Here is a 72089-nt window from a genome sequence, read left to right on the forward strand (position 1 = left end):
AATGGAGGAATCTTTCCAGCAAAAATAAGGCTTGAGCTGGGTCTAAAATAATAATAATAAAGATACTATCTAATACTTAATGAGTAATATCATTGAATTGATATATTAATTGATATTATCAATAAATAATGTCATTGATAATGATAAAGATACTATCTAATACTTCATTATTAGATAATACCTAATAATAATAAATGATTTCTAAGTGCTTTTCCTTCACTGTAATGCTTAATCACAACACGTCTTTTCAGTGAGTATGGTTATCCACAATTTACAAGGGGCTAAGGCAGAAAGACTAAGCGATGTGTTCAGCTTGTAACTGATGACACTGGTATTTAAAACCAGGTCGGATAGATTCCAAATGCTGTATTTAAAACCAGGTCTGATAGATTCCAAATGCTGCTCTCTTAACAGTGCCAATCCTCTCCCAAAGAGAGGAACTTAGCCCCTGTCATGGGAGAGTATCAGTTCGAGCCCCAGACATTGGCAGGAACACATACATGCCTGGTGGCAGGTGGGCCCAGGCTACAGAATGGAGACCCTGGCTGTGCCATGAGGCTGGGGTCCAAGGAACAGGTATGAAGGGTATGGATGACGTGAGACTGAGGTGCGGCTCCACCAACCTGGAAGCTGCTGAAAATTTTAGACAGTGTACAGGTTGTCGGACTTCAATAACTTCGAATTGCTTGTTTTAACAACAATGTGTAAGTGTTTCTGACAGTAGGAGCCTGCAGGAAGGGATGGAGCGGATGTGCCATCCTTCCCTGTAATTCATTCTCTCAACTTGCTGTGGTCCCAGTTGGAGTGCATAGGCTCTCAGGAAGCAAACCCAATTTTGCAACAAGCCCATTGAGCTATGCAATAATAAATGTACATTTTTCATTTTTACTCCATTAAACTTTTATAACAAAGTGTTTCATTTGTCTTTGTCACTGACAGATATGATCCACTTTCACATTTTAGATTTCTTCATCAGATGTTAAGGGTACCCTGCATTGCTTTATTTAGCATACCAAAATGTGCTGTTTCAAGGAATGTCAGCCTGGGGGTTAACTCAGGGAGGACCCTGCCATCACAGAAAGAGCTCAGGACCACAGGACCCCCTTTTAGATCCAGATCCACAGTGAGCAGCTGTGCAGATGAAGGCAACACTTCATCTCTCTTATATTGCTCACAAGTATTAAAAAAGTCTGACAGCACTTTTCTCAATATTCTCAATGATAATGAGATAAGGTATATTAACTAAATCAGTTTGTAAAACAAAAATAAAATTCTAAGCCCCTCAACCGTCAGAATGGACCTCCTCTCAGCCAAGGGAATTCCAAAGTTAACCTAAAAACTAGTCCAGGCCCTGATGGAAAGGGAGCATTGAATGTGCTTCATTATACCGTCCTCCTTTTCAAATGCAGGTCCAGCTGACCAGTGTTAATACCAACACAGACCTTAAGACTAAGAGAACAGATCCTTTAAGTCTGATAAGAGACATTTACAATCTATTCTCGCAGAAGCCTGCTACCTGGAGGCTTCATCTGCTTGATAAAACCTTGGTCTCCACAACCCCTTGTCTGAACCCAGACATTCCTTTATATTGATTCCAGGTCTTTAGGCAATAACTCTTTCAACCAATTGCCAATCAGAAAATCTTTGAATCTGCCTATGACCCGGAAGACTTCACTTCCAGTTGTCCTGCCTTTCCAGGTGGAACCAAAGTACATCTTACATGTATTGGCTGATGACTTATGTCTCCCTAAGATGTATAAAATCAAGTTCAAGTTGTAGCCCAACCACCTTGGGCACATGTTCTAAGGATCTCCTGAGGGCTGTGTCACAGGCCATTGGTCACTGATATTTGGCTCAGAATAAGTTTCTTCCAATATTTTACAGAGTTTGATTCTTTTCATCAACAAATGTATGTTGTTTTTTGTTGTTGCTGTTGTTTTTCTTTTCTTAAAAGAAATGTTAGGGAATGATATGCCTGGTTGTGATGGTTAATACTGAGTGTCAACTTGATTGGATTGAAAGATGCAAAATATTGATCCTGGGTGTGTCTGTGAGGTGCTGCCAAAGGAGGCTAACATTTGAGTCAGTGGGCTGGGAGAGGCAGACCCACCCTTGATCTGGGTGGGTACTATCTAATCAGCTGTCAGCGTGGCCAGGATGTAAAGCAGGCAGAAAAACGTAAAAAGACTAGACTGACTTAGCCTCCTAGCTTACATCTCTCTCCCGTGCTGGATGCTTCTTACCCTTGAACATTGGGCTCCAAGTTCTTCAGCTTTGGGGCTCGGACTGGCTTTCTTGCTCCTCAGCTTGCAGATGGCCTATTGTGGGACCTTGTGATCATGGGAGTTAATACTACTCAATAAACTCCCATATATGTGTGTGTGTGTATACACATATATAATAGAATATATACATATAATAGGATATTATATATATAATATGATAGGAGAGAGATATATATATATATATGTGTGTGTGTGTGTGTGTGTGTGTGTGTATCCTATTAGTTCTGGGCCTCTAGAGAACCCTGACTAATACTCTGTTTATGAAACAAACCATCTTTCAATGCAGTCAACTTGCAGAGTGGCTATGTGTAACTTTTTTGCTTCTTTTCCAGAGATTCCAGAAAATGTTCGCAAAATTCAGTAGTAAGTTTAAAAATAACTATTAGTACTGACCAGAAGTTACATATAGGGATGGTTTTTGCGGTCTTGGGTAACACAGAAAGGACCAGAGCTGTCTCTGTTTTCTACAGTGTAAAGCCCCTCTTTTCATAGCCTCCCTTTCTATAGTGGAGGGTGCTCATTAGTTGACAGGTGCCTTTCTTCTTAGAGTATGTAGTAGATGCCAACTGTTTTAGTCACCCTGCACTAAGTTACTATCATGCATATGCAAGTTAAAACACTATGAACACTTGTATGTAATAAATTTAGGCAAATTAGCTCATTCCTTCTTTTCACGAACACTCTCATAAATCAATCTTTATATACTAGATGCATAGGGATATTGTGTTATCAATATTACATAAATATTGTTACTAATCTGTAAATGTAGATTAGGTTTAATGCTAGATGTAATTTACTAAAACAGAGAGCAATTCCCAGTATTAGATTCTACACACAAACACACACACACACATATTAAATGAGTCTTGCCCCTTGGGCAACATTATCTTAATGGGCAATGCTGTTTCCACTGTGGGTCTGTCCTCAGGGATGCTCTCTATTATGATGCTAAAACCCATCATTGCCATCCCCATTAGCAGTGTAATCCACCTCTTCTCCCCTACCTGGGAAGGTCGCCTACCTGCCTCCAATATTCTGCCGTTATTATCAAACCCACAGTGCAGTACAGGATTGGAAGAGGCACTAGGCATCTGTTAGACCAGATGGATGATTTTTAGTTGTAGGGTTTATACATTTGTAAGACAGGAAACATCTGGGTATTGGAAATACAGAAGGGCTCTTGTTTTTCCCTGATCTGATGACCAAAGCATCTGCTTTAGAATTTGGGGGGATTTGCGATAAACTTCTAAAACCTAAGAATGTTGGTCAGTTTTAATTTCATCAATAATAACCTACTTGTGAATTGAAAACTGAAAGTTTTTCTATAGGACACTTTTCAAATTAAGTTAGAAAATGAAATTGATCTTCAGCTCTTGACTGACTCCAAATTCAAGAAAAAGTGAAGGAGCCTTCATTGACGTCTTCTGCTTCTAAGAAAAGAGTTTGACTTGGAAAGGGACGGTTTCTTTCCCTCACTTGAAATCTTCCCTCATGATGTGAGCACTGTCTCTGGCCTCTGAAGGTTGAAATCTGTGGGTGCCTTGTGTCAGCTCTTCTCAGAGGTTGAGATGCTGTCACTCCCGAGCGAGCTGCCTAAGGTCAGCTCTGCCTGCCTGACAGACACAACTCGTAATACGCTGTATCTCGCACTCTTGGGTTTATTACAGTGAATACTGAATGTTCCAGAGCAGACTCAGGGAAGCCCCACCCTTAATATTCTGTAGTATTTAGGTCCAAGGGAGCAGTAATCCCTTTGACAAAAATCTAAACCAGATTTCCTCTTTGGGCTAAGTAAGGTAATACAGCAAATCAGATTCCAGTTCTAAGAAAAACTAAAAGGAACTAGAGAGGCTTCCTATTTAATTCTCCTCTCTGTGCCCCTGATTTTCTCTGTAGCAATCTCTGGACAAATGACTGTCGTTTCCTTGTAAACTCTCAGCAATAGGTGTGCAGTCATTTTTAAAAATATATTCAGATTTTAAGATAAAATGGATAACTTCTTTCTACAGTTTTAACATAACTTTATTGCATAATTGTTTTCCCTTCCCATTTGCATATTTATTTTATGTTAGTGATTTTTGCCTAGTAAATGTTTGAAGACATAAAAAGGAATTTTTAGAAACTTTTCTTTTGAATAATACATTTTCATTTAAAATTTCTCTGTAAAATTATTAAGAAAGCAGCACTTATGTGAGTTGTGCGTGTGTGATTTTGGGGAGTGTGCTCAGTAGCGTGATTTTGGGGAGTGTGCTCAGTAGCACAGAACAAATGAATTAGCTGCATCCTCATTGTACAAAATCCTCGGAGGCAATGACGCTGTCCATGTGCAAAGTGCTGATCTCTGTAGAATACTGTATTCTGCAGCCTCTTCACCTTGTTGTCTGGTGTCTCTGCATACCTTTGTTCTCCTTAAATACCAAGTGTCAACACCATCAATTCACCAGAACAGAGGCCATTCTCATTGCAGTTCAGTGAATTGTATGAAAAAAGGGGAAATTTAAGCAACTTGGGCATATAAGATGTATGACAGCACACACTACACAAAGCATAAAAGCAGGGTGCTTCACAACACTGAATAATGGAAGAGAAGGAAAGTCAAAGAAAATAAACTCATTGACTTTCTGGTACCATCTGCATGTAATGATTTCAGGTCTAGTCACCTCCTGAGCCTGTCCATGGAGATAAAGGGCTTCCTGAGGACACTGGAAGGCTAAGGCTCAGATAAAGAGACCTCAGCATTGGCACTGTCTTCCCCGCTCTCCCCTGCTGCCACGGCAATGCAGCTTTGATGGTGCTGAGTTTGGTTCTCTTAGGAGAGTCCAGGGTTTGCAAGCATTCCCATGTGTGGAAGTCCAGGGATTGTTCCTGGGATTTCTTACAGAAGAGTAATGTAAACTGAGCGTCTGAGTGCAGAGCAGGAGAAGAGCTTGGTTTTCTTCTCAAGTGTAGCAGAACCCTAGCTGCACAGAGAATGTCACAGGCAGTTGTGCACCCCTTAGAAAACGTAGGGCAAGAGAGTAATTCTTCTAGAGGTTTGTTCCACCTGCCCCTACTCTGCATTTCCACCTCATTGCTGTTAAGTTTTGTTTTCTGGGGTAAACATGTTGGAGCATATAGCAGTTGGGTATTATTGGTCTTTTCTTGCGCATTTACTGGCCACCTGCAATGTTGCAGGGTCATAATACATTGTTATGACAACATCATAGGTGCAGCGAGAAATGTTTCTGCAAGGGTTGTTGAAATTCTGGAAAGTAACACAAGCTCATGTAGCTACTTCAGAATACCTAAATTATTATCTAGGTATGTCTTAGCAAAAGTGAGAGATACCTGTTCCATTTGGGATATTTAATGAAAACAAAGTATATTTAAGGTTATAGTTTTTTTATATTAAAGACAGAATTTTAAAATTCCATTAAATAAAAATGAAGGACTAAAATACAATTTGAAGGCCTATTGGGATAATTATTTTAAATGGTACAAATCCTAAGGTGGGCCAGAAAAGGGGCTATCACTGGTCTTGCTAATAATGATAGATGTAGGCTTGATGTCAATTAGAGATTCCTGAGCATGCATAAACCTGGTTCATGTCTAAAGATTTTCACACGAAATTTTACCCCACAGAATGAATTTGACCAGAAACAGTGATGTTCTAAATATCTTGGCAGATAAAGGAGGACCGTCATGCAGAAAGGCCCTGGCAACAGAATTTCACCCTCCAGGGTAAATGTCCCAGGTTACTACAGGAGTAGCATGTGGTTTAATAAAAAAAAGTTAGGGTGTAGATATAGATATATACTCATGCATAAGTTTATTAGGAATTTTACTGATAACAACATATTTATAAATAATAAAATAGGGCCAGGCACGGTGGCTCACGCCTGTAATCCCAGCAGTTTGGGAGGCAGAGGCAGGCGGATCACAAGGTCAGGAGATTGAGACCATCCTGGCTAACATGGTGAAACCCTGTCTCTACTAAAAATACAAAAAATTAGCTGGGCATGGTGGCGGGCACCTGTAGTCCCAGCTATTCTGGAAGCTGAGGCAGGAGAATCTCTTGAACCCGGAGGCGGAGGTTGCAGTGAGCCGAGATCACACTACTGCACTCCAGCCTGGGCAACAGAGCGAGAAAATTGAATTTCACAGAAAGCTTGTATTGATTTTTGAAAAAAAAATTTGTTTAAGGTGGACAACCTATGGTTGCACTCGAATACCAAGTATAGCTCTGCCATAAACGTTGATTAAGATTTTTATTTATATTGAATAACATGAACGTGAAACAACACATATGAGGAACTTCACTAGTTCATTAATGAGGCTTCTTTTGTAGATTGGAAGATGGTTTTGAACACCAGAACAATATTCTCTGATGTTTTGTGCCATTCATAATGTAACAGCAACAGACAAGACCTCGTTTAAATTTTTATCTTCACTGTTGATGTTTTTCAATACTTTCTTTTGTTTAGATGATCAATAAAACCATGAATCAAGCCCTGATTTGTAGCATTTGCTGATTTCTGCAGTAAAAATTCTCCCTACATAGGTGTCAATCTACTGGCATGTGATTTCATTGAGCCAGAGATGGGGAGAGAAGTGCCGTAGAGGACCATTAGACAGTGTTCCCTCCACACACAGCAGTCAACACCAAGCACCTCAACACCACGGATAATAGTGCAGTATGGGAGAATAGTTAGAAATAATGGAGAAAATTAATTTTGCATATTGATTGCCTTTGAATTTAATATAATTTAATTGTAACTATATAATTTATTTATCAAAACATCTTTGTTAAACAACAGACTTATAAAATTTCTGAAGATTTAACAATCAACTCTGAATAAGAGGTTTTGCTCCTGGATACCAAAGTCTGTTAGTTTCCTATCCTAGAAAATCATGGAGAGTGGAGATCTCGTTTCCTTGTGTCTTCATCTAATAACCAATTTTAAATAAACATTTACATTTTCTCTGAGATCTAGTACTTACAACTTACATTTTACCACCACTTTTATGACGGTTATAACGCATTTGCTGCAGCTAATATTAAGAGTGAATGAACAATAAGTTATTGAAGTAAATTTCAAAGAAGCATCTGCTGATATGCCTTTCAAATTATTTAGGTTCCTCAAAACAGTGCTGTAAACAATAATGTAAGACATTCAGAAAAATATAAGAGGTTTATGAAAATCTACAACCCAATCATTTGCTCTCATGAAAAAACATCGTTGTGAATGTTCACATTTAGGTGAGTTCTATCTCAATAACTAGAGGAGGTGGTTTATTACAAGAATACACACACGTATTTCTGTTTTCACAGTAAGCAAACATTAACTGTAAATGAAAAAGAAAATTCAAATATTCTAGATAACATCACAAAGAGAGTAAATAATGCATTTCAGGAAGATCAGTAATTATTTTGGAGGGAACATTTTTTTCTATTACCTTGCAAACTAAATGTAATGATTTGGTTTAAATTTCAGGAAGACTTCTGTGAACATTTGTTTATTATAAGACTACCAAAGATCACTTTGGTGCAGGGTGGGACCTTAGAAACCATCTAATTATTTTAAATATTCATTGACTTTGTGGAGTTAAATTTCTATCAAAATAATTTAACAGTGTTCAAATCTACATTGATGGCAGCACCAAAAAAATCACAGTTTCCAAAAGATATTAATGCAAAATATTTCCATTCTGCCTGCAACATTTACATTTTCCCTCCTCCTTGACTAGCCACAGCAACTGCGTCAGATTTCTTTCAGCAAAATTTACATAAAGACCAAAGAAATGGAAAAAGAGAAGAAATTGCAAAGTAAACAGAATTATTTTAGCCTTGCGAAGAGGGTTATCAGCATGTTTTCATGTCTTGACTAAGTCTCAGGATCTAGGATAAAAAAGCAACTTAGAAAGGGTTATTTAGGCTGAAAGCAGTGGCTTATGCCTGTAATCCTAGCACTATGGGAGGCCTAGGTGGGTGGATCACCTTAGGTCAGGAGTTTGAGACGAGCCTGGCTAGCATGGTGAAACCCCGTTTCTACTAAAAATACAAAAAAATTGGCCGGATGTGGTGGTGCATGCCTGTAATCCCAGCTACTCAGGAGGCTGAGGCAGGAGGATCACTTGAACCTTGGAGGCAGAGGTTGCAGTGAGCCAAGATCGTGCCATTGCACTACAGCTTGGGCAACAAAAGCGAAACTTCATCTCAAAAAAAAAAAAAAAAAGGGTTATTTAATTCAATTTTTTGACTTTGGGTATGACTGTATCTGAAGATTGCAAATAGTATTTTAGACCATGTTCTATGTAGACATAGTAACAGGACAATAGGTGATTCACATAATTCAAATAATTTAAGCAAAAGAACATGTTAAAGAGACAGGTAACAGGGAAGTAGAGATAAAGAGAGACCCCTTGGTCTCCAGTTAGGTGGCTGTTTCAAAATATAGTGTATTAAAGGAAAAATTGAGGTACCATAAGACCAACAGATCAGAAAACAATTCCCATCGAAAAGATAATTTATTACTCATAGTTCCCAAGGAGAGGGAGCATGCCACACCATGCAGGGCTGCAATAGAGGAGTATCGAAGTGGATCAAGAAGCAGAGGTGGACACCGGGCAAGGTGGCTCATGCCTGTAATCCCAGAACTTTTAGAGGCTAAGGAGGGTGGATCACTTGAGGTCAGGAGCTCGAGACCAGCCTGGCCAACATGGTGAAACCCTGTCTCTACTAAAAATACAAAAATTAGACAGGCACAGCGGCAGGTGCCTGTAATCCCAGCTACTTGGAAGGCCGAGGCTGGAGAATCGCTTGAACCTGGGAGGTGGAGGTTGCAGTGAGCCAAGATTGCACCATTGCACTCCAGCCTGGGCAACAAGAGAGAAACTCCGTGTCAAAAATAAAATAAAATAATGAGCACTGGTAGCAGGAGAACTGGGGCAAGAGCCTTTCTTGTGGCTTCTGAGAAAAGAATTAATTAGACAGGGTAAACTGGCTTCATATTGGCTAGTTTGAATAATTTCAATGGGCTCTGGGCTGTATAGGCTGTCCCTAATTGTCTGATACCTGGTCTTGGGGTTATTACAGAAGGTGGATAGTGACCTGGAGTTTGCGAGCCCATAAAGGAGATGGTTGGGGTATGGACTCTGGACTGATTAGTTTGTATTTGAAAAGTGGACCTCCAGAAAGAGATCTCAACCCTAGGAAGGGGGGACATAAGGAAGGGGTCGGGACACTAAGGCAAGGAGATTCAGACATATTATTGGGGTGTCCAGGACAAGGTTTGTCCAGCATATGCCTGTAGGACAGCTGTTAAAACTCCAAGTTCGCAAAAGTTAGAAACATGGTTAATAAGGTTACCCGTGTTCAAAATGTTTCCCACAGAAAAATGAGCTCCTGTCAAATGCCTAGATCTTCCAGTTTGCCTATCGGTAAATTTGGGTGAAGATTTAACATTTACCTTATGTGGGATAAAAAGAGAATTTATGGAGTAACAGTTTATATAACACTCTAAGAGCCTTATGTTTAAAAAGTGCAAAATAGGTTCAGTGCTTAAAATAGCGACAGCAAGCAAACAGCGTAGATTCATGGCAGAGGTTAATTCCATAAGCCAAAAAGCTAATGTTTTGAGTGAAAAAGGGGAAAAAATCTTACATTTGTACTTGCAGTTGTAAACAAGAAAGCATGCTGGGTAGGTAGCCTGAAGCCGCTGGAATTAGAAAAGTCCTTTCTGAGATTTTCTTTCCATTATTTATAGGCTAGAGAAGATTCATTGTTTGCAAAACAACAGGGGCAGCTCTTTTTCTACATCCATTGACACAGGAAAATCTTTTCATGGAGGATTTATTTGAAGTTCTGTAGTCATTTTTCCCCTCCTATCTGGATATTTTAAATATAAAAAGTCAAATGGCAAAAGTTTTCCATTTGATACTAAATCAACATTAAAAAGGACTACTATTCTGAATGGGTTAGGGTAAAGTTAGAAAAGGGAAAGGAAGAATTGTCAATAATACACAGAAGATTTAATTAGTGGAAATATTAGTTGCTGAAATAATAATTTAAATAGGTGAGGTCCTTGGTTTGTTTCTTTCTTTTTAGCTAAATTCAAGTGTAAGTATTACCAAGAAACTGTTTATTCATTTTTGACATGGGACCTCTATTGAAACAAAGCTGATTTTAGGAGGAGCATTTATGAAGAAGAGTAGAGTGCTAGAATTCAAATTCCACCCAACTGATATACCAGAATGCCCTTTTTGCTATTGTAACCGCTCCAGAAACCTCCAGGTTTAAGGAAAACATGAAGCACATTGGCTCTGTTCCTGAAGGAATTTTTCATTCATGCGTTGATGTTGTTTTGACAATATAGGAATTCTCACCTTCAAGGAGATCTCTTAATTATTCAAATTTTAAAAAGTATATATTTAATGTGTACAACATAATGTTTTGATATATACATACATAGTAAAGTGATTACTACAATCAAGTCAATTAACATAGGAGTGGTTTTCAAAATCTTCATGGAAAATGCATATTATGAAAAAAGTATGCATGGATTTCAATTTTTTTGCAGTAAAATAGACTCATACTAACTTATTGTAACCATGTCTGAACAGAATCTAGTTTGAAGTACTAAGAAGGATTAGACATAAGTTTGAAAAGAAAAAAACCAAAAAATCCTATCAGAACAACACGGATTCTGCAAAAATTGAAGCAATTTTACGGTCAAGCTTGGGTAGAGTAATGATGAAATCATTTGTGCTTTATAAAAAAATGTATGAGGACCATGCCCCAAAGAAGTCAGCGGTTTACAAATACATATCTTGTTTTAAGAAGGGAAGAGACGATGTTAAAAGTTAAGCCCACGGCAGTAGACCATTCTAATCAATTTGTGAGGAAAAGAATTCATCTTGCTTATGCCATAATTGACAGTGCGAACAATAGCCAATGCCATTGGCATCTCATTGCTTCAGCTTACCCATTTCTGACTGACGGAATTAAAGTTCAGCAAATATTCCACTCAATGGATACCAAAACCGTCATGCCCAAATAAGCTGCAGACAAAAGCAGAGCTTTCACTAGAGTTTTTTTTTTTTTTTTTTTTTTTTTGAGACAGAGTCTCGCTCTCTCTCCCAGGCTGGCGTGCAGTGGCGCAATCTCAGATCGCTGTAAGCTCTGCCTCCTGGGTTCACGCCATTCTCCTGCCTCAGCCTCCTGAGTAGCTGGGACTACAGGTGCCCGCCACCATGCCTGGCTAATTTTTTGTATTTTTAGTAGAGACGGGGTTTCACCGTGTTAGCCAGGATGGTTTTGATCTCCTGACCTTGTGATCTGCCTGCCTCGTCCTCCCAAAGTGCTGGGATTACAGGCATGAGCCACTGTGCCCGGCCTCGCTAGAGATTTTAAACAAGTGAGATCAAGACATAGAAGCTTTCTTCAAAGAATTATAACAAGAGAAGAAACTTGGCTTCACCAGTACAATCCTGAAGACAAAGCACAATCGAAGCAATGGCTACCAAGAGGCGGAAGTGGCCCAGTCCAAGCAAAAGCAGACCAGTCACAAGCAAAGATCACAGCAACAGTTTTGGGATGCTCAAGGCATTTTGCTTATTGACTTTCGACAGAGCCAAAGATAATAAAATCTGCTTATTAGGAGAATGTTTTTGAGAAAGCCAAAATTTTAGCAGAAAAATGCCCAAGAAAACTGTGCCAGAGTCCTTTCCCACTATGGCAATCCTCCTGCTGATTACTCACATAACATAAGGAAAATTCTGCAAAAGTTTGGATGGAAAATCACTAGGCATTCCCCTCATAGACCCAATTTGGCTCCTTCTGACTTCCTTTTGTTTTGTAATCTCAAAAAAAAAAAAAAATAGTGGGCGCTCATTAGTCTGCAGGTAAGAATATAAATACGACTACATTGGAATGGTTCAATTCCCAGGATTCTCAGTTCTTTAGGGATGAACTAAGTGGCTGGTATCATCACTTACAAAAGTGTCTTGAACTTGATGGAACTTATGTGGAGAAATAAAGTTTATATTTTTTATTCTTGTATTTTAATTCCTTTGGCCAAAAACTTTTTGAAGTCCTCTGGTATGCATCATCTCAGATAGTTACCTTTCTTTTCTGTGTGTAAGAGTACCTAAAATCCACTCCCTTGACAAATTTCCAGGATTCAATACAATATTACTAACTAGGGTTACAGTTAGTAACTTGTGGACAGATGTCTAGATTTACTCATGTTACGTTGCTGTAATTTCCTACCCTTTCACCTGCACCTCCCCATTTTCCCCCCTTCCTTCTTTCTCCCACCAACCATCATTCTATTATCTATTTCTATGAATTTGATTGCTTGTTTGTTTTTCATATTCCACATATAAGTAAGATAATGCAGTCTTTTTCTATGTCTGGCTTATTTCACTTAGAGTAACATCTTCTAGGTTTATCCATGTTTTCACAATTGGCAGGATTTCCTTATTTTATAAGTTTGGATAATATTCCATCATATATATCACAGTTTATCCATTCATGCATCGATAGGCACTTCAGTTGTTTCCATGTCTTGGCCACTGTGAATAATGCTGCAAGGAATATGAGAGTGCAGCTATCTTACAAGGTGGTGATTTCATTTGTTTTGGGCATATACTCCAGAAGAGGGATTGCTGGGCTATATGGTAGTTCTGTTTTAAATTTCTTTAGAAACCAACACACTATTTTTCATGATGGCAGCAGCAATCTACATTCACACCAACAGGGTAGAAAGTTTCACGTCCTCCACTCCCTTGCCAACACTTGTTATCTCTTGTCTTTTTGATAAAAGCAGTTCTAACAGGTGTGAGGTCATATCTCATTGGGGGTTTGGATTTCTTTTTTTCCCTGCTGATTAATGAGGTTGAACACGTTTTCATTAATCTGTTGGCTACTGTTATGTCTTTTTTTTTTTTTTTTTTTGAGATATTCCCATTCAGGTCCTTTGCCTGTTTTTTTTTTTTAATTGGGTTTTTAAATTATTTTGCTATGGAGGTACGTGAATTCCTGAGATATTTTGGATATTCATGACTTGCCCGTTACTCTTAAGATTACCAAATTCAAATTTAAGACAACAAAAGTATTTCTCCAAGTGATACAGAAAACTAGTCTCATTATGTTAGAAAGATTCATGGAATAATTTCTAACTACTTACTCAATTCTTGTGTTATATTCAGATTTCTCCCCAAGACTTAATAAGCTCTGGAGTTCGGTAAGAAACATCAGTCTTATGACTGTATGACTGATGAGTAGCAAAGGAAAAAATGCTGTGTGTCATCTTTTAGGTAGGTCCTTCCTCATGTTCCTTTGTTAATTAGGACCTTTTGGTTGAAAGTGTCAGAAACATGTTTGTGCTAACTGAAACAAAAATCCAGAGGAACACAGCTGAACCTCAGGATAAGACGAGGGTATGAAACGTGAGCAGAATTCTCCCATCTCTTCCTTGCTGTGCGTAGCTGCTTGATTTTTCTGTCTTTGCGGAGTGACTACCTCAGCTTATCTGATCCACATGGAAAAACAAAAAATGGCCATATGCAGTTCCAACATTGATCTGTTACTGGTCAGACCCCCAGAAGGAGCCTGGATCAACAACGGATACAATTTCAGTCTTAGGGGTAAAGCCGCATAGGCAAAACCCTGGTGGTAGCCAGAGACAGGGAGACTTTGGGCAGGCTGCCCAGGGCCTGCAGGCAGGTGTGGGGCGCGTCCTCGGGGAAAGGCGCTGGACAGCCTGAAACACAGCTTGCTTGGTGCATGGTGTTTGAATCACACAATGCCTGATCGGATACCATCATAGCAAATATGAAGTTTGTTCTGTTGTAAGAAATTGGTCTCAATGGCCTTTTAAAATTATATCCCCTCCCCCACTCCACATTGGGAAAATGTGTCATTTTCACTTAGTTGCTTCTGATGGGATCTGGCTTCTTAAAAAATCTACTTTGGCACTGCAAATAATCCCTTTCCTAATATAAGTGGACTCATGTTATTCCTTTGGGAATGTGGATTGTGGCACATGAGGCTACCCCAGGGATTGGTTTTCCATCTGTCAGCCTCTCAATTCCCATTTCCTACCATCCATCCACATGCCTGAATAATTGCCCCTGGAATTGAGACATCTTTATGAACTAATCATGGCCTCCGCTGAAGCAGGATCTTTCCTCTCCATTTGCAGTGATTTTGGGGGTGATCTATTCCATTACTACTGGCATGCCTTCACACTTACATTTCCACACTTGATCTTTCCTGGCTGTTAAAGGCCATATCTTTTGTAGACGTCTAATTCTAAAATTCCAGTGATTTCATTACCATCTCAAAGTGTATGAGGAAGACGGATTTCTCAAGGGTAAAGTTTCTAGAGAGAATTCTCTTGCATATTGTTGAGATTTAAGGCATTGTTAGATAGATTCTGCCCTGATCTACTCAGCCTTCCCTTTCCTTCAGGGACTGATGGTAAAAAGGAAATAAAATTGTGCATGTATTACTTTCTGGGCCACTAATTGATTATTTGATGTAAGACTTTCATAGACAAAGCTGGAGCATGTTACTTAAGCTCAAAGCTAAAGTGAGAAATCCTTTTCTTTCTGAAACAGAAACATACCAGGGTAGCTGATTGCTAGCACAGCAGTCTGAGATCAAACAGCAAGTCAGCAGCGAGGCTGGGGGAGGGGCGCCCGCCATTGCCCAGGCTCGCTTAGGTAAACAAAGCAGCCAAGAAGCTTGAACTGGGTGGAGCCCACCACAGCTCAAGGAGGCCTGCCTGCCTCTGTAGGCTCCACCTCTGGGGGCAGGGCACAGACAAACAAAAAGACAGCAGTAACCTCTGCAGACTTAAATGGCCCTGTCTGACAGCTTTGAGGAGAGCAGTGGTTCTCCCAGCACACAGCTGGAGATCTGAGAACGGGCTGACTGCCTCCTCAAGTGGGTCCCTGATCCCTGACCCCCGAGCAGCCTAACTGGGAGGCACTCACCGGCAGGGGCAGACTGACACCTCACACGGCTGGCCAGGTACTCCAACAGACCTGCAGCTGAGGGTCCTGTCTGTTAGAAGGAAAACTAACAGAAAGGACACCCACACCAAAAACCCATCTGTACATCACCATCATCAAAGACCAAAAGTAGATAAAACCACAAAGATGGGGAAAAAACAGAGCAGAAAAACTGGAAACTCTAAAAAGCAGAGTACCTCTCCTCCTCCAAAGGAATGCAGTTCCTCACCAGCAATGGAACAAAGCTGGACGGAGAATGACTTTGACGAGCTGAGAGAAGAAGGCTTCAGATGATCAAATTACTCCGAGCTACGGGAGGATATTCAAACCAAAGGCAAAGAAGTTGAAAACTTTGAAAAAAATTTAGAAGAGTGTATAACTAGAATAACCAATACAGAGAAGTGCTTAAAGGAGCTGATGGAGCTGAAAGCCAAGGCTCGAGAACTATGTGAAGAATGCAGAAGCCTCAGGAGCCGATGCGATCAAATGGAAGAAAGGGTATCAGCCCTGGAAGACGAAATGAATGAAATGAAGCGAGAAGGGAAGTTTAGAGAAAAAAGAATAAAAAGAAACGAGCAAAGCCTCCAAGAAATGTGGGACTATGTGAAAAGACCAAATCTACGTCTGATTGGTGTACCTGAAAGTGACGGGGAGAATGGAACCAAGTTGGAAAACACTCTGCAGGATATTATCCAGGAGAACTTCCCCAATCTAGCAAGGCAGGCCAACATTCAGATTCAGGAAATACAGAGAACGCCACAAAGATACTCCTCGAGAAGAGCAACTCCAAGACACATAATTGTCAGATCGACCAAAGTTGAAATGAAGGAAAAAATGTTAAGGGCAGCCAGAGAGAAAGGTCGGGTTACCATCAAAGGGAAGCCCATCAGACTAACAGCGGATCTCTTGGCAGAAACCCTACAAGCCAGAAGAGAGTGGGGGCCAATATTCAACATTCTTAAAGAAAAGAATTTTCAACCCAGAATTTCATATCCTGCCAAACTAAGCTTCATAAGTGAAGGAGAAATAAAATGCTTTACAGACAAGCAAATGCTGAGAGATTTTGTCACCACCAGGCCTGCCCTAAAAGAGCTCCTGAAGGAAGCGCTAAACATGGAAAGGCACAACCGGTACCAGCCACTGCAAAATCATACCGAAATGTAAAGACCATCGAGACTAGGAAGAGACTGCATCAACTAACGAGCAAAATAACCAGCTAACATCATAATGACAGGATCAAATTCACACATAACAATATTAACTTTAAATGTAAATGGACTAAATGCTCCAATTAAAAGACACAGACTGGCAAATTGGATAAAGACTCAAGACCCATCAGTGTGCTGTATTCAGGAAACCCATCTCACGTGCAGAGACACACATAGGCTCAAAATAAAAGGTTGGAGGAAGATCTACCAAGCAAATGGAAAACAAAAAAAGGCAAGGGTTGCAATCCTAGTCTCTGATAAAACAGACTTTAAACCAACAAAGATCAAAAGAGACAAAGAAGGCCATTACATAATGGTAAAGGGATTAATTCAACAAGAAGAGCTAACTATCCTAAATATATATGCACCCAATACAGGAGCACCGAGATTCATAAAGCAAGTCCTGAGTGACCTACAAAGAGACTTAGACTCCCACACATTAATAATGGGAGACTTTAACACCCCACTGTCAACATTAGACAGATCAATGAGACAGAAAGTCAACAAGGATACCCAGGAATTGAACTCAGCTCTGCACCAAGCAGACCTAATAGACATCTACAGAACTCTCCACCCCAAATCAACAGAATATACATTTTTTTCAGCACCACACCACACCTATTCCAAAATTGACCATATACTTGGAAGTAAAGCTCTCCTCAATAAATGTAAAAGAACAGAAATTATAACAAACTATCTCTCAGACCACAGTGCAATCAAGCTAGAACTCAGGATTAAGAATCTCACTCAAAACCACTCATCTACATGGAAACTGAACAACCTGCTCCTGAATGACTACTGGGTGCATAACAAAATGAAGGCAGAAATAAAGATGTTCTTTGAAACCAATGAGAACCAAGACACAACATACCAGAATCTCTGGGATGCATTCAAAGCAGTGTGTAGAGGGAAATTTATAGCACTAAATGCCCACAAGAGAAAGCAGGAAAGATCCAAAATTGACACCCTAACATCACAATTAAAAGAACTGGAAAAGCAAGAGCAAACACATTCAAAAGCTAGCAGAAGGCAAGAAATAACTAAAATCAGAGCAGAACTGAAGGAAATAGAGACACAAAAAACCCTTCAAAAAATTAATGAATCCAGGAGCTGGTTTTTTGAAAGGATCAACAAAATTGATAGACCGCTAGCAAGATTAATAAAGAAAAAAAGAGAGAAGAATCAAATAGATGCAATAAAAAATGATAAAGGGGATATCACCACCGATCCCACAGAAATACAAACTACCATCAGAGAATACTACAAACACCTCTATGCAAATAAACTAGAAAATCTAGAAGAAATGGATAAATTCCTCAACACATACACCCTCCCAAGACTAAACCAGGAAGAAGTTGAATGTCTGAATAGACCAATAACAGGAGCTGAAATTGTGGCAATAATCAATACCTTACCAACCAAAAAAAGTCCAGGACCAGATGGGTTCACAGCCGAATTCTACCAGAGGTACAAGGAGGAGCTGGTACCATTCCTTCTGAAACTATTCCAATCAATAGAAAAAGAGGGAATCCTCCCTAACTCATTTTATGAGGCCAGCATCATCCTGATACCAAAGCCTGGCAGAGACACAACAAAAAAAGAGAATTTTAGACCAATATCCTTGATGAACATCGATGCAAAAATCCTCAATAAAATACTGGCAAACAGAATCCAGTAGCACATCAATAAGCTTATCCACCATGATCAAGTGGGCTTCATCCCTGGGATGCAAGGCTGGTTCAATATATGCAAATCAATAAATGTAATCCAGCATATAAACAGAACCAAAGACAAAAACCACATGATTATCTCAATAGATGCAGAAAAGGCCTTTGACAAAATCAACAACCCTTCATGCTAAAAACTCTCAATAAATTAGGTATTGATGGGACGTATCTCAAAATAATAAGAGCTATTTATGACAAACCCACAGCCAATATCATACTGAATGGGCAAAAACTGGAAGCATTCCCTTTGAAAACTGGCACAAGACAGGGATGCCCTCTCTCACCACTTCTATTCAACATAGTGTTGGAAGTTCTGGCCAGGGCAATTAGGCAGGAGAAGGAAATCAAGGGTATTCAAGTAGGAAAAAAGGAAGTCAAATTGTCCCTGTTTGCAGATGACATGATAGTATATCTAGAAAACCCCATTGTCTCAGCCCAAAATCTCCTTGAGCTGATAAGCAACTTCAGCAAAGTCTCAGGATACAAAATCAATGTGCAAAAATCACAAGCATTCTTATACATCAATAACAGACAAACAGAGAGCCAAATCATGAGTGAACTCGCATTCACAATTGCTTCAAAGAGAATAAAATACCTAGGAATCCAACTTACAAGGGATGTGAAGGACCTCTTCAAGGAGAACTATAAACCACTGCTCAATGAAATAAAAGAGGATACAAACAAATGGAAGAACATTCCATGCTCATGGGTAGGAAGAATCAATATCATGAAAATGGCCATCCTTCCCAAGGTAATTTACAGATTCAATGCCATCCCCATCAGGTTACCAATGACTTTCTTCACAGAATTGGAAAAAACTACTTTAAAGTTCATATGGAACCAAAAAAGAGCCCGCATCGCCAAGTCAATCCTAAGCCAAGAGAACAAAGCTGGAGGCATCACACTACCCGACTTCAAACTATACTACAAGGCTACAGTAACCAAAACAGCATGGTACTGGTACCAAAACAGAGATATAGATCAATGGAACAGAACAGAGCCGTCAGAAATAATGCCACATATCTACAACTATCTGATCTTTGACAAACCTGAGAAAAACAAGAAATGGGGAAAGGATTCCCTATTTAATAAATGGTGCTGGGAAAACTGGCTAGCCATATGTAGAAAGCTGAAACTGGATCCCTTCCTTACACCTTATACAAAAATCAATTCAAGATGGATTAAAGACTTAAATGTTAGACCTAAAACCATAAAAACCCTAGAAGAAAACCTAGGCAATACCATTCAGGACATAGGCATGGGCAAGGACTTCATGTCTAAAACACCAAAAGCAATGGCAATAAAAGCCAAAATTGACAAATGGGATCTAATTAAACTAAAGAGCTTCTGCACAGCAAAGGAAACTACCATCAGAGTGAACAGGCAACCTACAAAATGGGAGAAAATTTTTGCAACCTACTCATCTGACAAAGGGCTAATATCCAGAATCTACAATGAACTCCAACAAATTTACAAGAAAAAAACAAACAACCCCATCAAAAAGTGGGCAAAGGACATGAACAGACACTTCTCAAAAGAAGACATTTATGCAGCCAAAAAACACATGAAAAAGTGCTCACCATCACTGGCCATCAGAGAAATGCAAATCAAAACCACAATGAGATACCATCTCACACCAGTTAGAATGGCAATCATTAAAAAGTCAGGAAACAACAGGTGCTGGAGAGGATGTGGAGAAATAGGAACACTTTTACACTGTTGGTGGGACTGTAAACTAGTTCAACCCTTGTGGAAGTCAGTGTGGCGATTCCTCAGGGATCTAGAACTAGAAATTCCATTTGACCCAGCCATCCCATTACTGGGTATATACCCAAAGGACTATAAATCATGCTGCTATAAAGACACATGCACGCGTATGTTTATTGGGGCACTATTCACAATAGCAAAGACTTGGAACCAACCCAAATGTCCAACAATGATAGACTGGATTAAGAAAATGTGGCACATATACACCATGGAATACTATGCAGCCATAAAAAATGATGAGTTCATGTCCTTTGTAGGGACATGGATGAAATTGGAAATCATCATTCTCAGTAAACTATCGCAAGAACAAAAAACCAAACACCGCATATTCTCACTCATAGGTGGGAACTGAACAATGACAACACATGGACACAGGAAGGGGAACATCACACTTCGGGGACTGTTGTGGGGTGGGGGGAGGGGGGAGGGATAGCATTGGGAGATATACCTAATGCTAGATGGCGAGTTGGTGGGTGCAGCGCACCAGCATGGCACATGTATACATATGTAACTTACCTGCACGTTGCGCACATGTACCATAGAGCCTAAAGTATAATAATAATAATAATAATAATAATAAAAAGAAAAAAAAAGAAATCAGAAAAGAAAAAAAAAGTTTATTTTTCTACATTCAAGCTGATATTGCTACTAAATGCTCTCTCTCTCTTGTAAAACACAGAAGAATAAATCTGGAATTTATTTGTGAAGATTACAAGAGGTGATAAAAAACAGTAGCTATAACAACATCTACTGAGTTGCTCTTCCCTGAATCTTTATTTGAGACTTTAACTCCTGAACTATTGTGGTTCTCATTTCTGTGATTCTCACCCCTTACACATTTACCCTGTCCATTATTCCTAAATGAATTGCTTAAATAAATATTATAATAATTAATTTTTTTGTCTATCTTGTTTCATAATTTCACTCCCCTCATTGCCAGCCTTCCAAGGCTCTCCAAATTCATTTCTGCCACTCTGATTATGCAATACCCTGTTTCAAAATCACAGTCTTCCCTTGCTTCCCCACCACCACTTTTCACTTTATATCCTTGATAGGCGCATGTGCTTTTATATTTTCAAGAGTTTACCATCTTCTATGTTTGAAAGTAGACCTTTCATTGCACCTCTGCTCTGGGTGACTGAGTGAGTTTTCTCTTCCCTCCTACCTGGCCATAGTGCCTCATTTATCACGGAGCTTCCAGAGGCCACCTGGGCAGGCAGATTTGCGAGACACCAGAACATAATGTGCTCATGTTTCCCGAGTTTCTCTAAAGGCCCTTAGCAATTGTTCTTCATCAGGGAAGAAACTGGCTTGAGTTCCATACTAACAGAAAATAAAAATAAAATTTTAAATGCCAAAATACTAATGAGGAATTCTGAAGTCAGCAAAGGCAGACTCAGAAGACACTTTTAGAATGAGTGGATGTTCATGAACATGCCACGGATTTGTCAGTTGGTTGCATGCTTTGAGTCTTTCCTAGCAGTGAAATTGAATTTGTACTGATTCATTTGCATACTTTCATCCATCCTGCCCTCTCCCTGGACCCAGTGGCGTGATCTCAGATGGTTGGCTAGAATTGCTAGTGTGGTTTGTAACTACAGCACAAAGCAAAGTTAACTTTATAACTGGAGGAGCAAATCCATGACCTTTGGGCTAAGCAGCGTGGTTCATGCCTTTGCAGAAGTAACCTACTGTTAAGTATAATACGGTCATCTTGACTACAAAATCTATCAAAACTGTTGAATTTACATGTCCAGAGGAGCAGGGATTTTGTGGTACATGCTGCCTAATCATTGCTGGAACTCTATAAATATTAAACAGTAAACATACAGCTCAACTGTGTTGCTGTCTGCAACTTGCTTTGCATGCATAATTAGAATAAATGACAAATTCATGTCAGTCTATCCAGATAGAGTGCACATGTACATCATTAATTGTTCAGTGAAAAATATGAAGTGAAACTTGGGTAGTTTAATAGTAAAATGGCATTATGAATTATTCCACCCATCAATATGTATAAATCCGGGCATGAAAAGCAAGTCAAAATAGTTTTTACATAATAAAACATGACACATTGTCATGATGCTATTAATTATTGTTCTGTAGATTATTTTGCTGTGTGTCTATGAATATTAAATGTTTTTCCATTACACAAGGATTTTGACTTTTCATGATGCCTATTAAAGTGATCGTCCATACATTTTTTTAAACCATAATTTAAATCATTATTGATTCCTTTCAAGAAAATATACAGAAACCTCTGAAGAGAATGAGTATTTGGATACTTTTCTAAATGATTTTGTAAGAATTGAGAATAAATATTGTAGTAAACAGAATTTCTTGTTTTAAGCCCTTAACATTTTTCTGTTTGTTTGAAGGACAGGAATACAGCGAAAAAAAGAGACCTCGGCTAGAGATTGTGTTCTACAGTTTATCAACTGCATGACCTTGGTCAAGCCAATTAGCCCCTTTGTGCTTGTTTTCTAAACTTTAAAAACAGAACCATGTTTGCTTTTCCAGCTTCAAGTATAAGGATTAAATGAGATAACATATGTAATACTTTGTGGAAAGGCACTGGAAATATAAGATACTGTTCTTTGTACCGTAACATGTTCTAGAACAAAATACTGGGGCTCGCTGATACTTGTTAATGCCTCATGTCTTCTATTGATTTGAATCGATCCTGTCCATAGGAGATCCTTGAGTCCTTTTGGGAGAAGATATTGAAAGATAAAGAGATGTGTGGCCAGCACGGCTTAGCCACATGTGTGCTGATGCATGGGGCTCTTGCTGTAGAATTAAGGAAAACTTATTTCCTAGAGGTATAAATAGCTGAATTAGACTCTTAATTTAAAGAGCCCATTAAAACATAACATGATTTGATCTTTTTAAAGTAGCTAAAGTTCACTAGTAATTGTGATCTAACAATTCTACTGTAGATAAAATTACATCATTATTGAAAATCGTATGTTTCCAGGAGAATTGTGGTAAGATGTATCTAAAACAAATTCTTTTTAGCTCTGTTACTGATGTTCTGCTCCACAGGATCAATTTCTTTGAAATCAAAGAATTCAAGAAGCAGCCATTTAATAAACAATTGTTAAGTGCCTATTTGATGTCATCCAATGATGAATCAGATGTGATATTAACCCTCTAGGATTGTATAGCACTCTTAGCTCGCTTAGCCAGCTGCTCAGTGGTGATTTCTAATTCAGTAAGATAAAGGAAATGATTCCAAAAATCCTTTCTAAAGGTCTTTTTTTCCCCCTATAACGATAGCTGTAAGAAGAAGATCCACTTGCTACTTTGCTACTCTCCCTACTCTGACTGAAATGTCAGAGTCGCTTTGATCTTTAAGATTTAAATTACATTGGCTCAAATGTCCATTCTTCATACAGGGAAAGACTTAGTACGTTCTCAGGATTTCTGAGGATTCTTGGGAGAGTTTAAAAATACTTAGTTACTTCTGATTTTGGGTTCTTGCTTCTGTTGAATTTGTTCTGTGTTTGGGTAATTTCTCAAGCATGTGATATCTATTTTCCATATATGTTACCTTGCATTAGGAGACCCGAATTCCTTTATAGCCCCCAACTTACAAATATAAGTATTTGTAGTAAACTTTTGTGAAGTTTCCATGCCATACAAGGTATTTACACTGAAGCACTGTACACAACTTAACAGTGAATTAGGCAAAGCAATACAACTTGTAGAAGAAAACCAAGAAGGAAACTTAATTAACCTTGGATTTGGTGACGAGTTTTTAGGTATAACACCAAGAATGTGATCCATAAAATAAAAAAGAATTGAACTTTATTACAATTATAAACTGCTCTGTTCTGTCAAATATGCTGTTAAGAAAATGAAGAGACAAGCCACAAACTGGGAGGAAATATTTGCAAAGCACATATCTGAAAAAGGACTTGTATCCAAAATATACAAATAATACTTAAAACTCAACAGTAAGGAAACAAACAACCCAATTAAAATATAAGCAAGAAATCTGAAAAGGCATCTCACTAAAGAAGATATCCAGATGGCAAGTGCACATATGAAAAATGCTCAACATCATATGTCATTAGGGAAACATAAAATAACCATAAGATACCACTACACACCTATTAGAATGCCCCAAATTCAGAGCACTGATTACTGATTGCCAGTGAGGAGGTGGAGCTACTGGAAACTCATTTACTGCTGATGGGAATGCAAAATGATAGAGCCACTTTGGAAGGCAGTGTGGTGGTTTCTGACAAAGCTAACCGTACTCTTAGGAGCTGCACTCCTTGGTATTTATGCAATTGAGTTAAAAAACTCAATTGTCCAAGCAGAAAATTGCATGCAAATATTTATAACATCTTTATTCATAATCATCAAAAACTAGAAGCAACCAAGATATTCTTTAATAGGTGAATAGATAAAGAAACTGTGATATAGCCATACAATGGAATATTAGTCACTAGTAAAAAGAAATGAGGTATGAAGTCATGGAAAGATATGCGGGAACCAAGTGCATATTGATAAGTGAAAGAAGCCAGTGTGAAAAGGCTGCTTGCTGTATAATGGTAACAATGGGACATTTTGGAAAAGGCAAAACCACAGGGACAATAAAAAGATTGGTGGTTTTTATGGGTTCCAGGAAGGGATGGAAGAAGGGATGAATAGCTGAAGCACAGATTTTTTAAAGTGATTAAACTATTCTGTTGAGGATACATGTCACTATACATTTATCAAAATCCATAGAGCAAACAAAGAGTAAAACTTAGTGGACAGTATTTAATAACAATGTGTCAGTATTGGTTTATTGATTGTAACAATAGTGTATTAGTCCATTTTCACCCTACTGATGAAGGCGTACCTGAGACTGGGCAATTTAAAAAAGAAAGAAGTTTAATGGACTTACAGCTCCATGTGGCTGGGGAGGCCCCACAATCAAGGCGGAAGGTGAAAAGCATGTCTCACATGGTGGCAGACAAGAGAAGAGAGCTTGTGCAGGGAAACTCCCCTTTTTAAAACCATCAGATCTTGTGAGTCTTATTCACTATCACCCGAACAGCATGAAAAAGACCTGTGCCCATGATTCAATTACTTCCCACTGGGTCTCTCCCACAACACGTGGGAATTTAAGATGAGATTTGGGTGTCGACACAGCCAAACCATATCAAACAGTGTTACACTAATGCCAGATGGTAGTGATGTGGAAACTGTGTGGGGCGGGAGTAGGGGTGGAATGGATATGTGGAACTCTGTTATTATCTGTCAAACTATTCCATATATCAAAAACTATACTAAATTTAAATGTATTAATTATTTTTAGGAAACTCTACATACTTTATGATTCCAGGTTTGAGACATTCCAGAAAAGGCAAAACTATAGCACTGGTAAGAAGGTCACAGTTTGCCAGGGTTTGGGGAGTGGAGGAGGTTGAGCACGTGAAGAACAGGGGATGTGAGGGGTGAATAGTGGGACTATTCTATATGATACCAAAATGGTGGATACATTACACTATGAACTTTACTCATAGAACTTTATAGCACAAAAAAATAAAATTTAATGTATGCAATTAAAAAATAATGACTTAGAGGTGCTGAGATCCCAGGATGGAAGGAAGAATGTGACAAAACAATCTCTTTATATTACAAATGTATGAAACAACCTCTCTGAAGGGGGACAAGGGGAAAGTGCTGATGTAAATAACTTTGGGAATTAGTCTGCAAGACTAAAGGCAAATTACACATTGCACTGTAGTTGATTAAGTTGTTTTCCATAGAGGTACCGGTTAACAATTCTGATACTACTATACATGCCTACTATAATTGGGCAATTAAGTAAATGCTTGGTGGATGATGGTAGCCAGATTTCTCAATGTTGGAGTGAGAATTTAAAGATAAGTAAAGGAGGGAGACTGGAATGATCAATGTGCTAATACGTTAGAGTTCGAGATATCAGTACAAACTCATACCTCATTTTAGGTCCCCTATTGTTGACATCTATATTTCAGTTTTTTATCTACCTACTCCATGCACATTTATGGCACTCCTGGCTAAATCTTTTCTCTCTAATTAAAGTTTTGCCCCGTCATAGAGATTGTGTAGTTACCAGTTGGGAGCCTGGGTCTTGGTTGTATCAAACTCTCTGGTGTAAACATCCCAGTAATCTTGCTAATTAATACGGTCTCTGTGCTTCACTTTTCTCCTCTGTAAAATGTCAATAATAATTGTTTTAAGACAATAGAGTTATTTCAAAGCTCAAGACAAGTAAAGGGCTTACCATCTTACATGTGGCAAATGTTTAATACATGCTAGCTATTATTTTTCTGCTACTGAATTTAAGTTTCTCATCTTCATCAATGACAGCCCTGACACTATCCACTCTGGAGCGAACTCTTGAATTTTGGGTTGACTTTGCTCTGCTCTCTTTCTGAAATCGTAGCCTCTGATATATATCCTCCCTCACATTCTCAGCTCTTATTCACTTACTCCCAGCTATTTCCTCCACCACAGTAGAACCTCAGGTCCCTTGATCTTTCTTTCTCTCTGAGCTCTCTACCTTCTCTGAGCTTTTCTTCTGTTGCAAACACAAGCACTCCCTGAAGCCCATGTTCTCCCCTTCTTTCTGAGCACAGAGAGGGATGGCATTTCCCAATCTCCCTTGTCGTTAGAGGGAAGCAACGCAGTAGAAGTGGAAGTGATATGAGCCACTTCAGCCTGGCCTACACACATTCCCACACATGCTTCTTCATGATCTTTTCCTTTCCTCTAGCCAGATGGGAAATACTTAGATGACTTCAGGCATCATGTGGTGAAGGCAGCAGAGCCCACGCCAAACCAGTCACTGAATGATTCTGTGGAGTAGAACCCTTCTCTATACTCCAACTCCTCCACCCCTGCCTGCTTGGAACCATTTACAAGTGTTAAATGAGCAAGAAATGAACTTTTTTGGTGTTACAGCCATTGCACATTTCCAGGCAGATTTGCTAAAGGAGAAAGTGTTACCTTAATTAAGAAAACTGCCTTACAACAGACTCCAGGACTTGAACTACGTGGATTCAAAAGGCATTTTCAATCAAGACCCTTTTATTCAAGAGGGAGCAGATCAGCTGCAGCGCACAGCTCACAGAATGGTGGCTGCGCTGACTTGCTTCCTAAATTAAATTAAAACAACAATAAAATACCACTTATATTAAAACAACTATAAGATACCACTACACACCTATTAGAATGCCCCAAATTCAGAGCAGTGATTACCGATTGCCAGTGAGGAGGTGGAGCTACTGGAAACTCACTTACTGCTGATGGGAATGCAAAATGATAGAGCCATTTTGGAAGGCAGTGTGGTGGTTTCTGACAAAGCTCACCATACTCTTAGGAGTTGCATTCCTTAATATCTGTTCAAATGAATTAAAAAACTCAATTGTCCACGCAGAAAATTGTGGGCAAATATTTGTAACATCTTTATTCATAATCACCAAAAACCAGAAGCAACCAAGGTATTATTTATAGGTGAATAGATAAAGAAACTGTGATATAGCCATACAATGGAATATTAGCCACTAGTAAAAAGAAATGAGGTATGAAGCCATGGGAAGATATGCGGGAACCAAGTGCATATTGATAAGTGAAAGAAGCCAGGGTGAGAAGGCTGCATGGTGTATAATGGTAACAATGGGACATTTGGGAAAAGGCAAAACCACGGAGACAATGAAAGATGGGTGGTTTTTAGGAGTTTACACTCTGCAGTCCATTGTTTCAACCTTGTCCACACCAACATCCTGCAGTCCTTGCCCCACTGCTCTTTCCTTGTGTTTGTCCAACTGTTACTCTTTCTCCGTGCATGTCCCATTGGTAAGTCACACCTCTGCTTCTACCCAGCCACCTCCTTTCCCACGAATACAGATGGTGTTGCCTCCGGCCTTGGGAGAAAAACAGATTGCTACAATTACTGGTGCTACCAGAGGAGTGGCTACCACATATTAAGTGCATCTGTGAGTTTGTGTATCTCCCTTCCTTAACAAAAGGAGGGTCCTACGCTACGATGTCGAAAAGCACTGGTAATGACCCTGGTACAAAATGAAGGCTGCCCCATTTAGAATGGTGAGCTAAGGGCAGGCAACTTGGATGCACCTGAAAGGATATTGTGTTTTGTTAAAAAGATGAGAACGCTCACAGTGAAGCTGTCATACCCTAGAAGGAGCTGTGTATAGAGGACACTGAAGAATAGAGGCCCTGGGTCCTTCAGGTAGGAAACATGGGGCTCTGTGTTCCTGGGGTTGGTTTTGTAGCGAGACTGCACGTCAACTGCAGGAACTGTCACAGGTCCGGGAGGCCAGGAGGGTTTTGGAAAATGGCTCTGGTTCAGCACCTGTGGGAATAATTGGAGAAAATATCTCAGCCTATGTCCTCGGGCCTGAACATCGGGAAGAGAATGGTCATTAGACTGGGTGCCACCTATGGCTGAGTCTCCTGGTGCCTCTGCACAGAAAGCAGCAATTTCTGAGTTCCCGAGCCTCACACCCATGTAATCATACTCTGCAGTTAGGATAAAGGCACTTTATCCTTAAATTTCTGGCTCTTCAACCTTTGAAACCTCAGGGAACTTAAAGTTCTAACGGAAGGAGTAGGAGCCTCTTTCATTCAGATGGTGAGGAAATTGAAAGAAAAAAAAAAAACATTTCTTCCAAAGTTCCCAGGATGGACTGGCTAGTGATAACTCACTCTGCAGGGAAAAAAAAAAAAAAGCTTCGTGGTAGTTTATCCTGTGTCAACCAAGTAAACTGGAAGTATGTTACCTGGAATACCCTTTCTACATTAGTACAGGCCAAAAGAGGAATCTATGCAGGAGCTTGCAGGCAGAAGTGAAGCAGCGGCTCTGATTCTCTGAAGTTGTCTTGGAGACACAGTGACAGCCAGGCCGAGTCCCACAGCTCCTGCTGGACCTCACTCTGCCTGTTCTTATTCTCAGCTGCTGACCTTGCTGGCCCATAGCAGACCCGGGACAACCACCAAATGCTTGGCTGTAGACCTACAGAAATAGTACCTATAGAGAAACACCAGCTTCCAGGAACTTCTCTAGCTCCCTTTGTGGTTCCACTCTAGCATCTGGAAATGCCTGGCTTTTTAAAAGTACATGGAGGGCTTTTTCCTGAACCTTGAGTCTGTGATGAGAATTGCATCCCTGGCACTGCAAGAGCAACCGTGGCCAGGACTGTATTCTTCTGTGGCCCTGGGTGCCCTCACTCTGATGGGCACACCCTGATGATGCTTTGAACTCTCTCCATCTCATTGCCAGCCCAGCCCTTGCTTCCTCTGGGCCTTGAGATGTCCAGGTATTCCCTTGACCCCAGGTACAGTAATGCAAGTGTGTGCCCCTGAGAGCCTTCAGAAGAGGAGTGGGGTCATTACAAAAGATACTTGCCATGGTATTTCAGAGCACTTCATCCACTTAGAATCTCTGCTTTCATGAAGGAACCCTGACTGGTGTGCATGTTGGATGGTACACTTTGGACTTGTTATGGACTGAAAATTTGTGTCTTTCCAAAATTCATACATGAAAGCTTTAACCCCCAATGAGATGGTATTAGAAAGGAGGTATTAGAAAGGATTAGGAGGTAATTAAGTTTAGATGAGGTCATGAGGTTGGGGTTCCCACAATGGGATTAGTGTCCTTATGAGAAGAAGAAGAGAGAGGAGAGCTGTCTTTCTCTCTGTGAGGACATAGGACCAGAAAGAGGATCCTCACTAAAACTGAATCACCCAGCACCTTGCTCTTGGACTTCCAGCCTCCCAAACTGTGAGAAATAAATGTCTGTTGTTTAAGCTACCCAGCTATGGCATTTTGTTATAGCAGCCTGAATAGACTAAGACAGGATTGTTCATTGGGGAATGTAGGAACTTAGTGTAAGTATAAATTAGAAGATACTACTGGCTTCTAACATTGTGGGAAGTTGGTTCAGTTTCCTTGATTTTCATGCCAATTGTTGAGGACAGCTTCTACTCTGCCACCATTGCTGGTCCATTTCAGGCAGCCAAAGGAAATAGGATTATGTCATCTTAGAGTCCATCTGAGATGCTAAGAAGCATTTGATAAGGGATCAGCAAACTTTGGTTCATGGGGCTCCCACCCACTTTTGTAAATAAAGTTTATAGGAACACAGCTCATTTGCCTGTGTATTATCTACGACCACTTTTGTGCTACAACAGCAGAGCTGAGTAGTTGCAACACAGACCACATGGCTTGCAAATTCCAAAATATTTACTACCTGGCCCTTTAAGAAAAAGTTTACTGACTCCTAATCTGCTGACTTCCAGTTATCCTAAGTCTCATGTTTGCCTAATTGAGTCATAAGCATTCATCAAAATATTAGCTATTTTATTCTCATTTTTCTGGTAGCTGCCTCTTCCTTTCCTGCTCTGTCAAAGAAGTAATTTTGTGTATCTTATAATTCCTTGGAGGGCTTTTTTACTTTTAATAATTCAGTTTATTCGGTTGTGTTGTGGCCTCAGCTCTCTGATCTACTCCAAAAAATTAGGATTTTATAGATTATTGGCTTTTTGTCATTATTAGGGCAGGAGTGATTTTTCTTATGACTTTCTATATCCTAATTAGGAATGAAACACCACTAAACTAAGTTCTATTATTGGTATTAATAACTCTTAACATCACAAAGGTGTATCCATTAAGAACATTCAGCATGTCTTATCTATCTACATATCTGCCCTCTTTTGTGATATATTAAAAAATGTAAGGATGAGATTTCTCTGACCCAGACTGCAGACTGCTTAGATATGGGCACCTTCTCAGTCTGTTTTTCCCATCACCTCCTCTTATGAGTTGTATTCCCACTTACAGGACCAATAACAGAGTGAGAAACTCTCTCTGTGCTTGGATGCAAGCCTTGGTTGATAAAGCCAATGTTTTTTTTTTTTTTTTTTTTTTGCCTCTTTCAGTGAATAAACAGTGGAACGTTTGTGTTATTTTTGTGCCATTAGCTTATCCATTTAACTTTCCTTTAAATTTCCAAGTGCAGCTAAATTTCTTTTTTTCTGGGATTTAACCATGCCAGGGGCAGGTTTGCTTTCTAATGCTAGTGGAGAAAAATACCCCAATGAGAGATGATGGCTCTTCCAGATGCCTTTAACTGTCCAAAGAGAATTTACCACCTCCTGAGATAAATTTAGCATTAAGTGGCTCAGATTGATGGTTGTAACAGCAACACGGCAAAACCATATAGGAGGAACTTCCCAGGAACGAAAGGATAAGATCAGATCAGCTGTCCGTCAGCATCGAGGCTGTGACCCTGGTGTCACTACTCCCTCACTTGGCACTTCTGAGAAGGATGACATGTCTTGAGCATGGGGATCTGCTGCGATAGCCAGTGATGGCAGCCCCAAAAGTAGCTTCTTGGACAGGTCAATGAATAAACTGATTGCTTTACAGAATTTGGGCCTTTTAAAATTAATTCTCCCAAGTATCTGTACAAGGATACTAATAAATTCTTTGTTTCTATTGTTTTCATTTGTTCAAGACTTATTTTATGTGAAACTGTTGAAACACCAACAAATCAGCTTCATTAGTATTTATTAATGATTACTGGAGCAGCTGAGCCCATCCTATTTTCCTCCAGAAACCAAATTTCCAACAATAGTTTCCATTGAGACAGGTGAGGAGCTAGGGGCTGAAACTCTCTGAGCAGTGAAAGGCGGGGTTCACAGGCCTGGTAGGTTTGCGGGGGTAGGACAAATACCAGGTGTCTGTAGCTTCATCCTAAAAAATGTGCTTCTTCCTGTCAGGGTTTTTTTTTTTTTTTTTCCCCAATGTGAAAAGTTCACAACAGTTTTAGTTTTTAGGAAATAAAAATATGTAAAATGATTTTTATGAGGAAATATTTCAAATATCCCTCAGAGTAGAAGGCTCCAACCCCTAGGCTGTGGACAGATACCAGTCTGTGGCCTGTTAGGAACCGGGCTACACAGCAGGAGGTGAGCAGCCAGCCAGGGAGCATGATTGCCTGAGCTCCACCTCCTGTCAGATCAGTGGCAGCATTAGATTCTCATAGGAGCACAAACCCTATTGTGAACTGTGCATGTGAAGGATCCAGGTTGTGTGCTCCTGATGAGAATTGAATGCCTGATGATCTGAGGTGGAACAGTTTCATCCCAAAACCACTTCTGATATGGTTAAGCTGTGTCCCCACCCAAATCTCATCTTGAATTGTAGCTCCCACAATCCCTATGTGTCATGGGAGGGACCTGGTGGGAGGTAATTGAACCATGGGGGCGGGCTTTCTTGTGCTGTTCTGGTGATAGTGAATAAGTCTCACAAGATCTGATGGTTTTATAAAGGGCAGTTTCCCTGAACAGGCTTTCTTGCCTGCTGCCATGCAAGAAGTGACTTTGCTCCTCCTTCACCTTCTGCCATGATTGTGAGGCCTTCCCAGACATATGGAACTGTGAGTCCATTAAACCTCTTTTTCTTTATAAATTATCCAATCTCAGCTATTTCTTCACAATAGTACGAAAATGGACTAAGACAACCCACTACACTGGTCTGTGGAAAAATTGTCTTCCATGAAACTGGTCCGTGGTGCCAAAAAGGTTGGGGACCACTGCCTCAGAGGGTAGAGAATAATGTAAGCACTCGCCTTCATCATCCAGATTTAAAGAAAGAATGACTTTTCCCTCACATTTGCTTTAGGTCACTCTCTAAAATGAATGCCTTCTAACAGTACAGCAGCCCACTTTTCTCACCAGGCTGGAATCTGTGGCACCCACGTTCCTGGATAGATGACCTCCTCCTGAGCTTGCACTGCATGAGTCCTTCCTCTCATTCTCCTGACTTCCTTGGCTTCCTCCCCAGGCTCCTCCTTAACTCTCCAAAATGCTTGCTCATGCTCAGCATCTGCAAACTTTTCTTCCACTCTGTCTTTCAGAAACCCAGCTGTTCCTTTTCCACTTCCCTTGGAACAGGAGCCAGGGCCATCCATGTACTTGCAAAGTCTACTTCCAAGAAGCTCTTTACCTCCCTTGAACTTTAAAGTTTTTCAGCTAATACATTTTGCCCGTAACACAGTCAACCCCATCTCCCAGAATTGTCTACTAAAATCTCAATAGCATAACCCACACACATCTAGATGGGAATGTTTTAGCTGTATTCATTAATTATTACTGCTATATAATATTCCACTTTATAAGTATAGTACATTTCTGTTGGCAGATGTTACATGTTTCGGTATTATTAAACAATGCTGTTATAAATATTACATCCATCTCTTGTTGCTCATGTGTAAATTTCTTAAAAAATAGAATGACAATTTAGAAGATACGTGTATTCTAAACTTTACTAGATGCTGCTAGAATCTTTCCCAAAGTGGTTGTATCCCCCAACCCTTAATATTGGCAGAGTTTTAAATTTTCACTTATCTGGTATATAAAATATTATTGGCCTTCCCTGTTTCCTACTCTGCAAAGTTTCTGAGTCAGTCTATTGTTCATTTTTAATTGGGCTGTTTTGTATTTTCTATTGATTTATAGGATACACATGCATATACATGTTTACTACCTATGCATATGACATGTACATCTATATACAAACGTATACGTGTGTATATATGTATTCTGAATTTGGTTCTTTATGGATTATATGTATTGTAAATATCTCCTCTGAGTTTATGGCTTTGTTTTATACTATCTTTTGATGGACCAAGGTTTTTTATTTTAACATAGTCAAATTTAGAAACCTTGTTTCTTTACAGTTCATGTTGTTTTTGCAATATGTTTATGAAATCATTTAGTACATGACAATATTTTAAAAATTACTTATATTGTCTTCTACGTTTTCAAATTTTGCCTTTTACCTTAAATCTTTGACTTGCCTCAGAAATGATTCATGTATTTGGTGTTATATAGGAAGAAGGATCGTCCTTTCCTTCAGCTGTGAATAACCAAGTGCTCTCTAGCTGATTTTGGATAAGCTATCCTCCCCTCCCACCGTGGTCAGTAATGATATTTATCTCATGAGTCAAGAATCCATATGTGTGGCTGTTTCTCATTTTTAGTGCATTTGTTTAGCCCTGCAACAACACCACATTTGTAACTACCCTAGTTTTATGGCTTTTAGTGGCAGATAGACAATCATCATTTCTTCCTTCTACTCTTTAGGCTATCTTAGCTTTTCACTCTCTCATGCATTTTAGAATCCGCACATCAAATTCAATAAAATTTCTGTTGGAATTTCCATTAGAATTGATTAGGTCTATGGGTCAATTTTGGCAGGTTTGATTTAAGTTCTATCTTAGAACATAGTGTATCACTCCATTCATTTAGGACTTTTTTCAATTATTCCAATAAAATTTTATAATTTTCTCGATTAAGACATGCATATCTTTTGCTTAGATTTAGTATTTCGTTACTAACGATGGGTTTTAAGGGAGTTGCCACTGTAAACTGTAGTTTCCATATGTGCATAAAAAGAATGTGTGTTCTTCATTGTTGACTGCACTGCTGGAGAGATATTGTCACCAGATGAGTTTGGTAATTGTATGGCTTCTCTTTTCTATATCCCCCAAGGTTTTCTGTTTATTTGATCTACTTTGAGTACTGTATTCAAATCTTCTGCTATGATGACAGACATTTAAAATTTCTTTTTTCTTCACTCAATATATTTGACACTAAGTTTTCAGATACATCAAATTCAGAAAAACACATGAATCTAAATTTTGGCTATTATGTAGAAACATCTTTAAATATTTAGTCCCTTTGCTTTAAAATTTTTTTGCCTGATAGTAATATAATCTTACCAGTTTATCTTTGGTTGTCTTCCTTATATGTATTTTTTTCTACATTTTAACTTATAATATTTACTTGTCCTTATATTTAAATTATTTATTTTACAAATAGCATTGATATCGTTTGGCTGTGTCCCCACCCAAATCTCATCTTGAATTGCAGTTCCCATAATCTGCACATGTCATGGGAGGGATCTGGTGGGCAGTAATTGAATCATGGAAGTGGTTACCCTTATGCTGTTCTCATGATAGTGCGTTCTCATGGCTGGGGAGGCCTCAGGAAACTTACAATCATGGCAGAAGGGGAAGCAAACATGTCCTTCTTCACTTGGCAGCAGGAGGGAGAAGCACCAAGCAAAAGAAGGAAAGCCATATGAACTGTGAGTCAATTAAACCCCTTTCCTTTATAAATTACCCAGTCCTGGGTATGTCTTTATTAACAGTGTTAGAATGGACTAGTACATTAAATTGGTACTGGGTAGTGGGGCAGTACTATAAAGATACCCCAAAATGTGGAAGCAATTTTGGAACTAGGTAACAGGCAGAGGTCAGAGCAGTTTGGAGGGGTCAGAAGAAGACAGGAAAATGTGGTAAAGTTCAGAACTTCCTAGAGACTTGGAGGGTTCAGAAGACAGGAAGATGTGGGAAAGTTTCGAACTTCCCAGAGACTTGTTGAATGGCTTTCACCAAAATGCTGATAGTAATATGGAAAATGAAGTTCAGGTTGAGGTGGTCTCAGCTGGAGATGAGGAACATGTTGGAAACTGGAGTAAAGGTTATGCTAGCTATGCAAAGAGACTGGCAGCATTTTGTCCCTAAGCTAGAGATTTGTGGAACCTTGAACTTGAGATAGGTGATTTAGGATACCTGGCAGAATAAATTTCTAAGTAGCAAAGTGTTCAAGAGACAGCAGAGCATAAAAGTTTGGAAAATTTTCAGCCTGATGATTCAATAGAAAAGAAAACCCCATTTTCTGGGGAGAAATTCAAGCCAACTGAAGACATTTGCAAAACTAACAAGGAGCCAATGTTAATCACCAAGACAATGGGGAAAATGTCTCCAGGGCATGTCAGAGACCTTAAAGGAGCCCCTCCCATCACAGGCCTAGAGGCTCAGGAGGGAATAATGGTTTCATGGGCCAGGTACTGCTCTGTGAAACGTTGGGACCTGGTGCCCTGCATCCCAGTTGCTTCAGCTTCAGCCATGGCTAAAAGGGGCCAATGTGCAGCTCAGGCTGTTGCTTCAGACAGTGTAAGCTCCAAGACTTGGCAGCTTACACATGGTATTGGGCCTGTGGGTGCACAGAAATCAAGAATTGAGGTTTGGGAATCTCCAGCTGGATTTCAGAGAATGTATGGAAACACCTAAATGTCCAGGCAGAAGTTTGCTTCAGGGGTGGAGCCCTCATGGAGAACCTCTGCTAGGGCAGTGTGGAAGGGAAATGTGGTGTCAGACCCTCCACACAGAGTCCCCACTGGGGCACTGCCTAGTGGAGGTGTGAGAAGAGGGCCACCATATTCCACACCCAAGAATGGCAGATCCACTGATAGCTTGCACCATGAACCTGGAAAAGCTGCAGACACTGAACATCAGCCCATGACAGCAGCTGGGAGGGTGGCTGTACCCTGCACAGCCACAGGGGTGGAGTTGCCTGAGGCCATAGGAGCCTACCTCTTGTATCAGCATGCCCTGGATGTGAGACATGGAGTCAAAGGAGATCATTTCAGAGGTTAAAGATTTGGCAGCCCCTCTGAATTTCTGACTTGCATCAGGCCTATAGCCCTTTCATTTTGGCCAACTTCTCCCATTTGGAACAGGTGTATTTGCCCAATGCCTGTACCTAGAAGGTAACTAACTTGCTTTTGATTTTTCAGGCTTATAGGCAGAAGGGACTTGCCTTGTCTCAGATGAGACTTTGGACTTGGCCTTTTGGGTCAATGCTGGAATGAGTTAATACTTTGGGGGACTGTTGGAAGAGAGTGATTGTGTTTTGAAATGTGAGGACATGAGGTTTTGGAGGGGCCAGTGGTGGGATGATATGTTTTGGTTCTGTGTCCCCACTCAAATCTCACCTTGAATTGTAGTTTCCATAATCCCCCTATGTTGTGGGAGGGACTCAGTGGGAAGTAATTGAATCGTGAAGGCACTTACCCTCATGTTGTTCTCATGATAAAGAATGAGTCCTCATGAGATATGATGGTTTTATAAGGGGCTTTTCCCCCTTTTCCTTGGCATTTCTTCCTGCCACCTTGTGAAGAAGGACATGTTTGCTTCTCCTTCTACCACGATTATAAGTTTCCTGAGGCTTCTCAAGTCATGCTGAACGGTGAGTCAATTAAACCTCTTTCCTTTATAAATTACCCAGTCTTGGATATGTCTTAATTAGTAGCATGAGAATGGACTAATATAAGCATGCAGCTTGATTTTGTTTTTTTAATCAAGTATAATATGTCTGTCTCCAAAGTTTTTTATTTATTTATTTCATTATTATTATTTTTTAATATATATATATAATGGGCTGGGTGCAGTGGCTTATGCCTGGCTGTAATCCCAGCATGTTGGGAGGCCGAGGTGGGTGGATCACTTGAGGTCAAGAGTTTGAGACCAGCCTGGCCAACATGGTGAAACCCCATCTCCATGAACAATACAACAATTAGCCAGACATGCTGGCATACATCTGTAGTCCCAACTACTCAGGAGGCTGAGGCTGGAGAATCACTTGAACCCTGGAGGTGAAGGTTGCAGTGAGCCAAGATTGTACCATTGAACTTCAGCCTGGGAGAGAGAGATTGTGTTTCCAAAAAAAAAAAAAATTATATAATGGAAATTTGAGCTTCTATCTACCATAATTCTTTATGCTTCCAATTTGTTACACCTTTTGCATATTTTCTTTAATCTCTCATCATCCTTTTTGCCTTATATAAATTAATTTTTTCTCTTTTGATTTTTCTCTGCTACAAATTTTACAAGCTTCATTTCTATAATTGTATTTCCAAAGTCTAAAAGTAGACTATATCTCTACTTTACTTCCCAATACTCTTGGTCATCACTTAATTTTGGTTTTATATACTACTTTTACCAAACATTTTACCAAACATGCATCACGTGTGTTTTTATAGCCCTTGAAAATTAGATGTCCTTTTTATTGTCTTACTTGGTCAATATTTGTATGGATTTACATCACAATACCTTTTGTTCACCTTTCCTTCTGTCTGAGGCCTCTTTATTTCTGCCTGAAGAACATATTTTAGAATTTTGTTTAGTGAAGAATCTCTCAATAGTAGACACTCAGTAATTTATTTGTACGAAACAATTTGTCTTTAATTTGTCCTCATTTTGAAACATATTTTCTTGAAGGTGAATATTTTCTTCCATTTTTAAGCATGGGATCTGATTGTTTTCTGGATTGTCTAGCTTCTACTGAGGTTTCAACCATTTTTGCAATGATTTTTCTTTGTTTTTACTTCAGCCTGCTTTTGGTGCCTTCTCTTGGTCTTTTGTGTTCTGTAGTTTTCTGTCATCGATTTACAGGGCTCCTAGATTTAGCAAATAAAAATATAGCACACCCAGTTAAAGTTCACAAATTTGAAATTCACACTAATAATGTGTATTTACTTTCACTTTTCTTTCCTTTTTTTAAATATAAAAATTCCCCATGCAATATTGGTATATACTTATACTAAAGATTACACTCATTGTTTATGTAAAATTCAAATTTAATTGGATATTCTGTATTTTATTAGACATCTCTATTCATTTGGTTTTTTTCTGATGTTTATCCAACATTTTTTGTGTTTCATTATTGTTGACAATTTCATGATCCTGAAAACTTTATCTGGAAGAATTCTTAGAGGCTTTAGTTAACAGTGAATTATTGCAGAGAAAATTTACATTGACTTCTGCCATTTGTCTGTGGGCACCAAAAAATCCAGGACTACTTTTTTAAAAAGTTACCCTAAAATTTTATTGTTTGATTTCTTATACTTTGAATCTTATTTTCCCATTTACTTATTTTAAATGCTTCACTAAAGAGTCTTATCAATTTGCATGGCCCTGGTCAATGCCTGTTTAATACCTTCAGTTAGATGTTTTATAGGCATTTCATCTCAAAACAACATATTTAAGTTTAAACTGTTTTTCTCCTTTCATTACTGTAGTCTGCTTCCTCCCTTCTAAGTACAATTCCAGTTCACATTCAACTCTCATCTCAAGTATCCCAAATTTGGGGATTTCTGAGTTCCCAGGAGAGATGCACTGACTGGTCCACTCAGTGCTGATGATCTACCCCTGATCCAGTCACTTTGGCTAGACATTTGGGACTATAAAAATTAATGTACACTCAGAAGAGTTATGGGAACAGATTTTTTGAAAAGGGAAGACTGTTAACAAAAAGTAGACGTATATACCTGGCACATTAACAAAAATCCAACAATTTTTCTGAAACCCTGTTGTTCAACAGTCATTTTTCAAAGACCCATTATTTGATGTATTAGCAATATCGGACACTTTACCACTCCTTCCTCCTGGAATCTTTTACTTATTTATTTTTTATTTGGTATCCAGAAAACCAAGGTCTACTGCTTTTCCTCTGAATCTATTGACTATTTCTTCACAGCCTCCTTTGCAATGTCCCTTTTCTCTTGATCTCTAATAGCTGAGATACTCACAGGCCCAGCCAGTTCTCAGATATCATCTCTTGTTCAACTACAATCACCCCTTTGATAATGTTATCCAAACCAGAGGCTTTAAATTACATCCGCATGAGAGGCTACTCAGTGTTTTGTCTGGGGTTTACCCCTCTTCTTCAAATTTCGTATTAACATATCCAACTGCCCATTTGACATCTCACTTGTACATCAAATAAACATTGTAAGCTTCAAACATCCAAAACTGAGTTCGTGATATTTCACTCCTAAACCTGTTTTTCCTGCAGTCTTCCCCATTTCAGTTATGGGTAAATACATTTTTCCAGTTGCTCCGTTCAAAAAGTCATAGTATTATTTACTTTTTGCTCTCAAACACTCCACACTTATCTGTCATCAAATCCTGTGTGCTCTCCCTTCAAATACATCCAGAACCTTACCACTTCTCACCTTCTCTCCTGCTACTGCTCTAGCCTGTCATGTCTCTCCCGGATTATTGCAATAGTCTGCTTCTATTCTTGTTCCTCTTTGGAGTCTTAAATATACAGTAGCCACAATGATCCCTCCTCTGCTTTAAAACCTCCAGTGACTTCTCCCTAAGAAAAGCTAAAAAGTCCCAGTCCACTCTATGCTGGGCTGAGATTGTCATGGCCAAGCACATGTGACCTGCAGGCTCAGCTCCCTTTCTGTCTCTTGCTCACTCTTTCGAGCTACCCTAGCTTTCTCACGTTTCCTGGAACCCATCAGACCTGCTCGCACTTCAGGGGCCCTGTGCATCTTGATTTTGGCAATGTCTTTGCAAAAAAAGTAACTTAGCCAGGGTTTCTGGAGTAGAAGTAAAGATGCTCCCTTTCTCTGGTATGCAAAATAAGACCATTTGTGGGCACTCATGCTCCAGGTTTCGCTATCTTTTATAAACACTTGCACTCTGATTTGAAAGGTCAACTCCAATGTCATCCTGCCTTTGCAATGTCTCTTTTGTCACTCTCCCCAGTTATCTGCACAACTCACTCTCTCACCTGCTTTAGGCCTTTACCCAAATTTCACATTCTCAGTGAGGCTCTCCATGGTGAACCTATGTAAAATTTCTTTCTTTCTTTCTTTCTTTTTTTTTTTTTTTTTTGAGACAGAGTCTTGCTCTATCGCCCAGGCTGGAGTGCAGTGGCATAATCTCGGTTCACTGCAACCTCTGCCTCCCGGGTTCAAGTGATTCTTCTGCCTCAGCCTCCCAAGTAGCTGGGATTACAGGCACGTGCCACCGGGCCTGGCTAATTTTTGTATTTTTAGTAGAGACGGTGTTTCCCCATGTTGCCCAGGCTGGTCTCAAACTCCTGGCCTCAGGTGATCCACCCACCTCGGCCTCCTGAAGTGCTGGGATGACAGGCGTGAGTCACCGCGCCTGGCCATAAAATTTCACACCACTGAACATTTTCTATTTTCTAGTTCCTACTTTATTTTACCATCCACTGCCTGCCATGCATTTTCTGTACCATTTTATGTTTTGTACTGTGCAACTTTCCCACTAGAATGCACACTCTTTGAGGGAGGGATGTTTTGTCTCTTTTACTAACTCTTATTTTAAATTTCTAGAACAGAGCATAATACATGGGCAATGATTACTAAGTATTTTTTACATTACTAAAATCAATTATTAATAGATCATTTTGATTCCCACAACATAATAGGTAGATTTTGTTCTCAATTACTAAGTGAGACTCAAAGTTCAGAGATTGTTATTACTTGCTTACTCTGGTAAGAGCATACCTGGCATTCAAACTCAGACTTTATGACTTTGAAAGCTCTAGGCTTGTTTTACATTATTTCTCCAGAAAAGGCTAAGGATAATACCTTAAACCTCTTAGGTGTTCACTAGATTCTTCTTGATGATAAGAGTTTAGGTAACTGTACTTTTATTTTTCATGATTTTTAAGCTTTGTTCATATCTTATTTATTTCATTTAAATGTTGGTGTCTTCCCTGAGAAGGAGGAAATAATTTAATTGTTATTTGGTTTCCACTCCAAATTATGTGTCCTTTTCCAAGTAAGGAAGATAAATATCTTTTCCCCACTCCATTCTCTGAAACTTGCACCAAGAAGTCAATACAAGATTTATTTGAAGTGCGTTGACCTTGGTCTAGCCATCATAAAAAGGCTTTGCATTTCTGATTTCCTCCCAATTTTTAGTGACTTATTTCTACAAGAAGTGCCAAATCTCTGTGCCTTGTTCTTCATAACAAGAGTTAGATTACTTTATCAACAATTTGAGTTACTGAGTAAAGTCTTTCCTCTATTTATTTAATGTCATCTTCTTCCACCTTTCCAGGTTTCTATGAATGGATTTTCCACCACTATCAAACACTGGGAAGCCAAGGAGCCTGGGTCCATGATTGATTAGGACTGCCACCATATATAAGCCTGAAAATTTGTTCCCATGACAAGATAAGCACGGACAAGAGACTCGATCAATGTCAGCAGCTGCCTCATGTTAAAACATGTATTTTGGTCAGCAATTCTAAAAATGGCTAACTGGCTTTAGCAGAAAGAATGCCTCGTGCGTTCTCCGAGAGCAGGAGGTGCACTCTTGATGGAAGCTTAGTGACTTTTTAGATAAGAGTGATATGTCTGATTGCTATTAAAATGTCACCCTTGGTAATGATATTGTAGGCCTCTTTCATCAAAAAGAGATGTTAGTTCCTACCACCCACACAGCCAATTGGAACCCAGACATCTATTGATGAGGGTGCTATGGTGTTGGGACTACAGGCTTCAAGACAGATGGCCCATTGGCTAGTTGCACACACTTCCTTTGCTGCTGCAGGAAGAATGGCCACAGAAAGTCATTCTGTTATTTCACTCATGAGTTGAGGATAAGACGGGCTTGTAGATGTACCATCATGCAGTAGTTTCTATCATGTTTCCAAAGTTTAAAGTAATTATTTTAAAAATCTGATATTTATTAAATGGTCAGCTATTTCAAACGAGGAGTTGCTATGAAAATTAGGTCATGATGATCATGCAAATAACATCAATTCCTATTAAATGTTAAAGACTATGAAAACAAAAAGATATTTTGCAAATGTTTTTATAGCTAACAAAAATATCAGCTCATCATGGCCTGAGTCAGGAAAAATTCCCCATTCCCCATTATACTTCTAACCACTTCCTCTTCTCCTCATTGAGGAGGGTGGTTAAAAATATCCAAAAACCATTCAAAGGTAAACTTTATTTTCCCTTATAAAGAAATGCCTCTTTAAAAACATTTTTGTTCTCATGATCATGTTCCTTAAGAGCACAAATTATTCTCCTTTATCACTTGAATGGAGAAAGGAATACTGGCCTGTGTGCTTAAAGTGTCTTCTTTTGATAGGACTGAGTGTGCTTTTCCACTGGGCATTGTGCCCAGCTCATTGTAACTATTTATTCATCATTTTTTTTTTAAATTGAAGCTTTTATTCTAGGCCCTTCGGAGATAATGGGACCACGTGTTCTTTTATCAAAATGATTCTGCCTCTTGAGTAAGTTAGCCAGGGTTTCTGGAGTAGAAGTAATAGATGCTTCCATTCTCCGGTATGCAAAATGGGACCATTTCTAGGCAGTCTTGGTCCAGGTTCCTCTATCTTTTATAAACACTTGCACTCTGATTTGAAATGTCAACTCCAATGTCATACCCTAGTGGAAGAAACTTCAGAATCACTTCCTCTATGCTTTCTTTTTTTCTTTTTTTTTTTTTTTGAGAGGGAGTCTCGCTCTGTCGCCCAGCCTGGAGTGCAGGGGTGTGATCTCGGCTCACTGCAAGCTCCACCTCCCGGGTTCATGCCATTCTCCTGCCTCAGCCTCCCAAGTAGCTGGGACTACAGGCGCCCGCCACCACGCCCGGCTAATTTTTTGTATTTTTAGTAGAGACGGGGTTTCACCATGTCAGCCAGGATGGTCTGGATCTCCTGACCTCGTGATCCGCCCACCTCGGCCTCCCAAAGTGCTGGGATTACAGGCTTGAGCCACCGCGCCCGGCCTTATGCTTTCTTAAAAATGCAGCTAATGCAATTTTCTTTCTCTGGTGAGGGATCTTTAGAAATGTGGAGGCAAATAACAAGTGACTTGAGTTGACAAATCGTTGCGATGGAAAGCATAGAGAATTTCTAACATAAACTTTTAGATTTCTTTTTTAAACACGTCACAGGATATGCCACGAGCTGGGAGCTGTTGGGCTGGCTACTTAACCTTCTTGAGTCTCAGATTCATGCTCTGTGAACTCAGATTGATAGTATTTATCCTACCTCACATAGTTATTAATATTAATGCCTACCATTTATTTGCTGTTGGAGAATCTACAATAATGAAAATTCAGTGACTAAAATGACCAGACAAGAAGTCGATTCTTAGGCTGGACAATGAATATTAAGCTTGTTCTTACCACTTTGCCTTTTTGTAGCACAGGTGGAGAGGCTCCTTTTCTATGTTCTTTTCAAATTCAAAATAATAAAGGAGGCTTTCGGTGGCGAGGTTAGCCTTCTGTCTATGCGCCGTGACCGCTTGCTGCAGTTTGTTTTGCCTTCTTTGGAAAACAAATAATGAACTAATTTGTTAGTTAGTAGTGACAAATGAACTGGCAGGTGTGTCAAGCAGTAAACCACTGTGCCCTGCACATTTACATATAGAAATACCGTACCAGGAATCAGTCAGATTCAAGCCCCAAATGCAGATCTCACTGGAATATAACTGACATTATGAGACACCTATTAAAAAATATGTGAAGTACAGTTACTCCAGGGGGAAGCTGAAGTGTAAGATGTTTCCAGAATCTTGCGGACACTCTGAACGCAGAATGAACCGGGAAATGAGTGATGGGGACGAGGGCAAAGAGCTTGTTCAGCAGGCAGGCGCCGGGTGGGCTGGGCGGCTTTTGCTCCCTTGGGAGTCACTGGGATTCTTTCCCTTGAGAAATCTTATGATAGAAGGCACCCTTGGGCCTCCTAAAACTGGGGGCCAAAAGTGCCATTGAAGTGATTTGGAGAGAACATGTGGAGCTTCTTTTTAGCTCTTAGTGTATTCATGTGGGTAATGTGCTGAGAAGAAAGAGAAGGTGGATCATTTCAATGCATCCAGAGAGGAACTCCCTCTTTCTTTACCCTTCACCCCTTGCTCTCCTCCAACTTGGTTTCTTACCCGTTGATGATTCCTCTTTATTTCCCTCTCACATCTGTTACATCTGCCCTCATCTCATGAATACTGCTGGCATTGAGGAATTTATACCTGTGACACATGGCCCTAGATCATTGTGATGGCCTCCCACCTTCAATTCGGCCTCATACACTTCAGGCACACCCCTGATTTGAGGCACTAACCTATTCCAAAACCCTCAGTAGCTCTCCATTCAAGTAAAGAATATGTAGTCCAGAGGCCAAGTGCAGTGGCTCAGACCTGTAATCCCAGGACTTTGGGAGGCCAAGCCAGGAGACTCACTTGAGCCCAGGAGTTCCAGACCAGCCTGGGCAACACAACCAGACCCAATCACTAGAAAAACATTTTAAAAATTACTCAGGCATGGTGGCACACACCTGTTGTCTCAGCTACCTGGGAGGCTGTGATGGAAGGAATGCTTGAGTTTAGGAGGTTGAGACTGCAGTGAGCTATGATTGTGACACTGTACTCCAGCCTGGGTGACAGAGTGAACCCAGTATCAAAAGAAACACAGAAAAAAAGAAAAGAAAAGAGAAGAGAAAAGGAAGAAGCAGCAGCAGAAGAAGCAGCAGAAGCAGAGGAGGAGGGGGAGGAGGAGGGGGAGGAGGAGGAGGAAAAAATAATCCAAACTCTCTACTTTCATATTCCCAACCCTCAATGACCTGGGCCTGTCTCCTTGTCTAAATCTTATTTTCATTCCCTTTAGGGGCTCTTTGTGCCAAAGGAGTAGAGCCATTTCTTGTTTCTTGTTTTGGTTCCTCTTTCTACACACTCCTGGATGTGTGTGGCATGTACTGTGAGCTTCTGTTACAGCTTATTTGGCCTTACTTGGAAATTAAGAGAAAGATCTCTTCCATTATTGTACTAATTCAGTCCACTCTAACTCACTGGATTTTCCCAGAGATTCCCTCTGACTCTCCACCTAAAATCTTGCCCGCCCCGTCCAATCTTCAGACCCAATATCAGTGCTGCCTCTTCTCTACCTTCCTTTATCATTGTACCCTCCTCTGCCCAAAATGAAAGCAGCCCTCCTTCTCCAAATCCCCATCACAGCTTAACTGTAGGTTTTTAAGGCAAAACATATTTTACCATATATTTTAGAATTGTATGCACTTGTCATATTTCCTTTCAGAGAATAAACTCTTTCTGCTCAAGGTCCATCTCTAATTTATTTTGTGTTCCTCTTTCAGTTAATTACATATGGTTGGCACTGGCTAAATATTTGTTGAATAAAAGTGTTGCCATTTTGCTTTTCCATGTTCTGATTTGGAAATGCCAGAGTGCATGGGTATATGTGTTTCATTTGCACAAAGCTCTATGCTTTTAAATTCTGACCTGAAACAGAAGTTAAGATGACGATGTTATAGAATATTCATATACTTATGTTTTCATATCTTATCCCCCAAACTGTTCTTTAAATGGCGTAGCTGACTACATGGATTGCCTTTGTTTTAAGGATCATTTAAATGTAATCTTCCTCCCCTCAAATTATATCGACCACCGTGAGCTTTTGCTGACCTACTTTTGAACTAGTAAAGGAAACCTTTTGAGAGCCAATGTTTGTTATTGCAGATGAGATAACGTTGTTGTCATAGTTATAGGTTACTATAGGCTATTTCCCCCACAAAATCCAAATTAAGTAACAAGATTCAAATTGTTTCACACATTTCCTCTTGAAGTTCAAGAGTTATCCCCGACAAATAACATACATAACATACCTCTTTTACATCTGCATTCTGAGCTGACAAAGAAATAAAACCCAGAAATTAGGCAGTTGGGAGAATAGAATGTTACTTTTATTACTAATGAATCTGATGATAGAGAAGGGGATTCCATGCATGATAGGTGGTATTCTGGTATCAGAATCACTGGTTGAGATGGATTGATTACCTACTCACCAAAAGTGCTGGACCCAGGCAGGCATCTACCCACAAGGTTGGCTCTTGGGTTCCAAAACACTTGGCCTAGAGAAACCAAGAAGAGACCTTGTGCATGGGGGGCCAGCAGCTTCACTTGGAAGAGAGAGGGGCATGGCTGGCTGATTTGCCTCATTTGTCTTTCCAAACTGAGCAGTCGGATGAATGCCGCCTCCTCTACTGGCTGAGGCTGGAGTGGAGAGTTGGAGGGTGACTAGTGGCCACAAGTATCCCCCAGGCAAAAGGCTGTCCACATGCACAGGACTAGGAACCAACTATCCCATCCCCCAACACTTGCTCCCTACATGACTATGGTAGAGTCCACAGAACAAAAGTGTTTTGGCTTCTCTCTTTCTATAAAGAAGACAAGCGTTTGAGATCACTTCACAACCGCTGGTGATGTGACTTTAACAAATCAATAAACCTCTTAGTTTCATCAAGTATAAATGAGAATAAAATAACAATAAGAATGAGAAAATAATATTTAAAAAGCACTTTCTAAACAATAAAATTTCTACAAAAAAGATAAATATAAAATTTATGTTTCTTCTATTGATTTCCTTTGGTAATTAATATTATGAAATAGAAAAAAGTCAGCATGGACTATATCTTGTACTTCTGAGATTATTTAAAATAAAAACTAGGCCTCATCCATTTTAATAAGATAGAGGAAAACATAAAATCAAATATATTAATCAGAATTATAAATTCAAATAAATGAATGACTCTATGAGAAGATAAAAACCATCAAATTACAAGGAAACAAAGTCTAGCAATATGTTACTTTAAAGAGACAAACCTAAAAGATCGGAAAATGCAATTAAAAAATTGACTAAGAAAGAAGTATATAATAGCAAAAAGCTATAATTTTCAAATAAAATATAAAAACTGAAAATTTATGCCTACAAAAACTCATAACATTCTTAGGATTTTATGGATTAAAAAGTGGACAAGAATAAAATATTTGTAAAACAAAAATTCCAATCTAGAGTTTATGTACACAAGCCCAGACATTTGTGGTATTTCACAAATAGCTATGATTTAGCCCAACCAAGCAGAAAACACAAGTTCTTTTCAAATGCCTATCCAGTGATACTCTTATAATCTGAGAGCTTATCTTGTAATATAATAATATATTTAAATGAGAGCATTTTTTTGTTAAACCTTCAGAGAAAATTAGATGGCTCCCATTATTATATTTGTTTTCATGGCTGTCAGGAGATTTCCTTCATAGAAGTTTATAGGTGTTCTGGTATATATTCACCAAAGCTTTGTGATTTAATGCAATAACAATCATTTATTTTGCCACAATCTGAAATGTGGACAGGGCTCAGCAGGAATGGTTCATCTTAGCTCCATGTCATGGAACTTATTTTCTCACTCAAACGGCTGACAAGTTCATGCTGGATTTTGGCTGGAATTTCAACTGGGATTCTTGGTGGGTGTCCTGCTTTTTCTCCAAATAAGTCTCCCCGTTTAGCTGCTTATGTTTTCTCATGGCATGGCAGCTGGGTTACACAGCAAGTGTCCCAAAGGAAAGAAGTGGAGGTTACCATTCTCTTAATGTCTCAGCTTGAAAACTGACACGACCTGTCCTTCACTGTTCTCTGTTAGGCAGGCATCATGAAGCTTATGCAAACAATGGGGTAGAAAATAAGCCCACACCTTTAAAAGCATCAAAAAACTGACAGCTACCTTTAATCTGTCCCAGTAGCACTTTATGTACTTGTTTCTTTTCTTTTCTTTTAATATCTTAGTCTTTTCTACCAGTCTAAAAGCTCACTGAGTGAAAGAACAGCATCTTATTTCTGTAGAAAAATCACTGTGGCATAACAAGACCACATAAATACAATTATGATTCAACTGAATGACAATTAGAACAAAATCTACATGATTTTATACTTAAAAAAATAGAGCAGATATCATGATATCAAAGCACAATTTGGTCTGAAAAATGCCAGCCATACAATGCCCACAATGTCTAGTGCATAGATGTAATGCGATAAATGAATAAGACAAGAGTAAACATAATTCAAGCTCATGGCCATATTATCTTGCATCTTTTTTTGGAAGCTTACTTCACCATAAGATTCTTTTTATTTTTATTTTTTGTTATTATTATACTTTAAGTTCTAGGGTACATGTGCACAATGTGCAGGCTTGTTACATATGTATATATGTGCCATGTTGGTGTGCTGCACCCATTAACTCGTCATTTACATTATGTATATCTCCTAATGCTATCCCTCCCCCTCCCTCCACCCCATGACAGGCCCCAGCATGTGATGTTCCCCATCCTGTGTCCAAGTATTCTCATTGTTCAATTCCCACCTATGAGTGAGAACACGGGATGTTTGGTTTTCTGTCCTTGCGATAGTTTGCTGAGAATGGTGGTTTCCAGCTTCATCCATGTCCCTACAAAGGACATGAACTCATCCTTTTTTTATGGTTGCATAGTATTCCATGGTGTATATGTGCCACATTTTCTTAATCCAGTCTATCATTGATGGACATTTGGGTTGGTTCCAAGTCTTTGCTATTGTGAATAGTGCGGCAATAAACATACGTGTTCATGTGTCTTTATAGCAGCACACCATAAGATGTTTAACGAAGATTTTTATATTAGAAAACAAATAAACAAACTAATGTATGTTGCTAAATAACCCTTGGCATTACAAACAGCTGTAGTTTAAAAAGGAGGATAGACTTCTTTTAGAACATATTTCTTTTTTTAGAAAAGAAAATTTTAGTGTATTTCCACCAAGACTGTATAAGTACTTGCAGGGCTTATTACCTTTTGTCTAACACAGAAAATAAGATTCATTTTCCTCTGCCTCATGGAAATGGTGCATGTTGTAGTCATCTGGAGGTGTAAAAGGTAAAACCTCGCAACTTGCTTATTGTGTAGTTTTAGGTCATCTCATTCTGTTCAGCATTTTCTGTTCTGCATTTAATATTTTTTTTCTTAGCTTTCTTTCCATGTTTGCCATTATCTTATAAACTAAATTGTGTCCCCAATAATAAAAAAAGTCATATATGGAAATTCTTACCCCCAACACCTCAGAATAAGTGATGGACTGAATGTCTGTATTCACCCTAAGTTCATATGTTGAAACCCTAATCCCCAATGTTGCAGTAACTAGGTTGTGAGGGTGAATCCCTCTTGAATGGGGTTAGTGCTATATAAGAAGAGACACAAGAGAGGTGATTTTTCTCTCTGCCATGTGAGGCCACAACCAGAAGATGGCCATCCGCAGACCAGAAAGAGACTCTCACCAGACACCCATCTGCTGGTGCCTCGATCTTGGACTTCCTGCCTCCAGAACTCTGAGGCACAGCCTAGGGTATTCTGTAATAGCAGCCAGACCTGGCTAAAACAGAATGTGACTGTATTGGGAGATAGTCTTTCAAAAGGTAACTAAGTGGAAAGGAGGTCATTAGTCTGGGCCAAATCTAGTATGAGTGGCATCTTTATAAAAAGAGGAAATTTGGGCACATGTACAGAGGGAAGATTAGGTGAGGACACAGGGACAAGGCAGCCATCCACAAAGCCAAGGAGAGAGGTCTGGAACAGATCCTTTCCTCACAGTCTCAGAAGGAGCCAACCCTGCCAACATCTTCACTTTGGACTTCCAGCCTGCAGAAATATGAGAAAATAGATTTCTGTTGTGTAAGCCACCCAGTCTTTTGTATTTTGTTATAGCAGCCCTTGCATGCAATATACCCTATCTTTATAGTTAGATGCAATAAACAGAAACATTCTTCATTACATAAGCAGAACTTGATGGTATTTCCCTAGTAACTTGGTTCTCCAGCTTATTCCCCAAAGGCCTCTGAAGGAGGAGTGAAAACTAAAAAACATATATATTCCCAGTTTTGCAAATCAATGAACCTGAGTTTCTCTTTAATGACTATTTTCAGTGTCACCGTTCATGTCAAATTATGATAGTATTTTGAAGTGTGATTCTATGAATGTCCAAGTTTTTGGAATAAAGAAATCTGCAACCGCTCTATTCAACATTCACAGAGATTCTGACTGTAGTCTAGCAGTTGACACACCTGGATCAGTAACAGAACATTATTTAGTGTCCCTTTAACATGAAAAAGACAATTCTTGGCCAGCTGCTGCCTAGTAACGCTGATGTTACAGGCCGTGCAAAGTGATGAATGATGCCTCAGCAGACTCAGCTGGGCGGTGCAAGGTGGAACGCAAACTCAGCTTCACTGCCTTTCTGGGTCTGAAAATGTTCAGTTTGTTTTTGTCGAGAAACAAACCACCCCAAAACATAGTAGTTTGACAAATACACATCTTTTTAGCTTACAGTTCTGGGTAACACTCAGTTAATGGTTCTTCTAGCCTGAGTAAAGCTCCTTTATACATCTAAGGTCAACTGCCAGGCTAATTGTGGGCAGGCAGAGGTCATCCTCAACTGGGACCTGGCCCCCATCCTCAGCACGCCAGTGTGGGCTGTTCGCACAGTGGAGGGGGGCTTCCAGAAGAGGAAGTGGGATGTGCACGCCTCTTGGGACTTGTCTCAGAACTAGTGCAAGTTCGCATCTAGTGTATTCTTTAGGCCAAAGGGAGGGACAGAGCCAGACCAGATTTAAAGAATGGGAAAAGAGCCTCCACTTCTTGTTGGCGGAGGGGGAGGGGTGCTGTAGTCACATAAGAATCACTTAAAGACACAGGCATGGGAAGTAAAGTGTTTTGGCCATTTGTGCAATCTACTACATTATCTGGACTGCAGGGATAGTTTATTGCTATTCTTAGGATTTTAAGAAGTAAGATTATTATTATTATTATTATTGAGACAGAGTTTCGCTCTTGTTGCCCAAGCTGGAGTGCAATGGCACGATCTCAGCTCACTGCCACCTGCCTCCCTGGTTCAAGCTATTCTCCTGCCTCAGCCTCCTGAGTAACTGGGATTACAGGCATGCAGCACCACGCGTGGCTAATCTTGTATTTTTAGCAGAGACGGGGCTTCCCCATGTAGGTCAGGCTGGTCTGGAACTCCTGACCTCAGTGATCTGCCCGCCTTGGCCTCCCAAAGTGCTGGGATTACAGGTGCAAGCCACCGCACCCAGCCAAGATTATTTTTTTGGAAAGAAAATGTCCACCTGCCATAGAGTTACAGCTACAGTGGCCCTTTTGGGCAAGTCACTTACCTCAGAAATTGATGTTATGACGACATGTTATTTTTGCTTTTTGGATGGCCCAGCCCATGTTTCTGGCTTCTTGAGTTAATAATAGGTGGAGTTAACACTGGCTGAGTGCTGTGTGCCAGGCACTGAGCTGTATCAGCTCATTTTAAATGGTCACTTTCTGGTGCTGCAGGTTGGGCTCTGAGAGGCCAGCACCCTACTCGCTGCCAGGTGGGCTCCTCCTACTGTGCCCCCACCATCTGACCAACCCCTCTTGGAGAGCTATACAAGAATATCCATTATGACTCTATGATTTTATCAGCCTTGCTGCCTCACAAAACCGGTTTTATTTAAGTTGTCAGTTTCCCCTGGATGAAATATCAGAAGCTCACTTTTAAATATTCCATTCTTTCCTGGCGTTGGCTCTCTGTGTTTGATATAGTTGACTTTTAGCACATTGGGTGGAGCTTGAGATTCAGCTGTTTATTTTTTTATTTTCGTCCTTATCTATGGCAGAATATTACACTCCCAAAGCAGTGAGAATAATAACACCTTCGCTACTCTGTATTGACTAGTAATTCAGTTTCCTATTTGAGGCAGATCACCATGGTTAGACCATACTTTCTTTCATCTCCAGTGTAGCAGGAATAATTACCAGCAGACCTACAGGTAGTGGAATTTTAAAAGGTGATTCTGATTTATAAATCAGGATGTTCCATTCCTGCTCTTGTGTGACGGCTACAAAACTGTGGAGGATATTCTGGAACTTCACTCATCGGGAGCTCAAGTAGCTGGAAGTGGAGACACACTGAGCAGAAACAAAAACAATAACAGAAACAAAACACACACGCAAAAAAAAAAAAAAAGACAAAGAAAAAGATAGCCATAACACTGTCTGTACTTTTTACTGTGTCATTGTCACTATGTCATTGGCTACACTCAGTGTCCTTGTGTATTCAGCACCTATTTAAGACATTTAATAGTCCAAGGGTGGCAGCAGAGTGGGAAGAGATGCCTTGGGCACCCACTTACCAAATGTTACACCTGTGCTCTCTGCTATACTTTGGCTGCAGAATTACTGAGGTGACAGCAGCTGTTCTCAGAAAGCTTGGTGATATAACCTTTGGTCTCAGCAATGCTAAGTACCTTATATCAAATTTTTCATAACCATTTATGTTTGAATAACTGTTGGTAGTACACAAGAGCCTCATCTGTCTGATCTATTTTTATATCATAATACCTATATGGGGCAGTTAGTAAGGCCAATTAGAGCAATAAGAAAACAAATACCAGATAGGCTGCATAACTCTCCGCCGTCCCAGGATGAATATGCAAAAACCACTGGATAGTGGAACTGGAGATTATAGGAACTGGAGTTATTCTACCGACATTCCTCTTGGGGATTTGTCACTTACAAGCTGTGTAAAGTTGAGTGAGTTATTTAATCTTCCTGTGCCTCACTGTTTTCTTCCAGAAAATCGTACTAGTACTTTATTGACAAAGCTGTTCTGAGGAGTAAATGAGTTGCTATATCATAAAACACTTAGAGCATTACATAGCACATGGTTAATATAATAAAAGAGTTAGCTATCATGATAACTCTCCCTAAGTGATTTTCTGTTTTTCTCTGACTCAGATCCTATGTAATTTTTATAAATACATTTGTTCAAGACAAAAGCTAATGGTGATTAATTTTTGAACAATTCATCAATGATTTCCCACAAGAAAATGACCCACACATGAAATAGCCAATTGAGGATGTATGGACATCTTTTGTTTGACTCATGTATATTTAAAAAAAATGGTCAACATTTAAGCACTTATAGATTTCACATAAAATGTATATATGTCTTTCTCTGAATAAAAATGGTAATAGCTAATAACACAAAGACACATTCTGCTTGAATTGAATTGCAGCATCCCATCCCCCACATCTTTTCAAGGAAGGCCTGGTCCTCTCTGATCATTCACTCTGATCCTCCACACCCTTTTGTTATTTCTGGCCCACTTTATCCACACTGATGTTACCTGTTTGGTCCCTGCAACAATTTGAGTTCATAACATTTTGTCTAGAAAGAAAACAGGATCCTCAGAAACAACATTTCGAGAGTGAATAGAGAAAGGGGAGAACAATTATACAACATGCACCATGGTCTTCGGGAAGAACGAAGGATACTCAACCTTTGACTTCACTTCCTTCCTAGACTTTTAACCTATACTTTGACTTCTATAGAAGTAAATTCATTTGTAAATTTCTGACCTAATTTCATTGTGGCCCTCATCAGTGTTTCTTCTTGCAATGGTTATGACAGAGAACAATGTTTTAGGAATAGATTCATAAGTAAAATGGCAAGTACAGTACTTTTGGTCCCCAGAGATCTCTCTCTCCACACTGAATGGTTGTCAGTGACATTTGTTGTTAGCTACTGCACTGGTGACCAAGATGGTACACAATTTAAAACTTTTCCCTTGGCTTTTCTGCCAAGCTTATGACTTCCAATGTCAAAGCTTTGTCCTGCTTCAAAAATATAAACTTCATGGAAACTCCACCCCATTGCTACTTTTATCATTGTTTTGGGTTATTTATTTATTTATTTATCTATTTATTTATTTATTTTTGGAGTTGTTGTTGTTTTTGTTTGCAAGCCTTTCTAAATAAATTAGATATCTGGCAGGTAGTTGGGTGTGATGACCCATGATGTATGCACGATGAAAACAATTTCCATAGAGGTTCCTGGCTTTGTTTCCTTCTTACTTAAATGGAGGAGGTTTGGGAACCATCTTGTAAATGCCATGCAGGTAAGCCTACTACAGGCAGAAGAATCACTGGTAATGTATATGACAGAGTCTGTCACATCTAATTATTTCTCAAGAGAAGAACTTTCTAATAACCCAATTTTCTAATAACCTACTTGACATGACATTTACACGTGGATGTATCACCTTCAACTACACCTGACTTTTCAAAATTAAAACCTTGTCTACTCATTACTGCAGACATCCTGGCTTCTGTGATTCACAGAGTGGCCCAGCCATGCTCCTGGTCACCAAGTCTTTCCTCTGCTCTTTAGCACCTGGCTGAGTCCTGCAGGTTCAGGCTCTGAAAGGAGTATTTTACTTATGCCCAACACTCAGGTTCTAACTCAGGATCTGTTTCCTCTCACATGAGGTGCAATATGTCAGCCTACCTTTCTGCCCCAAATATCTCAGCTTTTTAATCCATCGGCTCATCTGCCAAGATGCCATCCTAAGATGGGAAGTGACCTCTGTGGTCTCTTGCTGCCTGCAAAGTAAAACCAAGTCTTCTTATGATGACAGTCATGAGTTCTTTGATGTGGTCCTATGTTACGTGTCCAGCTTCAGGCTCTATTTCTTTTTTTTATTCATCATTTAACGGATGTTCACTGAGAATGCACTATGTGTCAAGCTCTGAGCTATGTATTTGAGATAAACTTGTGAACAATATAGAGAAACATCTCTTTCCTCATGCTGTTTATAGGTAGCAAACTATGGCTGCATGCCACCTGTTTTGTAAATAAAGTTTGACTGGAGCCCAGCTATGCTCACCATTTCCATGTTCTCTAGAGTCTAGGCTGTTTTTTCTACTATGGCTGTAGAGTTGAGTGGCTGCAATAGAGACCTCGTGGCCTGCAGAAGCTGTAACACTATTATATGGCCCTTTACAGGAAAGTTTTGTGGACCCCGCCTAAATGCATGTGGGCAGGCTGAGCCCTATTCCCAGTGCCTTGGCTGTGTCCATACAATTCCCTCAACCCAGAATTCCTATTTTCCTCCCAACATATTAAAATCTTAGGCATGGGCAAGGACTTCATGTCTAAAACACCAAAAGCAATGGCAACAAAAGCCAAAATTGACAAAGGGGATCTAATTAAAGAGCTTCTGCACAGCAAAAGAAAGTACCATCGGAGTGAACAGGCAACCTACAAAATCGGAGAAAATTTTTGCAACCTACTCATCTGACAAAGGGCTAATATCCAGAATCTACAATGAACTCAAACAAATTTACAACAAAAAAACAAACAACCCCTTCAAAAAGTGGGCGAAGGACATGAACAGATACTTCTCAAAAGAAGACATTTATGGAGCCAAAAAACACATGAAAAAATGCTCACCATCACTGGCCATCAGAGAAATGCAAATCAAAACCACAATGAGATACCATCTCACACCAGTTAGAATGGCAATCATTAAAAAGTCAGGAAAATCTTATTCTTCTTACAAGGGGCATTTCAAAATTTCTGTTCATTATAAAGCCATTCTTGGTTTTCTGAATCCAAATGGCCTCTTTCTCTTTACTCCAACACTGCCCTGTTTTTTCCCTCTCTTTTGTCTTATAATGTCAGAAATTATGTGCTGGACTACTACCCTTCTAAATATGGGGTTCTGGGATAAGGGATTGATATGGTTTGGATCTGTGTCCCCACACAAATCTCACCTTGAATTGTAATAATTCTCACACGTCAAGGGTGGGACCAGGTGGAGGTAATTGAATCATAGGAGTGGTTTCCCCTGCTGTTCTCATGATAATGAGTGAGTCTCATGAGATCTGATGGTTTTATAAGCGTTGGCATTTCCCCTGCTGGTCCTCATTCTGTCTCCTGCTGCCCTGTGAAGATTTGCCTTCTGCCATGATTGTAAGTTTCCTGAGGCCTCTCCAGCCATGCAGAACTGTCAATTAAACCTATTTTTTTTATAAATTACCTAGTCTCGGGTATTTCTTCATAACAGCATGAGAATGGACTAATACAGGGACCATATTGGACTCATTTTACATGTACCCTGTACCTCTAATAGAGAAGGCAGCAAACTCAGCAGAAATCAAATGCCAAAAGTTTTCTGAAAGAACCAAGAATTTTTCTGTTATCACCTCATGGGGAATGTAATTATATAACATTATATATGTATACATAACATTAAATCAAGTTTAGCCTAAATCTAACATAATTACATAACATTATATATGCATATATAATGTTAAATCAAGTTTAGCCTAAATCTGCCTCCTTATAGTTTTTAAATTTGGCCTAAAGTTTCTCAGTACATCGTGAACTATAACCTAAATGGATTTTTATACAGACTGTAGCCTATTCTTGTGTCAATCACTGAGTTTTGACTAATCAAAGGTGGCCAACTGTTCAAACCATGTTCAAATAAGGCAAACACCAACCTGTAACCAATCTGGCTGTTTCTGTCCCTCACTTCTGTTTTCTGTACATCACTTTGCTTTTTCTGTCCATAAATCTTCTACTGCATGGCTGCGCTAGAGTCTCTGAGCCTACTCTGGCTTGGGAGACTACCCGATTTGCTCTTCAATTAAACTCTTTTGAATTTAGTTCAGCTAGTTACATATTATATATATTCATAATAATATATAATGATAGATATAAATTTTATATATATTATATATATAATACTCTGTCTCTCTGGGCTAAAAATTATATCTCAGTGTGATAGTGTGACATCCTTCAGCATGGGTCATCCTGTTCTCTCACCCAACAGAGTGATCAATGGACCCTTTCATTTCCCCCAACTGGACTGTTGCAAAAAAAAAAACTCTATCATTTTAGGTTATTATTTATAATTATTATTTTAACCAATTGATCCAGTAATGACCCAATTTATTCTTTCATGTCTTACTTGTTAGATAAGCAAAATTAGACCTTGAATTCCTGAAGACAGAAACGCTGATCAAATTAGTGCCGCAGATGTGTTCTTAGTTGGGGCACCTCCTTGGCTCTAAGGAATGTAAGTCTTTGTTTCCCAAAAGATAAGGCCCCTAACTGGTTTTAATGACTGTGCAACCTCCAGAAAGCTTCTGTGAAAGTACAGCTTGTTAGATGTACAGAAGTCAAAGCAAACTCCGAAGATGTTGTTTAATTATTTTTCCTTTCCTAGAAAAATAAAATTTGAGGGCTCTAATTCAGCTTTACAAATGTTTTTCAAATCACGTTTGATTCACAAAGTCCCTGTGAACCATCAAAATGTATGGTGGATTGTGAATACTTAGGGCTGCGCCACACCTGATCCAGCCATTGCCACTTCCTCTTCCGTGACATTGTGAAAACACAGACATCTGGCTGCAGGAGATATACACGAATCCCCACGGAAGCAGTGGTCCATGGCAACCTTCAGATAATCTGTAGCAGGATTTTTCTGTGTTTTCTGGAATGCTTGTACATTTCTTACAAGCAATTATGCTGACTCTACAGTGATTCAAATTGCCCCTTAAAACAGCTGTAACAACCAAACCAAGAGCTATCTTCCAATAATATTGGCTACAGAGACAGTCATAGATTTTCATGAAAATACACCAAGCAAGTAACATAATTGAGAAGCTAAATGACATGTTTGGTACAGTTGCCAAACTGATCTTTTCTAAGAGTGAAGTGCAGTGACACAGGTAGATTTTCATATGGAGCAATAATGTCTTTAACATAATTTATTTTTTATTTTTAAAGTGACAGGGCCTCACTATGTCACCCAGGCTGGTCTGGAATTCCTGGGCTCAAATGATCATCTCATGTTGGCCTCCCAATGTGCTGGGATTACAGGTGTGAGCCTCCATGTCTGACCTCTTTAAACATTTTCTACATTAGTAGGCTTTTGTACATAGATGCATTATGTATGTATGAGAGAAGATACTCATGTTCTCATACAATTCTAACGTCTGACTTTTATAATTTAACAGTGTTTTTGCAAATATGACAGAATCAAATAGACATTATTTAATGTGTCACCTAGGAGGTTATGTGGACTTCAGTCCTGTTAGCCACAGATGCGGCTTAGTGCCTCACTCACAGTGTGAATATTGAGAGGTGAGGCTAGCTGGACTTGCTGGGTTGAATGGGGACTTGGGGAACTTACCTTCTTACCAGAGGATTTTAAAACACACCAATCAGCACTCTGTAAAACACACCAGTTAGCGCTCTGTAAAATGCACCAATCAGCAGGATCCTAAAAGTAGCCAATCACAGGGAGGACTGAAAAAAGGGCACTCTGATAGGACAGAAATGGAACATGTGAGGGGACAATAAGGGAATAAAAGCTGGTCACCCCACCCTGCAGTGGCAACCTGCTCAGTGCTATGGAAGCTTTTTCCTTTCGCTCTTCACAGTAAACCTTGCTGCTGCTCACTCTTTGGGTCCGTCCATGCCATCTTTAAGAGCTGTAACACTCATGGCAAAGGTCTGCAGCTTCAATCTTGAAGTCAGCAAGACCACGAACACACCAACTCGGGACACAATATTACAAACAATTCTGGGCACAGATGTACTTGCGGCCAGTTACTTTGCTAATATTGTTTCCTTTATATTATTTCCTAAATTCATGGTATCTCCTATAGTATGTTAATATTATTATTGTTTGTTTCATTTTCATTTCCTAATCAAATCTTTGCACAGTATGCCTTTCTCCTCTGCATTAGCCTTGTCATGAGTTGAATTATGTCTCCTCCAAGAAAAGACATGTTCAAGTCCTAACCCCTAGTATCTTGCAACCTGATCTTATTTGGAAATATGGTCATAGCAGATGTAATTCGTTAAGCTGCGGTCATATTAGAGTAGGCTTCTAATCCAATATGACTTGTGCCTTTATTGAAAGAAAGCTGTGTGAAGAGACACAAACACAGGGAGAAGGCTGTGTAAAGGTGGGGGTGGCAGGGATGCACCTACAAGCCAAGGAACACCACCAACTGTCAGCCAAGAACCAGAAGTTAGGAAGAGGCAAGGAAGAATTGCTCTACAGATTTTAGAGGGCATGGCCTTACCAACATTCTAATTTCAGACCTGTAGCCTACTCTGAACCTGAGATGTAAATTTCTTTTTTTTGAGATGGAGTCTTACTCTGTCACCTAGGATGGCGTGCAGTGGCATGATCTCGGCTCATTGCAACCTCTGCCTCCCAGGTTCAAGCCATTCTCCTGCCTCAGCCTCCCAAGTAGCTGGGACTATAGGCACATGTCACCATACCCAGCTAATTTTTGTATTTTTAGTAGAGACAGGGTTTTGCCCTGTTGGCCAGGCTGGTCTCGAACTCCTGACCTCAAATGATCCACCCACATCAGCCTCCCAAAGTGCTGGGATTACAGGCGTGAGCCACTACCCGAGCCCAAGATGTAAATTTTTACTGCTTTAAACCATCTCGTTTATGACACTGTTATGGCCGCTCCAGGAAACTAACACAAGACCCAGGTATGGGCTTGCTCTTCTGTTTTGTGATGTCCTCCCTGGGCCTCCAGATCCACTGCATGCTGTGCTCCAAGAGGCTGACCAGTACAGCTGCAATCAACACACACAACTGTCCTCAAACCTCCATCTGGCTTTGGCCCATGGGGAGCCCAGGAAGAAGATTAGAGTGAGGAAGGTTGAGGTCAGTTATTTATTACTCAAGTCCCCTCCCTGTGAGGTTGTGTGGGCTTGCTTTTCTTGACTCAGAATCATGAACACAGAAAGTGATCTGTTTTTCATTTCCCCAAGGATCGTACAAAACTAGTGCTATTATGGAAGCAAAAGAAAGAAGTTGATTCATTACATATGATGGGAGCTGGAGCATGCAGGTCTCACTTCTCTCACTGGTCAATTTCCTCTCATAATGGTCTTCTCCACACTTGCCTCCTCTTTCCGGTTGTCTCCAGGTTCCACTACTGACCCTCCCCTAGGTTTAGGCATCTGCTGCCCCACCAGGATTAGCCCTATACTGCTGCACTAATCATTGGGACTCCCTGCACTCTATTCATATCCTTGTAAATAGATTCTTTGGTAAATATTTCTTAATCTGTACTAACATGAGTTCAGAGAGATCCGTTTCCTTCTGAGACCTTTATTGCCGCAATGCCTCTTTATCAGAAACATAATTAAAATATGTTCACCATTTGGCCTCTCTTCAGTTTCCTTTCTTGGAATTGCCTTCCTTTCTATAGCCATCTGTCAAATCTGGCAACTCCTGCTTCCAAAGGAGATTTCAGGCCAACCTCTACTGAGGGCTAGTCTGGGAGGGGACCTGAATTAAGTAGGAGGTGACGGCTGGCTGATGAGCAACACTGCAGAGGGAGGGGCTGCCAGTAGCTAAGACCACAGAAACAGTACAGGCAGAGGCCACACCGATGATGAACCAATCCTAACCTAAGGCAGATAGTAAAAGCTGGCGGATGCTGGAATTGAGGTGTGGACCAACTCCATAGGGGTAAGAGGGAGCGGAGTCTACAGTGGCTGAGCAAACCAGGAAATGTACCGTTAGATAAAGAGGTTAAGGTCCTTTGTTTTGTGTCTCTGTCCAGTGTATGTAAATTTTGTCTCCCTTAATTCCTAAGGGAAAAATAGAGGCAATACCAACACTTTGTATTATTTAAAGACTAGACTAATTTTCATTCCCTTTAGAAAACTACCTTATATTCTTCTTTCATATTTAGAATTAATCTCTTCTCCCATACTTCCATAGTATGAGAATTCTGCTTACTGTGAGTTAACAACTATTGTATTATCACACTATAATGGATTTATTTAGAGTAGTTTTTGAAAGTTAGTTACAAGTTCATTCTAAGACCAATATCATGAGCAGAGATACTGGGACCACAGTAAATTGCTGAAGTTAGCTGATGACCAGGTTGTTGTTCATTATAGCTAAGTGTGCCTTTTTCACTCATTCAACATCTTCAAAACACTGCTGGAGCCATCCTTTCCTCCCTCTTTCTCTATGTCCTACACTGACTGCTTCTCATTTCTGGAATGTTCTTCGTTTCATATATCCTCATGGCTCACTCCATCACCTCTTACAAGACATTACTCAAACATTCTTTTCTCAAAAAGGCCTATCTACACCATACCTACTCAGAAATGCAACATCCTCCTTTCTTTAAGCTTAAGCACTTCATTTTCCCTTAACATACTTACTTTTTCATTTCTCTTACAGCAATTATCATCCTGTACCATATTATTTAATTTCTGTATCTATTACACTTATTACTTATTGCATATCTTTCTCCAGTAGGATGCATGCATCCGTGAGGGCAGGGATCTCAGATTATTTTGTTCAGTGGTGTGCTCTAAGTGTTCCAAATAGTGCCTGGCATAAAGTACATGCCCAATAAATAATTTAAATAAATATATGCAGTCTAATGGACTAGCCCACTGCAACAGTACCTTACCTTCAGGTCTGATGTGTAGATAAGTTGGCCATTTTCCAGAGCTGGGCAGTGAGGCAGCCCTCTAGCTAAGCAGAGATGTACCCACTAAAGAAATCATAAGGTGGGCGTGGTGGCTCATGCCTGTAATCCCAGCACTTTGGGAGGCTGAGGTGGGTGGATCACCTGAAGTCAGGAGTTCAAGACCAGCCTGACCAAGATGGCAAAACCCTATGTCTACTAAAAAAAACAAAAATTAGCTGGGCGTGGTGGCACATGTCTGTAATCCCAGCTACTCGGGAGGCTGAGGCAGGAGAATTGCTTGAATCCGGGATGTGGAGGTTGCAGTGAGCTGAGATCCTGCCATTGCACTCCAGCCTGGGCGACAAAAGTGGAACTCTGTCTCAAAAAAAAAAAAATAATAATAATAAAAATGGTTAAAAATTGTTCTTGGCCAGTAACTCCAAAAGAAATTCCATAGATGAACTGTTGTAGGGATTTTTTTTTTCTTTTCTTCTTCTATTGGCATTTCCTTAAGTTACCCATGACATTTTAATAAAGTGTAATTAAAAATTCAAAGCTGGATGGACTGGGACAAATGAAGAGAAGGTTAATTCTATCCTAAGGATGGAGCGATCAGGGAACGAAGCATCTCTAGCCCTCCTACTTTCTGTTGATAAAGACTCACCTTGGCAAGTGGGACAACAGTGGTCCTGGCATGATAATGGGCACACAAGTAGTGCCCAGGGCAGAAAAGATGCATTGTGAGGGTCCAGGCAGTTACGGAGGCTGAGCTCAGGTGAAGGAGGAAGAGGCAGATAGCAGAGGGGCTAAGGGTCTTCTGGGCTTGCAAGTCAATGTTATTTCTCCTGCACTTCTGGGTTGGTGAAGCCCATCTGGCCACAGATTTATTTACATGTAAATATATTTTATTTACATTTACATAGTTATATGTAAATAGATTTATATACAAGTATATTTACATGTTTGTACAGAGCTACATATGTTTACATATATGTAAATAATGTTTACATACATATACCCATGCATATACATTTTAACTAGACTGTGATGCTTTTTTTTTGAGACGGAGTTTCAGTCTTGTTGCCCAGGCTGAAGTGCAATGGTGCAATCTCCGCTGACTGCAACCTCCACCTCCCAGGTTCAAGCGATTCTCCTGCCTCAACCTCCTGAGTAGCTGGGATTACTGGTGCCTGCCACCACGCCCGGCTAATTTTTGTATTTTTAGTAGAGATGGAGTTTCACCATGTTGGCCAGGCTGGTCTCGAACTCCTGACCTCAGGTGATCCACCTGCCTCAGCCTCCCAAAGTGCTGGGATTACAGGCATGACCCACCGCACCCAGCAACTGACTGTGATTCTTTATAATTCACAGACATGCCTTACCCACACATTCGGCATAACACTGAGTACAGTATATTTCCATGATAGACCTTCAGTATTTGAACTCAATTTAAATTATTAGATATTCTAAAGACATTTTGAAGGCAAAAAATTTTCTGAGTTGAAGAGTCAGCTAAGTGAATATACCAATTGTTAGCTCACAAAATTAATTCAAGCAGTAATGGGTAGGTATTTAACATTCATGAAGAAAAGATGTAACCAGTTTCCAAAGTATGAGTCTAAGAAAATTATTCATAGAAAAAAAGAGAGAAAATGGATTCTTAGTGTTTTAACAACAAATATTATTGTATGTCACAATGTGACTGCCTTTTTAAATTAAAAATAAAATAACCTAAGCCTGATCTAGAAATGATTGCTTGCTAATGGTTCAAGTGACTCATAATAAATCACTATAATTGAAATGAAGAATTATTACAAGTGCAATGAACAATAGAACATATCTATGGAGGTGGTTCCAGCTTGAAGAAAGAAAGTAATAAGACTCTTACTTAATATCCAGGTAAAATATGTCAGAACCTCTGAAAAGGAGCACTGAAAACTTCAAAGAACTATTAATGTTCAAGGCATCCGGAGAAAAAGGAGTAATAAGAACAGAGAGTTCAAAGGTAAAAACCTGTCAATATTTCAGAAATAGAAAGCATTACACAATTAATAGTGGGAAGGAAAGGTGGGATGGGTGAAGGAATGATCACTTATAGGATACTTGTTTGGTGCCAGATACTATGAAAATTATATTACTTATACTATTTCTTCATAAGATATTTTATGAGATTCTCATGCTACAAGGAAGGAGGTAGAGGAAAAAAACATCATCTATCTATCTGTCTATTTATCTATCTATCTACCTCTTCATTTAAGAGTGGCAATGGGAGGAATGAAAACATAACAGTCTGCTTCATGTAAAGAAAAGCATGACCATCACTGGCTTCATGGGTAGGTGACCTGTGCAGTGGCACAAGACTCTACTCTCTCAAGTGGAAGCACACTGGGAATTACGCTCTCTGACACTGACACTGTATTGAAATTCTTAAGAATTTTATTTTTGAATTTGTACTTTGCAAGGCAAGGCCTATGGAACAACCTGCATGCAGGTGAACAGAGGAGATACGCCAGAAGGCAGTGTGTGGGCTGAGCGTTTGGCCTTGTCACCCGGCATGTGTACACAAGCCTGGGGCACTGTAATGCACCACATGGGCCTGAGAAAAGGGCTTATGGGATGAACCCGGGCCCAGATGGCAGTGGTGATGGTTGCAGTAGAAGCTGCAGCTGTGGCAATAGCAGTTTGTCTGGGGAGAGAGAGGAGGGGCTCCCCATGGGGCAGCACTGGGACCCATGGTGGGACAGTTTTGACATTCCTACCCCTGAGGCATCTGTATAAATATTAACTTGGCCGGGCAGAGTGGCTCATGCCTGTAACCCCAGCACTTTGGGAGGGAGGCTAAGGCAGACGGATCTCAAGGTCAAGAGATCGAGACCATCCTGGCCAACATGGTGAAACCCCATCTCTACTAAAAATACAAAAATTAGCTAGGCATGGTGGCATATCCCTGTAGTCGCAGCTACTCGGGAGGCTGAGGCAGGAGAATCACCTGAACCCAGGAGACAGAGGTTGCAGTGAGCCGAGATTGCACCACTGCACTCCAGCCTGGCCACAGAGCAAGATGCTCAAAAAAAAAAAAAAAAAAAAAAAATTAACTCCATGGCTTGAGTGCTAGGAAAGGAACTGCCAGTGCTCAGTGAGTACATTTTGTCAGTAAACTATTAATAGTACATATGAAGTGATGTCAGTAAATGTGGTGGAGTAAGGATCTCCCAATATTTTTTGTCCGCCATAAAAGTGGTGAGAAAATTTGAAAAAAATTCAAAAGGAAGATCATCAGAATAAACATTTTCAGAACTCTGGAGATTGACCAAAGGCTTGCAGAAATCAGAGGAGCATTTATTCAAGAAGAAGATCAAATCTTGGTAAGAAGAGTTGGTTTTGTGGTGTTTTAAATTGCCATAGTTCCATCACCCACTCTCCACTTCCACAATATCCTTCAAAACAATAGTCCACATTTGTAGTGAAAGCCAATAGTCATCAAGGGAGTGAATGGTGCTAGAGTTCTTTAAAAGTCTCATACCCAGAAAATTGTCATTATTTGATCTATCTGGTGGTTCTCTGGGGAAGAACCTACTTGTAAGACAATCTGTATTTGATTTGACTCAGAGCACTTTTATGGGAAAGAAGAAAAAACTTTTTTTCCTGGAGGTAAATGTCAGAAAAATGAAACAAAACAAAACAAGTCCTTGATTAACTTCACGCTATTAAAGGTAGAGAATAATAGCTGGGGCAAACAATTAATGGACCAAAAAAGTTTAAGTAAAAGGTAGGACATTAGATGCCCATGGGCGTTTTGATATGCTGTGAAATGTTCCTGGGAATCCAGAAGTCTAGGTGCATGTCCAGGGCAGTGCTCATGCACAGGACAGTGTACTTGTTAAAAAGGTTTTGAGATGATTCCAAGCTCTCACCACTGGCTAATCTTGACACTCTGCAAAGCAGGAGGCAAAGGCTAATGTAGAGGTGAAAACATCTAGTCCAAGCATTTATATAATCAGTTCTTCAACACCCACAGAGAGCCCCTTTGCAGTAGTAGCAGACTTATTGGTATAAGCATTAAAAGCAATCTTTGTTCAATCTATTAATTGACCTCTAAGCTAACTGAGCAGAGACTTCTGTAGTCACATATGACAATGAATACAAACTTTGCAGAATTACTTCATAAAAGTCACAAAACAAGAAAATGGTAACTACAAAAAAAAAAAACAGCAAAAACAAAAAGTTCTGGTAGTGTGAGAATTTGATATCCAAGTTGGTCACATTATGTTATTGAAAATGTCATTTTCAAGAAAAAAGTGTGAGTCATGCAAAGAAACAAGGAAGTATGGTCCTTACACCATGAAAGGCTTCCTTGAGGAAGCCTACATATTGGACTTACTAGACAAAGACATTAAATTGGCTATGCTAAATATTCACAAAGAACTTAAAAAAACATGTCTAAAAAACTAAAGAAAAATATGAGAATGATGCTTCACCTAATAAAAACATATACAAAGAGGTAAAAATCATATTTCAAAGAAGAACCAAATAGAAATTCTGGATTTGAAAGGTATAATGACTGAAATGAAAGATTCCCTAGAGGGTACCATCCCTCTAGGGAACTATGACATAATATAAAAATATGTAATTCATATGACAACAACAACACAAAAGAGGGTTGAATAAAGCTATTTAAGAGCATATTTTTTGTATACTACATGTAACAGTACACTATAAAATATCTATTTAACAGAAATGAGACAATAATGAAGAAAAAGAGAGAAAAAGATAAATAAAACTATAAAAAAGAAATGGTAAAATGGCAGATGTAAACCTGTATTATTGGTAATTACATTAAATGTAAATGGATTAATATATTAAACACTCTAATAAAAAGGAAAGATTGGCAGACTAGTCTTACAAAGCATGATCCAAATATCCCATCTAGTATACACACTTTAGAATCAAATAAACAACTAACTTGAAGTAAAAAGACACAAATATACCACACAAACAGTGATGAAAAGAGAGCTGGAGTGATTATACTAATCTCAGATAAATAGACTTTAAGGCAACAATTGTTATTCATACATTTTCTAATATTAATGTCAATCCATCAAGAAGATAAATGATTATATATAGTTACCTACCTAATAACAGAACACCAAAAAAACATGAAGCAACAACCGACAGAATTGAAGAAAGAAATCTAACATTTAAAATAATGCCTGGAGACTTTAACACTCTACTTTCAATAATGAATAAAATAGTAACTAGAATATCAACAAAGAAATGGAGGAAATGAGCACCATTAAAAACCAGATAGACCTAACAGACATTTCTAGAAAACTTCACCCAAGGACAGAAGAATTCACATTCTTTCCAAGTGCACATGGAATATTCTGCAAGATAGTCCATATATTAAGCCATAAAACAGGCTTCAGTAAAGTTGGAAGGATCGAAATCATACAAGGTATGTTCCCTAATCACAAAAAAAATTTAAAAATAAAAAATAGGAGAAAATTTGGGAAATTCAGACAGATGTGGAAAGTAAACAATACATTCCTACATGATAAATAGGCCAAAAAAGAAATCATGTGAATAAGAAAATACTTTGAGATGAATAGAAATGAAAAGATAACATATCCAAAACCTACAAAATGTAGTTAAAGTAGTGATTAGAAGATGTTTAGAATGGAAATAATTGATATTGAAAAACCTCTAGCTAGACTGACCAAAATAAAAGAGAGAAGGTTCAAATTGTTTCAATTAGGAATAAAAGAGGAGGCATTACTACCAATATTACAGAAATATAAAGGATTATAAATGAAAACTATTAGCAATTGTATGCATGCAAATTAAATTGTCTAGATAAAATGGACAAGTTTCAGAAAACAGAAATTATCAAAACCGACTTTCTTGTATTAGAACTTAGAAGTTCTGAACAGATCTATAACAACTAAGAGGTTGAATTAATTCTCAAAGAATTTCCCATAAAATGAAGGCCAGGACTGGATAATTTTAATGATGAATTATGCCAAATATTTAATGTAGAAATAACACAAATTATTCATGAACACTTCTCAAAAGAGAGAAGACGAAGAAACACTTCTCGTCTTATTCTATGAGGCCAATTTTACCCTGATACTAAAACTATCCCAAGACATCATAAAAACAAAATTACAGATCAATATCCTTTATGAACATCCTGAATACAAGATTACAAAAAGTAACCCAGAAGCATATAAAACAAGTTTTACACTATTTCCAAGTGGTATTCATCACAGGATTGCGTAGTTCATTCAATAAATGAAAATAAATCACTGTATGAATGCAATAAAGGACAAAACCAGGTTATAATAAATGCAGGATAAAAATACTTGACAAAATCCCAAACTTTTTCAAGATAAAAATACTCAGTAAACCAGGAATGAAAGGGACTTCCTCAAACTGATAAAGAACATCTATGAAAAATCTGCATCAAGCTTAATTGTGAAAGATAGAAAGTTTTCCTCCTAAAATCAGGGGCAAGACAAGGATATCCATTTTGCTACCTCTGTTCAATATTATACTAAAGATGCTAGACAGAGAAATTAGGCAAAAAAATAAATAAATAAATAAATAAACAGAATGCCTTCAGATTGGAAAAGAAGAAACAGAATTATCTCTATTTGCAGATGATGTGATCTTGTATGTAGAAAATCCTAAGGAATCTATAAAAAATACTATTTGAGCTAATAAATGAATTCAGCGAGGCCATAGGATACATTATTACACACATATTTGTTGTGTTTCTATGTAATAGGAATGCACAATTTGAAGATGAAATGAGGAGAGTATTTTCATTTTCATTTACAATAGCATAAAAATAAAATTCTTAGAAATAACAAAGAAGTACAAAACTTGTGCACTTAAAGGTAAAAATGCCATTGAAAAACAATAAGAAGCCATAAATAAAGGCAATGACACATGTTAATGGATTTGAAGGCAATATTGTTAGAATAACATTATATGCCAAATTGATGTACAAATTCTAGGCAATCCCTGTCAAAATTCAAGCTGTCTTTTTTTCAAAGAAATGGAAAAGCTTTTCTTAAAATTCATATGAAATGCATAGGACCCAGAATAAGTAAAATAATACTGAAAAATAAGAACAAAGTTGCAAGATTCACCTTTCTTGGTTTTAAAACATACTACAAAGTTTTCACTCTCAAAACTATATGGTATTAGCATTAAGGATGGACACACTGACCATGAAATAGAATTGAGAATCCAGATATACATCCGTATGTTTGTTGTTAAGTGATTTTTGACAAAAATGCCAAGACCGTTCAATGGGGATAAACAATTTCTTCAGCAAATGGTGCTCAGGCAACTGGATATTCATATACAAAAGAATAAAGTTGGACCCCTACCTCACAGCATACACAAAAATAGACTCAAATGAATGAAACCCAAGCATAAAAGCTATAATTTTAGAAGTCTTATTAGAAATATAGCTGTAAATCTTCATAATCTTGGATTAGGCAATGTATTATCTTAGCTATGCAAAAACAGATTAACTGAATTTCATTAAAATGTAAAATGTTTGGCCGGGCACGGTGGCTCACACCTGTAATCCCAGCACTTTGGGAGGCTGAGGCGGGCAGATCACGAGGTCAGGAGATCAAGACCATCCTGGCTAACATGGTGAAACCTGTCTCTACTAAAAATACAAAAAATTAGCTGGGTGTGGTGGCGGGGGCCTGTAGTCCCAGCTACTCGGGAGGCTGAGGCAGGAGAACGGCGTGAACCTGGGAGGTGGAGCTTGCAGTGGGCCCAGATCACACCACTGCACTCCAGCCTGGGCAACAGAGTGAAACTCCGTCTCAAAAAAAGACAAAAAAAAAAAGTAAAATATTTGTGCTTCAAAGAACATTATCGAGAAAGTGAAAAGATGATCTATAGAATGGGAGAAAATATTTCCAAATCATACCATTTATAATGGCCTAATATCCAGAATATATAAAGAACTCTAATAATTCAACAAGAAAAACCAAATAACTTATTTTTAGAATGGGCAAAGTGACAGAATAGAATTTAAGAAGATATGTGAATGGTCAGTATACTCCTGAGAAGATGTTGAACATCAATAGTTATCAGGGAAATGAAAATCAAAATCACAGTGTTATACCATTTAAAAAAAATAACCATTAGGATGACTATAATAAAATAAAAGATGGACAGAGGATGTGTATAATGGATGCCTCCTACATAACTGGTGGGAATGTTAAAATGATGCAGCCTGTTTGGAAACAGTTAGGCATTTTCTCTACAGTTAAATATAGAATTACAATATGACCTAGCCATTCTACTTTTAGGCACATATCCCAAATAACTGAACAAAAAATATGTTTGCATAAAAACTGTCACCTGAATATTCATAGCAGTATTATTCGTAGTAGTGAAAAAAGTAGAAACAATCCAAATTGCTATTATCTGAAATAGATTTTAAAATGCAGTATATCCATACACAGAATATTATCTGGCCATAAAAATCAATGAAGAATATACATATGCCACACTGAATAACCCTTTAAAACATTATTATAAGAGAATGCAGCCATACCCAAAAGGCTACATATTTTATAAACCCATTAAAATTAAATGTCCAGAATAGGCAAATCCATGAAAATAGAATGTGGATTATTGGTCACCAACGGCTTGAGGGTGGACAGAATGGGGAGTGAATGCTGATGGTATGATGAAAATAATTAGGAATTAGACAGTGGTGATGGGTGCCAAACCTTGTAAATATACCAAAAACCACTGAATTGTACACTTTAAAAGAGCGAATTTTTTGGTTTATGAGTTTTGTCTCAATAAAAAATATATACATGGACATTTCAATATAGCATATTAGGGAGTTATTAGAATCAGTCAAAGAGTTTAAAATCTCTGGATTCAAAAATTGCTGCAATATTGGAAAGCAAATATTCACAGGCTTAGAAATATTGCTTAAATTTAAAGATTGTTGCATTCAATGGAAAAGAACACTTTTTGTATGAAGATTCAGATGGACCGATTATTAATGAAGACAACTGTAAATTTAATTTTTCTTCATGATTGAAGATACAGCAATTGAATGCACAAAATCATTTTGAATTATGTGCAACTCATGAAGTCACAAGTTACAGTGACATGGAGTCACAAGTTACAGGGCAAGTTACAGAAAATGTCTGAGAAAATGCTAAAATGCTATTGCATACATTTACGTTTAAAATTAAGCTCAGACTTATATGAAACTCATATGCATGAAAAATTAACATTTTAGAAAAGTTGTTCTATGAGAATCTTCATTTCTAGATGTACTAAAATTTATATTTTAAAATAATTTATCAGAACTTTCTCCCAGTGTTGTCAGTCTATAAAATACTCTTAACAGCTCTAGTAACAGCTATATCAACATACTGATCCTTCTCAAAATATAAAATTTTCAATGAGTATTTATAATTTTGCATTTGCCAAAAGCTTCTAGTGTTGCTTTCGATTAAATGATAGAATTTCTCATACATATTTTCAGTAAGGAAGCTCATCTGCTCATACTAGACTCATCTGTGTAGTATTTGGAAGGTGGTTCTCAAATTTCTACTTGGGTAACATAGTTAAATAAGGGAATTTTAACAAAATGAGAGCCAGGGACCTCTATGAAAATCAGTTCTATCTTGCATACATTGTATTTCATCAATACCAACTATGCGTCAGATATCCAATTTCTTTAAAGGCTTTGTAAAATGAGAGTAATAAAAGTGGCAATTGGCTGGCATTTTCATGATGTTGCCAAAAGTATAAATCTTGATGACCTAATAAATGCATTTGCAGAAAAGCAAGCCAGAAAAAACTTATTATCTATTAAGGTATTGCATTGATAAAACATTTTTGCATGAAAAATAAAAAAAAAGAGAAAAAAACATTTTTGTATTATATAAAACTATGACAACCCCAATTTTTTTTGCAACTTGCATTCATGTCTCACTATTATTCTCTTTTAAAAATAATACAACATTTTGAAAAAAATCTTTACATTTTAGCACATTTAATTGCATTTTATTCTTGTGTTTTTTGAACAAGAGGCTTCTGATTTTCAGTTTACACTGGGCCCTGCACATTATACAACTGGCCCTGGATGTGAAGTATATTACCGAGAACCTGACCTTAAAATGTTAGGGCACCCCTTTTAGTGTAAAAAAAAAATCATACTTTTAAAGAAATGAAAGTGCCAAAAATGTCTAAATGAAATTGATCCTTATAGACTTGA

Source organism: Pongo pygmaeus, chromosome 5 (assembly GCF_028885625.2).
Source record: "Pongo pygmaeus isolate AG05252 chromosome 5, NHGRI_mPonPyg2-v2.0_pri, whole genome shotgun sequence".
Classification (NCBI taxonomy): Eukaryota; Metazoa; Chordata; class Mammalia; order Primates; family Hominidae; genus Pongo; species Pongo pygmaeus.